This window comes from Rhamphochromis longiceps, linkage group LG3 (genome assembly GCF_057381845.1).
Source record: "Rhamphochromis longiceps isolate RC_006_pf linkage group LG3, R_longiceps_female_GT1.1, whole genome shotgun sequence".
In the NCBI taxonomy this organism is placed as follows: Eukaryota; Metazoa; Chordata; class Actinopteri; order Cichliformes; family Cichlidae; genus Rhamphochromis; species Rhamphochromis longiceps.
In genome coordinates, this window is record NC_140559.1 from 50,349,041 (window position 1) to 50,411,106 (window position 62,066).

Genomic DNA, 62,066 nt, shown 5'->3' on the forward strand with positions numbered 1-62,066 from the left:
TCTTGGGTAGCAACGCACCAGATGACCTCATCATCAACAGACATGGACTGTGCGTTAACAATGGGAATGGCTGAGGGAACTTCTTTAGAAATTTCAACTGTGAGAACACAAAGAACAGGAGTTTAACTTTTGAATAACATCTAATCACATTTATAGCTTTTGCTTTTCATGTATTTAGGGGTACATTTCTTCCTGCTCAAAATATTAAACTAAATTTAAATATGATTTTAACAAAGACTTGACACTTAGCTAAAGACACAATGCCTAAGATGACTAAGTAACAGACACTGAACCAACTTAATTTACAGTTTATTTGGAGCGACTTTTAGATAGGAATATTTACCGCATTTGTCAGAATTCAACGTTTCTGTGAAATCCTGCCTGCTTGTATGGCTACTCTCTCCATCAGAATATGTCTGTAAATTAAAACAGATAATACATTTCATTATACTGACAACAAAATGTCATAATAAATATTAGTAATATGTTTATGTATTATGTATTAAAACATAATACAAGTGACAATGTTTAAGGGAGTTTAAAATCCATCTTTGCCTTTTTCACTCTCATTTTATGAAAATACATACATTTGCTGAAATGATCAGGATTACTTACTGATTCATTGTCCTCACATAAGATGACCTTGTCAGGTCTGACATAAATTGACTTCTGATGAAACAGTTTTTTCACAAGGTCTCCATTCAAAGTCTGTTTGGAAGTGAGTGATGGCTCAACTAGTTTGGTGTGGCATGCCAGCAAAATCTGTAGCCTAGGGGAGGAAGAAAACATAGTGTATATGAAATTTTTGTTAAGGCTAACAGACTACAATACAATACAATACATTAAAAGGCTTAATTTTTGTTAACTCTAAAAGATATCAATCCAGTCATCTGATCGGTGCTCCCAGATCCTTTTTGGAAATACCCAAAGTTGACCTTTAATAGTATAATAATCTAAGTAACAAAAAATATATATTTTTTTATAAAAAAGGATCTAATGCTTACCTGCATCCTTCAACAACTGGCTGGAAGGCAGTCCTTATTGCCTGCATTACTTTGTCTGAGTCCCAGTCACAGCTAAACTCCAGTGCAGATTTTATATGTCCATTTTCAAAAAGCCAAGCTTTTTTGTTACGCCTTGGCACATGTGTAGTTAGATGGTCTGGCAAGAGAATCACTTCTTTGGTGAAAGACTGAGCCACAGAATGTGACCTGCTTAGTTGTGCTGGAAACCTAATGGAGGATAAAGGCAAATTAAACATTTCTGCATGTTATATTACACTTCTCTGATCAATGAAGTACATTTAATTAAAAAAATACACCATGCTGTACACATGTCTAATCTGCATTAATAAACACCCTCTAGCCCCATGGTAGCTAGGATAGGCTCTTGGAATCCTGAATTGGATAAGTGGAAGAGAATGGATGGATGAATGGATGGATAGATGATGGAAGATAGTGGGATGGATGGGTGGAGAAACTTAACAATCACATAAACAAATGTCTTCAATTCACGGAGTACTTTTTGTTGCTTTAAAAAAGGTTTCATTAAATTATATACTGCCAACAACTATGTATTGTAACAACTGATGTGCTTTGCTTTTACACAATGTTTGCAGATTAAGCTTACGGGACGTGAAATATTATAGAAATGTTTCCACAATTAAACAAATTAACTGTTGTGCACAGTTTAGTCTCCACGTCCACACGCTGTCAGTCTATCGCACAGTTTTTTTGTTTTGTTTTTTTGTGATATTTTTGTTTACTTAGCTTCGTCGAGCAATTGAAACCTACGGGCTATTACTAACCTTCCACTAGTAATTTCAGTGCATTTAGTTCTGTTCTTACCTCTTCTGCCTTGGGCCCTTTCGAGTAAAAGGTCTAAGATTGTAGATGGGACCTGTTGTGGGGCACTCCTGTGATGTGGAAGGCACGTTCTCTATAACGTTAGCTGGATAGCCAGGGGTTATCTGACCGGAGAGGTTCACTGCATTTGGTCTTCCACGATGAAAAAGTGAATAAATTTCTTCATCAGTAGTACGATGCGGTACACTAGTACAAATATTAGGTTGGCCAGAACATGCATTTGCCAAGGTGTTAATTAGCTCCTCATTACTTAGAATTTGAGCCACAAAATTCCGTGCGGACTGGCTCATAGTGCCATTCCTCGCAGGTACAAACAAGGAAAACACTAGATGGCGCAAGCGCCTCCGTGACGTCAAGCTTCATTCTATATATTCAGAAGATCATTCTATATATTCAAGTTTCATTCTATATATTCAGAAGATCATTCTATATATTCAAGTTTCATTCTATATATTCAGAAGATCATTCTATATATTCAGAAGATCATTCTATATATTCAAGTTTCATTCTATATATTCAGAAGATCATTCTATATATTCAAGTTTCATTTCATATATTCAGAAGATCATTCTATATATTCAAGTTTCATTCTATATATTCAAGTTTCATTCTATATATTCAAGTTTCATTCTATATATTCAGAAGATCATTCTATATATTCAAGTTTCATTCTATATATTCAGAAGATCATTCTATATATTCAGAAGATCATTCTATATATTCAAGTTTCATTCTATATATTCAGAAGATCATTCTATATATTCAAGTTTCATTCTATATATTCAGAAGATCATTCTATATATTCAAGTTTCATTCTATATATTCAGAAGATCATTCTATATATTCAAGTTTCATTCTATATATTCAGAAGATCATTCTATATATTCAAGTTTCATTCTATATATTCAAGTTTCATTCTATATATTCAGAAGATCATTCTATATATTCAGAAGATCATTCTATATATTCAAGTTTCATTTCATATATTCAGAAGATCATTCTATATATTCAAGTTTCATTCTATATATATTCAAGTTTCATTCTATATATTCAAGTTTCATTCTATATATTCAAGTTTCATTCTATATATTCAGAAGATCGTTCTATATATTCAAGTTTCATTCTATATATTCAAGTTTCATTCTATATATTCAGAAGATCGTTCTATATATTCAAGTTTCATTTCATATATTCAGAAGATCGTTCTATATATTCAAGTTTCATTTCATATATTCAGAAGATCATTCTATATATTCAAGTTTCATTCTATATATTCAAGTTTCATTCTATATATTCAGAAGATCGTTCTATATATTCAAGTTTCATTTCATATATTCAGAAGATCATTCTATATATTCAGAAGATCATTCTATATATTCAAGTTTCATTCTATATATTCAGAAGATCATTCTATATATTCAAGTTTCATTCTATATATTCAGAAGATCATTCTATATATTCAAGTTTCATTCTATATATTCAAGTTTCATTCTATATATTCAGAAGATCATTCTATATATTCAAGTTTCATTTCATATATTCAGAAGATCATTCTATATATTCAAGTTTCATTCTATATATATTCAAGTTTCATTCTATATATTCAAGTTTCATTCTATATATTCAAGTTTCATTCTATATATTCAGAAGATCGTTCTATATATTCAAGTTTCATTCTATATATTCAAGTTTCATTCTATATATTCAGAAGATCGTTCTATATATTCAAGTTTCATTTCATATATTCAGAAGATCATTCTATATATTCAAGTTTCATTCTATATATTCAAGTTTCATTCTATATATTCAGAAGATCGTTCTATATATTCAAGTTTCATTCTATATATTCAAGTTTCATTCTATATATTCAAGTTTCATTTCATATATTCAGAAGATCATTCTATATATTCAAGTTTCATTCTATATATATTCAAGTTTCATTCTATATATTCAAGTTTCATTCTATATATTCAGAAGATCATTCTATATATTCAAGTTTCATTCTATATATTCAAGTTTCATTCTATATATTCAGAAGATCGTTCTATATATTCAAGTTTCATTTCATATATTCAGAAGATCATTCTATATATTCAAGTTTCATTCTATATATTCAAGTTTCATTCTATATATTCAGAAGATCGTTCTATATATTCAAGTTTCATTTCATATATTCAGAAGATCATTCTATATATTCAAGTTTCATTCTATATATTCAAGTTTCATTCTATATATTCAGAAGATCATTCTATATATTCAAGTTTCATTCTATATATTCAAGTTTCATTCTATATATTCAGAAGATCGTTCTATATATTCAAGTTTCATTTCATATATTCAGAAGATCATTCTATATATTCAAGTTTCATTCTATATATTCAAGTTTCATTCTATATATTCAGAAGATCATTCTATATATTCAGAAGATCATTCTATATATTCAAGTTTCATTTCATATATTCAGAAGATCATTCTATATATTCAAGTTTCATTCTATATATTCAAGTTTCATTCTATATATTCAGAAGATCGTTCTATATATTCAAGTTTCATTCTATATATTCAAGTTTCATTCTATATATTCAGAAGATCGTTCTATATATTCAAGTTTCATTTCATATATTCAGAAGATCATTCTATATATTCAAGTTTCATTCTATATATTCAAGTTTCATTCTATATATTCAGAAGATCGTTCTATATATTCAAGTTTCATTCTATATATTCAAGTTTCATTCTATATATTCAAGTTTCATTTCATATATTCAGAAGATCATTCTATATATTCAAGTTTCATTCTATATATATTCAAGTTTCATTCTATATATTCAAGTTTCATTCTATATATTCAGAAGATCATTCTATATATTCAAGTTTCATTCTATATATTCAAGTTTCATTCTATATATTCAGAAGATCGTTCTATATATTCAAGTTTCATTTCATATATTCAGAAGATCATTCTATATATTCAAGTTTCATTCTATATATTCAAGTTTCATTCTATATATTCAGAAGATCGTTCTATATATTCAAGTTTCATTTCATATATTCAGAAGATCATTCTATATATTCAAGTTTCATTCTATATATTCAAGTTTCATTCTATATATTCAGAAGATCATTCTATATATTCAAGTTTCATTCTATATATTCAAGTTTCATTCTATATATTCAGAAGATCGTTCTATATATTCAAGTTTCATTTCATATATTCAGAAGATCATTCTATATATTCAAGTTTCATTCTATATATTCAAGTTTCATTCTATATATTCAGAAGATCGTTCTATATATTCAAGTTTCATTTCATATATTCAGAAGATCATTCTATATATTCAAGTTTCATTCTATATATTCAAGTTTCATTCTATATATTCAGAAGATCGTTCTATATATTCAAGTTTCATTCTATATATTCAAGTTTCATTTCATATATTCAGAAGATCATTCTATATATTGAAGTTTCATTCTATATATTCAGACTTTGGTTGGAATATATATAATATTTTCCTAAAGGGCATTCCATTATATATATATATATATATATATATATATATATATATATATATATATATATATATATATATATATATATATAGCCCCAAGTGCGATAGGAGAAGGATCATTGAGTGCGAGAGGAACTGACCTGAAAAATAGGATCATGGCCAAGCTTGAAACCTGGATCCCCCGTAGCCGGTTACCAAGATTACGTGAAGTACCCTCAGAAGGTCTGCTAGATGATGTTAATGCAGCACTACGGGCAATACCTACAACCACGATTACCGACACTAACAAGCTGATCTACAATACGGCATCAGTGAGATGCTTGGCTACAAGTTGAACAGCCACAAGGGGCAGTACCCTCCATGGAGAAGGAGGCTAGAGGGCAAGATCAAAGTAGCACGGAGGGAGGTTAGCCAACTAACAGAGTTGCAGAAAGGTGCGACAAATAAGGTGCCTAAGAAATACAGCAAGCTGTCCATACCTGAGGCCTTGGAAACTGCCAAGCAAAGACTCACAGCCTTGGCCAGAGGTACACCAGAGAGATAGAAGGCAGGAGAATAAACCAGCTGTTCTCCACAGAACCAGCAAAGGTGTACTCTCAGTGGCAAGGGAACAATAAGAGAACAGCACCACCAAGGCTGGAGACGGAGCAATACTGGAAGAGCATATGGGAGAAGGATGCAACCCATAACGGCAATGCTCAGTGGCTAGTGGATCTGAGGGCAGACCACAGCGACCTCCCTGAACAGGGTCCAGTAACCATCACAGTGGCAGATATCCAAGAAAGGGTCTCCAGTATGAAGAGTTGGACAGCACCAGGGCCCGACATGGTTCACGCCTACTGGCTGAAGAAGCTGACTGCACTCCACGAGCGTCTGGCAGCACAAATGAACCAGCTGCTAGTTAACGAGAGACACCCGGAATGGCTAACTGAAGGCCGGACGGTCCTGGACCCCAAGAAGGGACCGGTCCCCTCCAACTACCGACCAATAACCTGCCTCAGTACTACATGGAAGCTCCTGTCAGGCATCATATCGGCTAAGATGAACAGGCACATGGGTCAATACATGAGCGGGACACAGAAAGGAATTGGCAAGAATACCAGAGGTGCAAAACACCAGCTACTGGTAGACAGAACAATCAGCCGAGACTGCAAGACCAGACTGACCAACCTGTGCACTGCCTGGATTGATTACAAGAAGGCCTATGACTCAATGCCCCACAGCTGGATACTGGAATGCCTAGAATTGTACAAGATCAATGGGACCCTAAGAGCCTTCATCAGGAACTCAATGGGGATGTGGCGTACAACACTAGAGTCCAAGCCCATAGCACAAGTTACCATCAAGTGCGGGATCTACCAAGGAGATGCTCTGTCCCCACTGCTGTTCTGCATAGGCCTGAACCCCCTCAGTGAGATCATTAACAAGACTGGCTACGGATACCGACTATGGAACGGAGCAGTTGTCAGCCACCTCCTGTACATGGATGACATCAAGCTGTATGCCAAGAGTGAACGAGACATCGATTCACTGATCCACACTACCAGGCTATACAGCAATGACATTGGAATGTCGTTCGGACTGGAGAAGTGTAGTCGGATGGTAACAAAGAGAGGGAAGGTAGTCAGAACTGAGGGGATTGAACTACCAGAAGGCAACATTGCAGACATAGAGGACAGTTACAAGTACCTGGGGATCCCGCAGGCAAATGGGAACCATGAAGAGGCCGCTAGAAAGGCTGCAACCACCAAGTACCTGCAGAGGGTCAGGCAAGTCCTGAGGAGTCAGCTGAATGGTAAGAACAAGATCCGGGCCATCAACACATACGCCCTGCCCGTGATCAGGTACCCTGCTGGGGTAATAGGCTGGCCAAAGGAGGAGATAGAAGCCACTGACATAAAGACAAGAAAGCTCCTGACCATGCATGGAGGGTTTCACCCCAAGTCCAGCACCCTGAGGCTGTACGCTAAGCGGAAGGAAGGGGGCCGGGGACTGGTGAGTGTCAGCACCACAGTCCAGGATGAGACAAGGAACATCCAAGAATACATTGGGAAGATGGCCCCAACTGACCGAGTGCTCAGTGAATACCTCAGGCAAAGGTAAGACAAAGCTGGACTGAAAGACAGCACAGAGGCACTAATCATGGCAGCACAAGAACAAGCTCTGAGTACAAGATCCATAGAGGCTGGGGTCTATCACACCAGGCAAGACCCCAGGTGCAGGCTGTGTAAAGATGCCCCAGAGACAATCCAGCACATAACAGCAGGGTGCAAGATGCTAGCAGGCAAGGCATACATGGAACGCCATAACCAAGTGGCCGGCATAGTGTACAGGAACATCTGTGCCGAGTATAACCTAGAAGTCCCGAGGTCAAAATGGGAGATGCCCCCAAGGGTGGTGGAGAATGACCGAGCTAAGATCCTGTGGGACTTCCAGATACAGACGGACAAAATGGTGGTGGCTAACCAACCGGACATAGTGGTGGTAGACAAACAGAAGAAGACGGCCGTAGTGATCGATGTAGCGGTTCCGAATGACAGCAATATCAGGAAGAAGGAACACGAGAAGCTGGAGAAATACCAAGGGCTCAGAGAAGAGCTCGAGAGGATGTGGAGGGTGAAGGTAACGGTGGTCCCCGTGGTAATCGGAGCACTAGGTGCGGTGACTCCCAAGCTAGGCGAGTGGCTCCAGCAGATCCCGGGAATAACATCGGAGATCTCTGTCCAGAAGAGCGCAGTCCTGGGAACAGCTAAGATACTGCGCAGGACCCTCAAGCTCCCAGGCCTCTGGTAGAGGACCCGAGCTTGAAGGATAAACCGCCCGCAGGGGCGTGCTGGGTGTTAGAATTTTTATATATATATATATATATATATATATATATATATATATATATATATATATATATATATATAAATAAGTATTTGGGAAATAAGTATTTGGTCACCTCAAACATGGAAAATCTCTGGCTCTCACAGACCTGTAACGTCTTCTGTAAGAAGCTTTTCTGTCCCCCACTCGTTACCTGTATGAATGGCACCTGTTTGAACTCATCATCTGTATAAAAGACACCTGTCCACAGCCTCAAACAGTCAGACTCCAAACTCCGCCATGGCCAAGACCAAAGAGCTTTCGAAGGACACCAGGAAAAGTATTGTAGACCTGCACCAGACTGGGAAGAGTGAATCTACAATAGGCAAGCAGCTTGGTGTGAAAAAATCAACTGTGGGAGCAATCATCAGAAAATGGAAGACATACAAGACCACTGATAATCTCCCTCGATCTGGGGCTCCACGCAAGATCTCATCCCGTGGGGTCAAAATGATCATGAGAACGGTGAGCAAAGATCCCAGAACCACACGGGGGGACCTGGTGAATGACCTGCAGAGAGCTGGGACCAAAGTAACAAAGGTCACCATCAGTAACACACTACAACGGCAGGGAATCAAATCCCGCAGTGCCAGACGTGTTCCGCTGCTGAAGCCAGTGCATGTCCAGGCCCGTCTGAAGTTTGCCAGAGAGCACATGGATGATACAGCAGAGGATTGGGAGAATGTCATGTGGTCAGATGAAACCAAAGTAGAACTTTTTGCTATAAACTCAACTCGTCGTGTTTGGAGGAAGAAGAATACTGAGTTGCATCCCAAGAACACCATACCTACTGTGAAGCATGGGGGTGGAAACATCATGCTATGGGGCTGTTTTTCTGCCAAGGGGACAGGACGACTGATCCGTGTTAAGGACAGAATGAATGGGGCCATGTATCGTGAGATTTTGAGCCAAAACCTCCTTCCATCAGTGAGAACTTTGAAGATGAAACGAGGCTGGGTCTTCCAACATGACAATGATCCAAAACACACCGCCCGGGCAACAAAGGAGTGGCTCCGTAAGAAGCATTTGAAAGTCCTGGAGTGGCCTAGCCAGTCTCCAGACCTCAACCCCATAGAAAATCTGTGGCGGGAGTTGAAAGTCCGTGTTGCTCGGCGACAGCCCCAAAACATCACTGCTCTCGAGAAGATCTGCATGGAGGAATGGGCCAAAATACCAGCTACTGTGTGTGCAAACCTGGTAAAGACCTATAGTAAACGTTTGACCTCTGTTATTGCCAACAAAGGTTATGTTACAAAGTATTGAGTTGTATTTTTGTTATTGACCAAATACTTATTTTCCACCCTGATTTACGAATAAATTCTTTACAAATCCTACCATGTGGATTCATGGATTTTTTTTTTCACATTCTGTCTCTCACAGTTGAAGTGTACCTCTGGTGCAAATTACTGACCTCTGTCATCATTTTAGGTGGGGGAACTTGCACAATCGGTGGCTGACTAAATACTTTTTTGCCCCACTGTATATATATATATATATACACATGACACTGTCCTGACTAAACAGATATGTATTTACCTATTCTGTGAAGACAGGTAAAATGAACAGTGTATAAGGGTTCAATTCAATCAGTGTTATTTATATATCACCAAATCACAACAGCAGTCGCCTCAGGGCACTTTACACTGTAAGGTAAAGACCCTGCAATAATAATACCGAGAAAATCCCAGTAAAGCAAGAAACCTCGGGCAGAACCAGTCTAATGGAGGGACAGCCATCTGCCGGTTGGGGGGTGGTTAGATAGTGATGTTGGAATACTATCAATTATGGTTCCATACTTACGATTCAGACAGAGCACCTCATATAATCTGTTAGCTTACTGTTAATAGCCTGCTGATAAGAACTTTTAGTGCAGCCTTTGAAAAAATGCTAAGAATAAACATCCAGCATATACACCTATCTGATTATGTTAAATGGACTGGTTCTTATATAGCACTTTTCTGTTGTAACGTATAATACAACGTGGCTCATTCACCCATTTACACACAACTTCTTCAACTTTTTGTATGCCTGTGACAGACGTGGTAACAAAAGCTGCAGGTCTTTCTGTGAATGTGGCTTTCAGACTATCACTGTTGGTACACTTGTCAGCTTTTAGATATATTATGTGTTTGATGAGGTGTTACCTCACATTACGTGTGTCCAGCTTTGTATTTTGCACTACAAAACCTGCATTTTTGGCTGGCTGCCACTGCTCTTATCTCACAGTAACATCACATGTTACTGTGAGCCCTCCTTTTCCCTCTTCTAGGATGTTAATAGTACTCGCCAAACAGGCATTTTTTACCAGGCCTGCGGCATGTAAGGGACACTCCGTACTCCCCGTACTCTCACAACGTACATTTGATGTCAGACGTGAAACAAGCTCAAACAGAGAATGCTACATTGATTTTGCATGAAAAGGATGTGTAGCAAAATAATCGCTGTATCTGAGATGAAGTGTGTGCAAAATTTCATTCAGATTGGTCCACCAGTTATCAAGGAGACAGGGTACATACAGACATGTATACATACAGTATGAGGGATATAGTTACATGAAAAAAAAGCAAACTCATAACAGCTAAAAATCAGCTTGAAAAGAAACCCAATAGTTCACATCATGATGATTTGTGGTTTTTGGTTTGCACCAGTAAGATTGCCATACATCTACAAACCTCATGACATTCCTTTATTTCCTTTCCTAAGGTCAGTATGAGTTTGGATGCATGAAATCCGACTCAACGTCTACCTGTGGAGACTCTGCAGTAGGCTAAATGTGCGACATGAGCTACAGTGTGCGGCACACCTAGTAAAAAGTTGTCCCAGAGAAAAGCCTGTTTGTTTGCTTCAAGTGATGCACCAATAAAGGGTAAGCTCTTTGCTATCTTCTGGCAAGCTGTCATAGACCAGGGGCACAGAATGTTGAATTCAATCAAGCACACCATAATTCCTTGCAGTGTATGAGTGGGGCTGACTCACAGGCTTCTAATGGCTGCTCATAATCAAGCACCATGATTAAGCACTTGGGGAAGTGGGCACACACTGAAAATCCTTTGGAGATGTCCTTTCCCTTAGAGCTAAGTACACTCATTACCTCGCAACAGCGGGTACGTGGGTGCTTCATTAGCTTTTATGCCGATTTGCCTGTATTTGCCCATGGTTTTTCTGATTTCCATAGAGTGAAAAGGCACCCGAAGAGCCCTTGACTGTAACAGTTTGAAGTCTGTATGTGGACCAGGAAAGTCTCAAACTGTAGCAATTTCAAGTTTCATGGTCTCACTCCAAGCAAGAAACAGAAGAATGGTTATTTCTCTACCACAACTGTTCATATTAGGGCTCATTTTTACATAATACCCTATAAAATGATTAAAAATGACTTGAAAACTCCATTAAAACATGAATGACCACCGAGCTGATGTGACATTATGCCTTGATGCACTCAAAAACCTCCTCCTTTAACTCTGCCGCCCATTAATATTAAATCAACATGATCCATAGGCATGCATGTTCTGTTCTTGGGATTAAGGAAAACATCTATTCTATTTTTTAAAAGTACTTTCAAGAGGTCGTGCTCAGCACAAACCACGCTGAACCCCTCAGGATGCTTTGATCGTGGACTAATTACAATGTCGACTCTGCCAGTAGAGACTTGACTTGTTGCAAGAGGCCAGACGGTGGATGACATTTTCCACATGGCGAGCGACATTAGATATCCAGACAGATGCTTCAGCCAAACAGACTCATTAGTAAGAGCCATCAAGGTCCTGAACCAATAACCGCAACACTGACCACAGCCATCTGTATTCGAAAAACACCATGAATCCGTTTAAAGAGCATTATTAAGATGAAATAAGTAGAATTTAGAATTTCTCTGTTCTCATCAATAAAGGCGCCATTTTTGAGGATTTTTCCAAACATTGTTCCGCAACGATGCTGTGCAAATTGAGAAAAAGCAAATTTGGGTACACGCATCCCCGCAGACATCCACGGCACTACCTTAAGGCATAGCAGAAGATGGATTGCCACTAAGTGTTTTCTGAATCATATTACAGTCCATAGATTATAACCATTACAGGTAAACCTTCTGGCAAAAAGATTAGTCTAATTAGTTCTCTCTTCAAGTATGCCCATCTTTGGTTGGACACATTCATGATATATTGCCTCTTTAAAAATTTAGAGAAGCAAGTAGAATGCCACTTTAATCGAGTGTTTTACACCTTCCAATCTGTTTACCCTTGTCATTGTAATGAGACTTGAAATGCTTAAATGGCTCTCGAAATGATTTATTGATGATGATTTGCTTAATATTTGTTTGAGAAAGCGTGGCCACAAAGAATACCCAAGAAACAGTTGAACTGCCGCGACTCTTCCATATGAAAGGCATCTTCCATCAACTTTGAGCCGTTTTTCCTCCTCAAAATATAGATTTGATGATACTCATCTCTCACTGCTAAAATAAGCACAGACAGATGCCTGACAAATGTCCTGATATCTATCAAAGTACTATCTCCTTGTCTTGTTTTTCCCTATCCATGCAGCTGCTGACAATACATCACTGCCTTTGATCCCGACTGTCACAAATGTCTGCTGAATGTCACACGAGTTTTTTTCAGACAGGTTGTCAGGGTGGTGTTTAGACAACGCTGTGGGTGTGTGTGTGTGTGGACGCAGTGTGCAGGCGCATCGCTGTGTAAAAATACGCACAGATGTGCAAAGAGCACTATATAATTTGTATGTACACGTGGCTGTATGGGTGCATGTGTGCACACACACACACACACATGCTTGAGCACAAGCCTTATCCAGAGAGGGATAAATCCAATCCATTACTTGGCGGGACTCAGGGCAGCTCAATCGATGGCACTCTCAGTGGCTGCTGATGAACTTCCCTTTCTGACAAGGTGTATCATTCAAACCTGTCGCAGAGCAAGAGGCTGTCTGGCATTTCAAAGCATCAGGGAAACTGAAGGCCAGAAATTTTACTTGAGGGAAACTAAGTATGTGTCCACACTACTGAAAGCATGTCCACGGAGCATTCGCGCTTTATAAACGATTCCCGCCTCCCACTCGTAACTTGAACGGCTGCGAGTAGAGCTGCGTGTATTCATCATGTTAGCACAGCGCTCGGCGCTATTGAAGGCATGTATTATCAATTTATGCATGGGTTGAACATAAAGTGTAATTATATTCAATCACGCCAAATAGGAAAACACTGAATAATATGCTTTCGGCATGTCGAATCTGGACTCATCTGCAAGCATGTTTCCTTATCGTCAGGCTGCCACTTCCCTTCAACCTGGGAGGAAAACAAAAACAAAACAAGGGGGATGGAGAGATGGTGGAGCAGTCAGTGTGAAGGAGGAGGAGAAGATCAAATGGCAGGGCGGTTATGAGATGTGTGTCTGATGCCTTTTCAGACTGCACTGTTTTGGCCGCCGCACCAGTCAATCACGATTACAATGGCGAGGAGAGATGGGAGCAGTGGTGCAGAAAGAGCAGGAGTGATAATTACAATGCAAGGGACAAGATAATGGGAACACGCTGCACTCTCCCAATCATTTCATGTATCAGCTGCTGACTGACCGACCCCCACCCCGTATCCCCCCAACACGCACACACACACACACACACACACTGACAACCAGCAATCACAGGTCATATTTGTGAAATCCAAAATGAATTAATTTGATGACAGGCAGTGGGGGATGTGATCCGTCCCTGTGCATGCACGTGTTTGCGTGCGTGGTTTTTACTCAAATGTCAACGGATATTTACTTCTCTCTTCCCTTCCTTCTTCCCAGTGAAATAAGCATTATCCTTGTAAGATGGAGAAGAGAGGGGGGCCGCGAGTGCAACACTATAAGCAGCTTTTTTTCTGTATGGATGTCGCAAGGCATGTCAATCCCCGATTTAAAATTGGATTACATTTTGACGTTGTTAGTAATTCACATCACTGTATGTGATGCTAAGCTAGCAATGCACACTTCTCGTTGTAAATACTCCTAGCTAATGGTTAACTCCTCGATCGGTTCTTTGAATTGTAATAAACGATCAAGTTATCAGAACTCTCACTACTTTTCTTTTATGTATTTATATCCATCAGTCACGTTCAGTGGTACTTTGAATGCGGCTTGTTTGTAAAGTTGACTGGCAGCTACAACAGGTTGGGGAATGTTAATTTTTTCTTACTGACCAGCAGTTACCCAGTGGTCCTTAGGTTGTCTCAAGGCTTCTGTAACTGGGACTTTTGCAGTAGTTTTCACAGCAACTCTGAGCAAGTTATTGCAACCTATCAGGGAAAAATTTTCCCTGCCAAGCAATGGTTGCCAGATGGTCAGCAAACGGTTTCTAGGCCTACGTAAGATTGCAAGGTGTTTCATAGACTATTTACACGGGTGCACATAAGTGGTCCGCAAGTGCGCATTCGCTGTCAAAATAAAAGACGCGCACCAGATACGATTTTCACGGCATACTCTGCACCACATCTCTGTGCGTCCATCATTTGTTTGAAGCCAGCTCACCTCCTGCCACCACTTTTTGGAGAATACGTGCTTCTTTTGTGGTTCGGACTCCTTCTGACATTTCTTTGGAGGTGGAGGAACACCAAAGTAATTTCTTAAAGGAGCTTGCTTCTTCGACATCTTTAAGAGTTCTAAACAAATGTCTGTCCTCCTCCAGAAAATCTTATGTACGCAAACGCGCGTTGCAACTTCTTATCTCGTGCGCGTCTTTTATTTTGACAGCGAATACGCACCTGCGGACCACTTATGTGCACCCCTGACTATATAGGTGTATTGTACAAGGATGGATACTTTTAAAGTAGCTGCTAAGTAACTTACTGATAAATTCATGAAATTCCACTCACTTTAGAAGGTTTTTAGCCACACATCAAGCCATAATATTTGTATGATAGTTGCATTAAAATGCTGCAAAAGGCACCAACGACACAAACATAGTTGAGAGGTTAAGTTCAGTGCATTAATTAAGTTTAGGTGAAACCTAGCAGAGGGCTAGTGGCTTGGTGCTCCCACCCATCAATGGAAGAGGCCATGCCCCTAATAATGCATAATGCCTCTACACAATTATAGCACTTTGGTTATTACAAAATAACCCATCCCCTGTGCAGGGAAATTAGCAGCCATTAGAGTCTAAAGTCATTTTTTTATGCCAGGCAGGAAGCACGATTCATTTCTTCTCCAAATCTGAATATCTTAAGGTTGTCTGTGAGGGACTGCCTCAAGTGGCATTTTCAGGAACTGCAGTTTTCGAGACCTTGTGTGTGTGTTTTTTCAGACCACGCAATTGCTCCTTGATTTTAACCCAGACTTTAATATCCAAACAAGTAGTTTTAATCCAAAAGGCTACAAAAGCCTAATATGGTTAAATTTACTTTATATATCTTTAATCATTTGATATCATTCAAAAGGTGCATGTCACATAAAAATGCTCCAACAACCAGTCAAATCTTTTTAGGCAACATATTCGTAGTATCAGGTTTTTGGGGGGTTTTTTCAACACATTTTAACAATTCTATCTTGTGCAGGATTATTACATCTTGCATTACTGCCCATCATGGCACAGTCTGGCTGTTCCTTCACTATGTTGAGAGCAGCACATGTGCTGCTCCTCTTAAGTATACTCAGCTGAGAACATTAATCATAGGATGATCTAAATTAAATTTACCATAAAGCGTAAAGAGGCTTAATGAAAATGAAGTTGTTTATGATGTGCATGATTACAAGGGTATCTTCTCTTTACTGGAAGTACTTGAGATGAGCAATTTTAGTTGGACAACCAAAGGCTTTCAAGCTAAGTACATAGCCACAATCAATCATGGCGCTGTTTAGCAGGGAGTTGTTTGCATTATGTATTTATGTAGTTGATAACTTAGACGTAAAATGATCTCTATTTTACATGCTAACTCTAGGATAAATAAATAAATGCACATGTATTGCATCATCTTGGCCTGATGAGATACGATACACTTTTAAACATAAGGACACGTGCCAGTGTAAATAGTGCTTTGCATTTTGTGTAAAGGACATCGAGCTTGATCATCTGCAGCATTCACAGGAAGAAGCAGAACAGAATTTAGTTACTCTGAATACTGAAAGTCTTTGAGAGCATTAATTGTGTCTGCCGGCACAATGTCAATCAACTGATCCTTACAACCAAAGCTGTTCACACAAATACACGAGGAGTGGATGATGGAGATTACAAATTATATGCACCCATGGTCTGTTTAAACAATGTCAATGATAAGGTTGCTTTTCTTCCTTGCTACCAAACAAATGACAAAAGATGCTAAATGCTTTGCAAAACCAAACATGAATAAACGACTGATTGCCCTTTTGACCGAGAGTTCAAGGGTCACGCCTAGCACAACACATTTGCTGCACTGACCTAATTTGCACACGGCGTCTAGACACGCACACGCCTGCGTTTCTGTATGCCGCTTTTTCAGACAAAAAGAAGGAAGGTTGAAGAGGTAGAGACCACACAGCTAAAGCTGCGTGAGGGAGAAGGCAGAGCTAATCCACGGTTATCAACACTTTTAAGCCTGCAGACTTCAGAGCCATTTGCAACCCCCCCCCCTCCCCACCTCACCTCCCGCCTTATTTCTACTCCACATTCCCTTTTCACGAAAAGATACTTGTGTTTCCACCTGAATCCGTGATAGACCGCCTGGAAGTGGCAGCGCAGTAATGGTTTCCAGGGAGACGGCAAAAGGCAACGCTCCTAGATGTATTGGGATACAATGCGTCACGCCGCATTTTTGCTCCCAGGCACAAGCCGCTGAGTCCTCTACCCAGCGAGCGCCTTCTTGAACCTGTGTTTACCTCGTCATCTTGGGAAATAAGTGAGGATGATGTTTCTATCTTCTCACGTGTGCCTGTGAGTTATACCGCTGGATGTGGCCATGTTGCAGGCTTTTATGCAGGATTATCACAACATGTCAGTAAATAGGGTAATGATTTAACACTTTAACGTCACCAATGTGGAATGATATATATATTTTTTTAATATTAGGAGGTTCAAAAATAGTGCTTGTACAACCAAGCACAAAGTGTGCCTCTGGGAAATGTTCCTGGCATCAGATTAAATTATAGTTTATGTTGGGGGGAGAAAAAGGGAGAATGTGTTAATAAGTAGTGCTTTAACTTTTTTATCCCGCTATTTTTCAGGTAAGGAAGACTTAAGTCTAACTTAAAATGTAAAATTTGCTGTCACATGTGGTTCATTTGTCAAAGCGATGTTGGTAATGTTAAGTTTCTGAGCAGTTTTGTAAAAAAGATTTTTAAAAAATTAGGCGCACTTCATGATTCAACAGTAGCCTTTAGCAATAAGTTGCGGTAATTGTTTTTTTTTATGACTTTATCAGTCTGACACATGCTTGTAGAATGATTTTGTCCCCAACTTCTTTACGATTTTGCTTTAGTTCATTGAGGTTTACAAGCATTGTTTTATGCACAGCTCTCTTAAAGTCAGTATATCAATCTGGACTTTGACTGGGCTATTGCAGCATTTTGATTCATTTGGTTTTCAGCCATTCTGTCTCTCTGTGCTTGGGATCATTATCCTGTTGCTTGACCCAATTTCAGACAGCTTTCTAGAATACTTTGGTATACAGATGAGTTCATAGTCGGCTCAGCTGAAAAACAAACCCAAATCATCACACCTCCACCACCGTGCTTGACAGTTGTATGAAGTGTTTGTGCAGATATGCTGTGTTTGTTTTTTACCACACATGGTGCTGTTCAGAGCGGCAGACGTGGTGACAAGGGTTCAAATCCACCATCTGACCATGACTTTCTGTGTGGAGCTTGCATGCTCTCCCACGTGTCTCTCCGTAGGTTCACCAGCTCCTTTCCACAGTCTAAAGACATGCAGTTAGTGTGGTTAGATTAAGTGTTGGTGATTCTTGGCCACAGGTGTGAATGTGATTGTGAAATATTATCTGTCTCTGTGTTGGATGGATGTATCGATGGATGATAGATGGATGAATGGTTGGTCGTTCGTGTGTATTACAGTTAAATGTTTCCACTTTGTTGTCATCTGTCCAAGTCTTGTGCTTTCTTCTTCTGGTTACCCTTCCAAACAAACTGCACTTGATCAGGCTTTTTCTAAATCTAACTTTAACATGCTAACTGAGCCCTGTAGAGTCTGAGATGGAGGTTTTGGTGTTTTGTTTTTTGGCAATTTCTCACTGCATTGCACAATCTGACCTTGAGGTGAATTTTCTGGGACATTCACTCCTGGGAAGATTGTGGTATTGTTTCTTCACACACTTGAACGCTCCAGAGCAGCAAACTGCCAAAACTTGTGTTTTTATAGAGGCGCTCACACCTGCTGATGATCAATTAATCAAATGCATTTGATTAACAGCAGCTGGCTGCTATTTACTCTCATTTCTCCTATGGAAGCATTAAGGCTTTACTTAGTTTTGAAAACTTTCATTTTTGTTAACAAAAACCAAACGTTACTGTTGTTTGAAGAGAGTTAATAATTTCAATTTCAATTTCAATTTTATTTCTATAGCACATTTAAAAGTCACAAGTACAACAAAGTGCTTCACAAACGAACCATACTTGCAATTTACAACAGGAGAAAACAGTTAACAAAGAATAAAATTATAAAATAATAATATAAGAACAGGCATGAATCAGGGAAAATTAAGCTAAGTAGTTTGAAAAGCGAGCTTAAATAGATGGGTTTTTAACCGAGATTTAAAAGATTGGATAGTTTCCGACACACGGACATCAACCGGTAGGCTGTTCCAGAGTTTTGGTGCAGCGAAAGCAAAGGCCCGATCCCCCTTCGTCTTTAATCGAGACATTGGTTGCATTAGAAGCCCCTGATTAGAGGATCTGAGTGCCCTTGTAGGGATATATAGATTAAGAAGGTCAATCAAATAACTGGGTGCCAAGTTATTTAAGATTTTAAAAGTATATAAAAGAATTTTAAAAACAATACGGTATTTGACAGGAAGCCAGTGGAGGTCAGCTAGAATGGGAGTAATATGATCCTGTCTTCTAGCGCCGCTTAAAAGGCGTGCTGCGGCATTCTGGACTAATTGTAGGCGTTGAATAAGAGAGAGTTGGAGGCCTAAGTAAAGAGAATTACAGTAGTCCAGTCTAGAGGTTATAAAAGCATGTATGAGCCTTTCAAGGTCTTTATGTCGTAGGTAAGGCATTGCCTTCGAAATTTGGCGTAGTTGGTAGAAGCTGGTTTTTACCACTGCAGCCACTTGCTTATCTAATTTGAGGGAGCTGTCCAGCATTACTCCGAGATTTCTGACAGTGGGCGATAAGTGGCTGGCATAGGAACCTAAAGTCTCCGAAAGCTGTTTCAACGGCATGTGGCTACCAAAGACGATAATTTCTGTTTTGTTTTCATTGAGGGTGAGCGAATTATGCAGTAGCCAGTCTCTGACGTCACACAGACAATTAAGCAATTAATAAAAGCTGATGGCTTTTCTACTATGTTTGCTTTAGGGTTAGTCCCAAGAGACATGAGACCAGTCCGCCTCCTAACTGCGCGTGTTTGAAGCCAATCTCAATCTTTTCACAAAGCTAACCGAGTAGTTTTGATCACTAAACTCCACCAAACAGCAATCCAAAGCTAAACTAAACAGCAAATGAAGTATCCTTGTTTCCACATTGTGTGACACCCAATGACACAACGTCTGGTATTTTTAGAAATCTTGGTTAACCAACTACACATCTACAGAAAAGAAAAGGCTGTCAAAGCAGATAGTCAGAAAAACTGATCAAAGGCAAATTCAGTCGTGAACACAAACACGCACACGGGGAACATTTTCTTTTACCGAAACGGCTGCTGGTGTCACTTTTTGTGTGAGTACGCAAAGTTTAACATGAACAACTTTGCAGGCTTCGGCGTTTAAAGCAGAGAAAGGATGTGAATAGTTTGCTAAATGAGTTTTTCAAAAACGATCTGCTGGGGTCAAAGCAATAACATGCAATCAGCGTGGCCTCCGCGCAAAGCAGGAAGATTATGGAAGGCAGGGGGAGAAAAAAAATTGTTTTCTCAGCTAAAGAAAGGATTAAAATTTTCAAATTGCAATTAAAACCATTCAGAAGTCACTGAGAGGGGGGAAAAAGTTTACACTGAGTGCTTATTATTGAAAGACACATGTCAAGTTCAGCCCTCGCCTCCCTCTCGGGTTTTACACTTTTTTTTCTATCATTCTAATCCTTGTAATAGCTTTCGGCGCATTATGGAGTCTGAGCTTCCTTCTTGCATGATATTGATTTGTTGCAGGTGAGAAAAGCCGATAGCATTTGTCGCAGGTTTTGGAGAAACAAACAGCACGCCCGGAGAGAGGACAGCAAAACAAGCACAGTCATAACAGGGGCAGCATGATGATGTCATAGAATCACATCTCTGGCTTGAATTTTACACGCACGGAGGAGGAGGTAAAAGAAAAAAAAGGGGTAATGTGTGAATTTTTAAGAAGAGGGCGATAGCAGAACAACAAAAAGATGTGATGTCTCCGAATGTCAAAAGCATCACACCTCTGTTTACAGGCTTTCTTAAAAACCTCATAATGCGACACCAGAGTGCCGCTTTAATGTGTTTCCTGCTGCTGGCGGTGCACACCTCCTCCACCCCGGCGCAGCCAGATGAACCAAAGCACAACTCTTCCCCGTAAAGTCGTGTTTCTCTCCACAGTGCAATCATTACAGTGATTTTTTCTCTCTCTCTCTCTCTTTTTTTCTGATGCAGGAGTAAGTGAAAGTGTTGGAAACTGGCAAGTGGGGCTTGAAATAAAAACAATGCGTTAATGCCCCCTAGTGATCAATTGCAGCAATGCCGCGTCAACGGCACGTCCTCTGGGAAATTTTGAATCTTGGTGCTTTGCAATGTTGGCGAAGCTTAACTTTTTATGTCAGAGCTGCATTCAGGAGGAGGTTTGGAAGTGCAGCGGCATAAATGGGAGATTTTTCCTCGTTGTTTCAGTGTTCTTCCATTGCGTTTCCGAAATATTAGCCGAGAATAACCTTAAATATAGACTATAGAATAAAAGAGAGTTCACAATACTGCCTAAGCAAAACTAAAAAAGTCACTATTTTCCACCTATGCACTTTGCAACTTCTTCTCTCTGTCCTCTATTAAGCTACCCTCTCAAGTCTGAAAATTTCACAAATCCCCGGAACAGACTACACCCAGCCGCTATACTTCTTCAGCCGTGCTCGCGTTTAGGATTCCGCCGACCTCACGGGGTCCTATTTTTTAAATCTTCCAAAGCAATCAGATTTCACACTTTCTTCTGCCCCAAGAGGGCCTCTACCCGTAATCCTGTTCCTACTGCTTGTCAGGATGACAACAAGAACAGAGGCCCCGTGGGCCGTGTGTGTGCGCGTGCGCACGGCTATGCATTTGCACACAGCTGGGAACACCAGTGGTCTGCTAAAGAAGAAATACAGTCGAGACAGGAGAAATCTGTGGGCTGTGGGTTGTGTTTGTGTGTTTGGGAGGGGTGGGGAGGAAAAAACAGCTGCGGGGGAAATTTTTTGTGAAGCGTTTGAGGGGAAAAAAAGAGCGGGAACTGAAGTAGTGATGTGGCACTTCAAGTTCAGCTGTTTCTAAATAAGTTTCCAAAAAAGCCTGACACAAACTAAAACGTCGGATGTAACAATGAACATCTCGAGTCCCCCTATTGCACAGAGAGCAGAACAAAAACTTCAAAATCATGAGGTCTTTTATGCAGGGCTAGTTGTAATAGTCCTTAAATTGCACTCCTGAGACATCCTGCAGAGACTAAGTGAGTGGCGCTTCTACAGGAAATGAAGAAGCTCACCTTCTTACTCTCTTTCCTCCATGTTTCCCCAACGGTTTAGCACATGTAACAGACAAGTTACCTTACAGTCTGAGTTAGATCTGGATCCTTCAGGGCTTTTGGTAGGTTAGTAGCTAACATAGACAAATTCTGAGGAACTCTGGGAAGCCTCTAGTCTAAGTCTGCAATCAATTTTTTTAACCATGCTGGCATGTCTGGCCTTCCACACTTTACTTACACATGCTTGAACGTTGATCCATTGCAGTGTTTCCCGTAAGGTGTGCCGTGGAAGATTATCTGGTTCCACCTGATTTGTACTCTAAGCGACCAGCGTGACTAACGGAAAGAACAGTTACATTCTCTTCCACTAGAGGGCAGTACAACTACCTGCTCTAATTAATTAATTGGGTTGTCAACTGCCAGTAAAACAGAAGAAGAAGAAATTACACGATAGTCACGCTGTGAGACGACGCAGTGCATAATAGCGATAGATAAATATTTGAAAAGAAAAAGTAGTCAATGTGACCTGGGTCCTGGAGAAAATTCCAACCCAGGTGAAGGTCTTAGCATGAGTAGTGGTCAGAAGAAAGCAAAATATTATCAACATGCTTTTTGTGTCAGTTTTGTTTGGTGGCGTGCCGTGTGAATGTTCAAATGTGAAATATACGCTGTGGCTCCAAAAGGTTGGGAAACACCGATCTATTGGAACTACCTGATTTTTTCGTGACCCGACAGAGGAACCGCACTGATCACCTGGTTCGTTAACTGTGTCTGTGTGAAACTACAGCCACACATGACCCTGATGTAGAAAAAAGTGAATGAGACATGTTGTGCAAAGAGCTGCGGCTGCTCAAGTAGAGTAGAAAAAATGTTAAATGAGACCTAATTCATTTACACTGTCAGTGCCCTATCTATACTACATATCTCTACTACTCTACTATCTATACTTTATTCCTTGTGGACGTATATGTGGGTTTGTGTTCTTCAGGGGATTTTCTCATGAGGCTTTAGAGTTAAGTAGTCTCATGATGACCTTGCATGTGAAAGCCCTTGAATTTTGCTTTGTTCTTCCTGGGTTTGAGTCACAACCGTTCTTTAATTACACTTGTCTTCATTTGGTTTTTATAAATTTATACAGTGGCTTTAATTGTGCATCAGTAACGTTAAGCTCCTGGCAGCCTTTACAGTCAGCAGGTGTTTCTAAAACTACAGCTGGCATTGCTTGCAAAGCTTTCCCGCGCTGCATTCACGGAGTCCTCGCCGTCACAGATTTAAAAAGTGTGAACAATGAGCGGCACACCGATCTACAGCAGTGGCTTAATGTAAGACTGTTTCTAATGGCTAGCGCCCTGTAGTCATCTGGATTTATAACAGCGTTCACATCCACCGCACGCTGTTAAACTTCTTAGAAAGATTTCAATAGAATTTATGAAACACCTTAAAATTACTTCAGCACTTGTGAAATCCAAGATACACCCAGAGTGAAAACAATCATATAAAGGCCCCTCAGAAGCTGGCTGAGTGCTGTCGTTGGCGGTCACAGGCTTTATTGAGACTGTAAGGTTTGATGATGGACAGCTTTCAGGAAAAAGCCGGCATCAGGACGGCAAGAAGCCTAAATCTTACACTACAGAGTGAGCGCTAAACTTTTCTAGCCACGCGCTTTCATATTATAAAGATTCGTGATTTTTATAAGTGTTCACACAAAACACCAGCTGTGTGGAAGCTTATTCAAATGCATCGCATCCACGTGGTTTTAAGTGCAGCTTCTGTGTCGCCCGCGTTTTATGTCAGGAATTTAGTGGTAGCTGGTTTTATGTAGGCTAAGCTAAATGCAACGTTCTCCCAACATTTGAAGGAAACTTCAGAGCCTGTATGGAAATTAATTATTTCTCTGGCGGGACATGAAACATTTGAATTTTCTTATGACTAGATGAAAGATACTGAAATGACTGCATTTTGGAGAACTAAGTCCACATCCACGCTACAGAAAAACCCGCCTTTTTTTTAAAGGTGTTAGCATAATAAATGTGTTTGTGCAAAACAAAGGTTATGCTGATTTAAGGAGGAAATAAGACTTTATTTTAAAAGCTGGAGCATCGAGGGCGGCTGATAAAATGAGTTTGGGGAGGAGAGAAGGTGTGGGCCGAGAGCAGGAGGGGGGAAATATGTAGCAAGAGGGGAAAGATTGAGGTAAGTTGACAGTGTGAGAAATCAGGATTAGGATGAAGAATGTGAGCGAGCTTGAGGGACAGTGTGCGAGCGGGGAGGGTGGGCAGAAATACCGAAAGAGAGAGCGCAAAGGGAGGAAAAAGGAGAAAACAGAAGTCTGACTCTGACAGTAGAGCAGTGAGCTCAGCTGATGGCCCCTAATGAAGTACGGCAGCTGCAGAGGAGGAGTTCGCGCTGACAGCCCGAGACCCACTCTGACGGATGGCGGCGAAGACACACACACACACACACACACACACACACACACACACACACACACACACACACACACACACACACACAGAGCAGAAAGACAGCTAAAATTTAAGCATACCAAAAACTGTGATAGACATGCCATGCAAGGAAGAGCAGAGAACTGAATGGGGAACATTTTCAGGATTCTCTGAATACACTGCAGGATATGAATTTTCCCTGTTTTATCCTCCAGTGAACACAGTGAATTCTTCTCTGGTCTGCGGCTGTCATTTGAAAGAGGCCATAATACTGCTCGTCTACTGATTCTCGGTTAATTTGAGTTTTTAGACACAGAATACATGATGGGTTTTTTTCTCTTCTTCTTTAGTGACTCGTTTACGTTGCTTTCCTCAGTTGACACAGCGATCTGCTTTGTTTTAGGACATGGCAAGCTTCATCCAAGGAGTTATGCATATATGTTACATAATGACATAGAGAAGTCACATAGAGAAAAAGTCTGACTGCTTACAAGGAGAGTAAGATAGTTTAGGAGCAGGTCTTTTGTGTTGCATATAGCTCCCTCTGGTTGGGCTTTATAGGTTTGCATTTTTGACATATAGAAGCTAAACAAAAACAAAAGGCTATACTTCACAAAAGAGCTAAAAATGGGTACCACACACTGATACACAACTCCAACCACACCTACCCATCTGACTAGCTCTTGAGTTCCTATCTAGTAAATTTGGATCTAGAAGCAAATGAACTAGTGGGGAACAGTGAATCAATGAGCTGGCTGATCTCCTGGGGAGATCACCTCGCTTTTTGTCATTTATGTTTAGTCACTGAACATGTTGTTGCCTTCGACTTGTTTTAAGACAAGATTGAAGTGTTTTTAGTGTCCAGAGAGACCAATGGTGACTTGGAGTTTGGAGCTATGAACTGAAACATGACAAACATAGTACTCTGTGAATTTGGTACACATGTTGAGGTTACAAAGGAAAGATTTTGACGAAACAGCCAGTTTGAATGCAGTAATAGTTTTTAAATCAGCCCGCATCTTGCTAATTGTCTGACACACATCACAGCACAGGTCACTAATTAGACACGTTGCCTTATGTTGTAAATATGGACTAAATATGGTTGTTTTCAAACCATCAAAATGTAACATTTGTCCACATCGAGAAATGAAGAGCATCACAGCAGCAAGTATGAACAAACATATTGACCATATGTTTGTTCATACTCGCTGCTGTGATGCTCTTCATTTGACGAGTGTAACGAAACAATTTTCTGTTTTGTTGTTAGCTGTGTAATGTTTGAAAACATAGGCTTTAACATCTCTGCACTGGTACAATACATCGCATATATACAGTGGGGCAAAAAAGTATTTAGTCAGCCACCGATTGTGCAAGTTCCCCCACTTAAAATGATGACAGAGGTCAGTAATTTGCACCAGAGGTACACTTCAACTGTGAGAGACAGAATGTGAAAAAAAAAAATCCATGAATCCACATGGTAGGATTTGTAAAGAATTTATTCGTAAATCAGGGTGGAAAATAAGTATTTGGTCACCTCAAACAAGGAAAATCTCTGGCTCTCACAGACCTGTAACGTCTTCTGTAAGAAGCTTTTCTGTCCCCCACTCGTTACCTGTATGAATGGCACCTGTTTGAACTCATCATCTGTATAAAAGACACCTGTCCACAGCCTCAAACAGTCAGACTCCAAACTCCGCCATGGCCAAGACCAAAGAGCTTTCGAAGGACACCAGGAAAAGTATTGTAGACCTGCACCAGACTGGGAAGAGTGAATCTACAATAGGCAAGCAGCTTGGTGTGAAAAAATCAACTGTGGGAGCAATCATCAGAAAATGGAAGACATACAAGACCACTGATAATCTCCCTCGATCTGGGGCTCCACGCAAGATCTCATCCCGTGGGGTCAAAATGATCATGAGAACGGTGAGCAAAGATCCCAGAACCACACGGGGGGACCTGGTGAATGACCTGCAGAGAGCTGGGACCAAAGTAACAAAGGTCACCATCAGTAACACACTACAACGGCAGGGAATCAAATCCCGCAGTGCCAGACGTGTTCCGCTGCTGAAGCCAGTGCATGTCCAGGCCCGTCTGAAGTTTGCCAGAGAGCACATGGATGATACAGCAGAGGATTGGGAGAATGTCATGTGGTCAGATGAAACCAAAGTAGAACTTTTTGGTATAAACTCAACTCGTCGTGTTTGGAGGAAGAAGAATACTGAGTTGCATCCCAAGAACACCATACCTACTGTGAAGCATGGGGGTGGAAACATCATGCTATGGGGCTGTTTTTCTGCCAAGGGGACAGGACGACTGATCCGTGTTAAGGACAGAATGAATGGGGCCATGTATCGTGAGATTTTGAGCCAAAACCTCCTTCCATCAGTGAGAACTTTGAAGATGAAACGAGGCTGGGTCTTCCAACATGACAATGATCCAAAACACACCGCCCGGGCAACAAAGGAGTGGCTCCGTAAGAAGCATTTGAAAGTCCTGGAGTGGCCTAGCCAGTCTCCAGACCTCAACCCCATAGAAAATCTGTGGCGGGAGTTGAAAGTCCATGTTGCTCGGTGACAGCCCCAAAACATCACTGCTCTCGAGAAGATCTGCATGGAGGAATGGGCCAAAATACCAGCTACTGTGTGTGCAAACCTGGTAAAGACCTATAGTAAACGTTTGACCTCTGTTATTGCCAACAAAGGTTATGTTACAAAGTATTGAGTTGTATTTTTGTTATTGACCAAATACTTATTTTCCACCCTGATTTACGAATAAATTCTTTACAAATCCTACCATGTGGATTCATGGATTTTTTTTTTCACATTCTGTCTCTCACAGTTGAAGTGTACCTCTGGTGCAAATTACTGACCTCTGTCATCATTTTAGGTGGGGGAACTTGCACAATCGGTGGCTGACTAAATACTTTTTTGCCCCACTGTAAATACATGGATAATCAATAATATGACACAGTAACAGCACATGTAAGTGTGGTTGTGTTAAACAGCAGCACGGACTCACTTCAATATTTCTAAGATTCTCGGCCATTTGTTTTGTGTCATTTTTTAGGACAGTGTGGGCTGGACTGAGGTGGTCCGTGGGCCGGTCCTGTTTTTTTGCCCATGTCTATTTTAAGACATCTGCAGCACTCCAGAGGAGACAAATCCTGAAATATTTTTGATTAATCTTTATTGTTTCTGTGTTGCATGTTGAGGTCAGTGTACTGGAAGATTAAAATATTGTGCAAAAAGCAATTATGACTTTAATAATGGATTTTTTTCCTCTCCTTTCCAACTAGAAATCCTGTAAACAAGGAAAAGACTGAGAACAGAATAAATACAAAAAAATCGGTAATACCGTTCAGCAAATCGCAGGCAGGCATGGTGATGAAATCAAGTGGAAGTTAGGGTGCAGATAGTGGTGCATGCCTAAATCTAGCTGCACGATGATTACAAAGTCCTCTACTCCCCTCTTCAGGATAAAAAAACTAAATTAAAATAAATCTCTTTATGTATATGTTCATATAATTAATGCAAACAAATAGACGCTGCAGGTAGCGTTAGAATACTTGTATAACACTCCCTTTGGATGGGTTTATATAATACTTTCCCATCTCCCGTCGAGGTATCAATTTTCCCCATTTATTATTTATTGAGGCTGTTCAATGACATACAAGCTGTAACTTGGATTCTACAGTCATGACCATTTTATTACTTACATTCTGCATAGATTCACCAAGGAAACGTTCCTCTGACGTGTTCATCCATACTGACTTGTCATCGCAATTCCTGCAGGTTTGTTGGCTGCATATCCATGATATGAATCTTTTGTCTAATTAGATGTTCTGCCTGAAACCTCAGTATGGAACCACAATCAATAGGACTAACGTCACTATTTAACCACCTCCAACCAGTCAGAGCACATGTTACCCCTCCCTGAACCTGGTTCTGCTGGAGGTTTCTTTCTGTTAAAAAGGTGGGGGGTTTCTCCCCACTGTCGCCAAGTTCTTGTTCAAGTGGGATTGTTGGATTGTTTACAATATAAAATGATAAAATGCCTTGAGGAAAACTAAACTGAAATATTTGTACACCCATTACCTAATAAAAATGGGCAGTTGCTCTCTCTGATGCCTTTCGCTCTGTGAGAATTAAACCATACTGGTCACTGATGTATCTTGAGAGAGTTCTGTGCTTTGGTGAAAACTAGAGGGTTCCACAGAGGAGGGAAACTACAAAATTATTACAAAATGTTTTTAATAATATCAGTCCATGTGTGCTAAAGGGGGCACCTTGATAAAGCAAGGTAAAAGAAAACTTTTTTGTTTTATTAATTTGGAAATAGCGTTATTTAAAACACTTTAAAAATTGATTTCAATGGAAAAATCAAAATCATAAAACTGTATATTTGTAGTTGGGTAGCTGTTATATGATATGAAAAAGTGCATTCAAGACACACGACTGCAGGTGGCAGCAAAACCCCACATTTCCCACCAGCTGCCTTGCACAGCGACGTCCATGCTCCAGCCAAAAGGCAACATTTATCATCATGGAGAGTTTATTTGGATAATTTGATTTCTCCTCAAATCCCTGTTCTAAGCTTTGCTCCCCCGAAAGCAAGAGCTGACACGAAGATATGGTTAAGTAGAGCTGTTTATTTGACAACTGTTCAATAAAAATAAAATTAAAACGCTACAAAAATTCTTTAAAATCAAATTGTACAAACCATGGCTTCGATTTAATCTCGCCTCAACACAGAAAAATACAAAAGGCACTGCGTATTAGTCTGCTGAATATATATATATATATATATAAAACATCTGAACCAAAAACAGTAAACCAGTGAAAGTCACAACACATTATTAGTAACTCCCTTCATAACAAAAAAAAAAAAAAAAAAAAAAAAAAGCAAAAGCCATATCTGATCACCAGATGACACAATTAAATCATCTCGTGTCCTCCAAGTGCAGACGTGCTGCTCACAGAAGCTATCGAAGAATCAAGTGACCAAAATCCAAAGAAATTATTCTTCTAAAGAGAAAAATAACAGAACCAAGGAGTGTGAAAAGAAAAAAATAAACAAGGAAAACAGTGCAAAGACATACATATATATATATTTTTTTTTTTTTAAGGAAAAGAAAATTCCGTAAAGATGATGGGATATGTGCAGGTGTCAATGAGGAGTAAGGATCTGACGCAGGCTTCTACCAACAGGCAATCAATTTAACACATTGACCCATCACCTTTTAAACCCACTCCAACACCCCTCCCTCACTCTTGAACAGTTATTTTGGTATACCAAACCTCTCACGAGTGTCTGACAGAGGCAGAGAAGGAAGAAAGTCCAACGCTGGTTATTTGCACAAGTTCACGCGCAAACAAGGACCCGAGTCTGTTGGCTTTACGGATTGTGCAAAGATGTCTCATCAGCTAAAACCTAATGTGGATGTCGTGGAGATTCACATTCATACGGATCCTTGGGATCCATTTTTTAAGTCGTGCCAAAAGCATATCTAGAGATTTCTGACCACAACTGGAACCTTTCCTTCTAAAACCCCCTGACAGGCAGGTATAACTGACAGAATTGGGGCAGACACCTCAGTCATAACACTGAAAAGAGAATAGTTAAACAAATAAGGGCATTCCACAGGATGTGCAGGAAGAGTGCGACTAGGAGGCATAAACAAAGAAAGAAATCACTTCATCTGCTGTTTAGTAAGTTGGTTTTACGTGACACATTCTTTACCTTCCCAACCCCTCTGCGTCCACAAATCCAGCAAAATATTTTTAGGCATAATTCTGTTTGTACCTTTCTGCTGTGCAAATTCACTGTTCAAAGCTTTTTAGTAGCTAGAAAGCTAATTAAAGACACCTGACATTTTTTTTTTTAGTACAATCTCTTTGGCATCCAGTTTCATGTCCAACTAGCTGTTATGACAAGTACAAGAGAAAATACCTCTCCACATACGAGTCAATCTGTAGCAGTCGCAGTGCTTAACAATTCCTGTTGGCATCCAGCCATCAGAATCATTCAGTCCATAAAAATCATAGGAAACCATGCTCATCAAGACCCTTCGGAGTAACTGGATTCCACTTCGCAAAAGTCTTAGGAGTGGAAATGCCTGGAAAAACAAAAGCCAGAGAATCAGTCAGAGATTTAAACCAAACAGGTGCATGTGAGGTCTTAATAAAAGTGCGCTGTGCTTTTGCATACCTGATTCTGTTCTGCTTTTGGAAGGTTCTAGTGTTTGAACATCTGTCAAAGGGTGCCCCCTCCCTTCGACATCGCTCTCCCCTGATGACGTATGGTCCTGTGCTCTCACGTACACGGCAGGCCTCTTGTGGTATTTGGCCCGGTAAGTATCTGTCATACAGTTATCCACTGAAAAGTAAGTGGTGGGAAGAACTCGATCTGTCAGAGTTTGAGAGTCTGTACCATCATCGTGTCTGGACTTTGGACTGGGTAACCTCTCGTCGCTCTCGCTGGCCGACAGATCGTTCCTCTCCTGGTCTGACGACCCCGACTTGGAGCTGGCATCTGATGAAAGCCTGTGCTCGGCAGGCGTCTCGATCCACCGCCGGAGGCTTGTGTGCGAGTGGGGAGACGAGCCATTTTTAGGTTCGCTTCGGGAGCTAAACCGCTCTGGCACCTCTGGTGGTAAGGAGTGGATGCCAGATGGGTCTGTGCGACTGTTGCCAAAAGTCTTGAGAGGTAAAGGTAGAGGAAAGCTGTGAGACAGAGAGTCTGCAGGGCCAGAGCCATTCTCTTCTTGCTCCGAAAACTGTCCAACAAGGTCATCTGAGCTGTTCCACTCAGAGCTGCTGGTCTTTGCTAAGTAGGGAGGCACAGGGCTGCTGTCCACATTCTTCTCTCGCTCGTCGTCCAGGCCATTGTTCTTTTCCAAGATCCCGGGTGTGTCCCGGAAGGCTCTTCTTCTGCTTGAGCGCAAAAACAGAAACATTTATATTTCACTTAAACTTGTGAAAAGTCAAGTGAAGCATTTCGCTAACAACGTGCACTTCTGAATAACCTTTTTTTTACCTTTGTAACAGCTGATCAGACAACATGTTGGACTCTTGGAGTTCAGGAGATTTTCTCCCTGGTTCATCTACACAAAAAAAATACATTTTCATCAGTACTTTATAACACAAGACCCTAATTTTGTAAAGTTATCACAAACAGATGGTCCAAAATAAGAGCCAGGTAGCATCTGTCACGGGTTTCCATTTGAATATTGCTACAATATCTACTTTATTTTTTTCCTGTCTCTCTCCTGCAGAGACATGTTATCTAACAGGGGTCATGGTAAGGCCTTTTGCCTGGTGCTGCGAGAGGAAGTATCAAAGCAGCTAGTCTGGCAGAGCGCCCTCAAGGCCCCAGTGTACCACTCTGACTGTCTGATCCAGCCAAAGAACATGGGCCCTCAAAGGGAATCTGGGTTCATATCCAGGCCTGTTAAGTTCGAGCCAACAGTCCTAATAAAACAATAAGGACCTTGATTGAACTCTAACTGGTTCATAAGTTCAGTCTAAAAACTAATGAATACAACAACAGACGAAAGTAACAGTCTTTTAACCTATAGGCCAAACATATCCCAGTGAGATGAGCCTGAGTTATGCTGCTAGTACTTGGGGCTGATGGTTGATTTTAGCCATGAGATCAGCACAAACACATGTTTAGAAGCAGGTCCCTGCACGGGGTCGGGTGTGGAGCTTTGCCAAGTTAGCTGGGCGTGTGTGATTTACTTGGCCTGCGCCAGACAACAGCTGACTAACAGGACAAGGAAGGGAGTGAGCGGCTGAGGACCATCTGTGATGTGTCAGCATACCCCCTCACCCCCACCCCCCACCGCTCTCTCAAAGCATTAGTGGCTAAATCCTTTGTGCTGGCATGCAATTACGCCGGGGTCAGACTCCAGACTTTACATACACTATTGCGTTTTTAAGCCGCTAAGACCATGCGACAATTCCCAATTTGATGCTGCTGCTGATTTGTGATGTTGGCAAGCAACCGTAACAATATCAGTCTTGATAACAAAAAGGGATGCAGTTGACGATGATTTTCTCTGTAGAAAATCCCCTCTCCGTCTTTAACGTCACGTGCAACAATGCAGAGAGAAAACTTGAACTTTAGCACTTAGCTGGTAAATCCTCCAGGTTCTGTGATTGATCTAATAACATTTCCAATTTTTCAACATAAACTTGAAAGTATGAATTAAAGTGCTTAAAAATGTGAACACCACAAAGAGAATGAGAAAGCATGAGAAAAAAATCACTTTGAAAGAAAAGAAAAGGAGCTTTGAAAGTTTAAAACATTTAAACGAGGGTCATCAAGAACTGATCTGGTATCATTTTAATTTGCTGAAGTTTCGTTGACCTTTTTTGACTATTACAAAAAATAGAAAATAAATAGCACACAATGTAGCTTTAAGGCAGTCAAGTCATGATTCCAGCCTTGTGTTGTCTGATGTACTTAAAACATCTGGAACATCAATCAGAAGGGCATGCAGGTTTGCAACTCCAAGTTTCCAAGCAGGGAAACTGAACAAGAAATATCACATAAGTGAATCACAAAAAGTTGGGAAATGGCACGGCTTTTTTATGTTTCAGTGTAGCATGGTAATGGCACGGCAGTAGGTCAAAAGCCGTGGCGTACATGTGTACTCATTAGCATCATTCACTGGCTTGTTAAGTGGCATTAATGAGCCAAGCAACTGGCTCTTAACGTGCTACATCATGGACACAAATAAACAGCTATAAAAGATGTATGCAAACAGAATGTAGAAGGCATCCATGTAATGGTATAAAGGATGAAATTCAGTGACATTTAACCTTTTCTGATTGTCATGTCAGTTTGGGTTTTTTTTTTTTAAACTAGATCAGAAAGCATCATAGTTGACTTTTGGCAACTATGATGATGATGACAAACAGCTGTAACAGCTTCAAAAGTGTATTTCTGTAGATAACTAGTGAGGTCTGCAGAAGCCAGTAAAGGAAAAGTGAGACAAACGCATCAGGTTCAAGTGTCCGTCCAATATGCTGGCAGGCGGGCAGGACGTACGATTTCACAGCGTGTCAAAAGTTCTGTCATTAAGGTGGCAAAAAAGGCCCCGACTCGAATCTCTTTCCTAGTGCAACAAGCCATCAGAAGAACGAATATTTGCGGTAAAAATGTCAACAATGCTCCTCACAACTGCCCTCCCACACGAATGTGCTTTCCGAAAGGATTTTAGTCTTTAATGGACTAGTGGAACCTGCTCAGGCTTCTCTGAAACTGCAGCTCACGCCAGACTACCACCACTGAACTCGTGCCAAATTGACTCTGGACACATTTACTGCGGCTTGTCAATACAATTTGCAGGCAGCCAGGCGTAAATATCCCATACTGATTTCAAAAATAGCTACCAGAGAAGAGTCTTCAAAGGCCCTTTCAGGGTTTTTTTGTTCTGTTTGGGTTTTTTTTAAACAAGGTTGAGCTTTGACAGTTCACAAAGCAACATTTCAAGACATTTGTGAACTACGAGACAGCTGTGGGTACTTTTGAAATATAACCAGGCCCTGTGAAACATTACAAACAAAAGAGAGGGAGAAGGATGAGTGGATGCAGCTTGATACAGATATAATCATAATTCCTTAACAGCCTGAATGAATAAATGAGAGGATCGATGAGTGCTTGTCCTAAAATTACTAGCAATAACTAAACTAAAGCAATACTACAGTTTGTTTGTTTTTTTACATTTTGCCAGATTAAAAACTGTGTATGCCACAGTAGTCTTTGCCTCCTTGCCAGGGCTTCAGTCACATGAATCTCTCTGCATGTGCTCACAGACAAAAACAAGACCGGCGATGCTTCTGTTTCTCAACTTGCCACCCTTATGTTGTAGCTATATTTAACTCGGCAATGAACCTCAGATCATACCTGCATTTTCTTTTGGGAACTTGAAATAACTGCAGAGCTGTAAAACTGCATTTTATTTGAGCGGTGTTTGAATACCACCTTCTGACAGGTCCAGTCGTGGCATTTTCTGTCTGGCTGGGCACAGCTGGGTGGCCCCAACAAGCTCACTCATCTCCCCCTCCAATTCAGGATTAACTCAGGGTATTTCCATTGAGGGAATTAGCAAGGCATTTTTCATTTATAGTTTCTTTCGCTCCTTTTGCAGTGCTGATAGTGTGCATCAGCAAGCACATGCTAGATAAAGAATGTCAAGGGTGTCCAGGAGACAAGCCCCCTAGTGCTATTCGTGTCACCTTATCTCCCTCCCATCCTACCTAGAGGATAAAAAAAAATAAAAAAAATACTGCAACTTCGCAACATGACTCATAGTTAAGACTCATCGTTTCTTTTTCCTTTTAAAACAGAAGTTCTGAGCTCTAAACCCGATTTTCACCCCAGATTTTGCATCCCTGTGAATCTAAAAGTTATTGTACTTCCTGTAGAAAGAAACCATTATTCACCGCAGTTAACAGTTGAAAAGGTCCTTGAGGTTTTTTTTCCCCTCCCCCCTACCATTTTCCATTTGTTCTTCTATTCACTGAAGGACAGCCAATTAAATAAAATTAAACTGAGCCTGGCTAGTATTTTTCCACACCAAAATAACAGTGTTGAAGGTACAAAGCTTGTTCCCCACATGGGCTCATTCTTCCTTTGAGCTCATGTAATTTCACTAGGTGCTGCATAACATAAACTTTACTCAGGAAAAAAAGGTCAGGGCCAGTCAGTCTGGAACCAGAGCGCACACTTCCATACAGTATCCCTTCAATCAGGCTGTGACCTTAACACGACTGATAGAACAATAAATCAAGGAAACTGCAGCATACTATCTTAATGTTTCAGGTCCTTACAACACATGGAAGTCTATTGGGGAGAGGAAGTATCTTCAGTATCAGGGCGGAGCCTTTGTCAGAAACTGATGCTTTCATCTATTCCCCTCTAATGTGTGACGAAAAATGTACACACATCTGGAGATTTACTTGAATAACGACAAAATACTAATTTTTCACTTAAAGCAATAGTTACTTACTAATGGAAATTGTTGAGTACAGCACGTCACTCTTCAATTCATCACTTCTTCTCTGAGGAAAGTTATCCCTAAAACACAAAAAATATAGTTATTATTTGTTTTTTTTTAAAAGAGCCACGAGCTCAGAGCAGATAAAGGTGGATAACAACGACTTTAGTTAGAATCTGAGTGCATAGTTGCATCTCCAAAGAGACAGTGCAGTAGCATGATTTGCATCCCAGTATGAACCCAGACATCTTATTGTAAGTGTTATGCTTTTATCTCCTCTTAGATCGATAAGATGTAATAGAGAATAAAAATAATACAATAAAAAAAAAAAATCACAATTTCACAGTTTTAGTGGCTTCAAGCTTTAACCCAAACCAGTCACAAAAACATCTTAAATCATGTTGAAGAATTAATAATTAAGGAGACTCTTTACTAGCGTACTGTCAACAGATATGCTTAAATAATGCACCGGCTTTTGAAGAAGTCAGCTATCTGAGGCTGCCCCTGCTGAGTACAGGAGTTGTCAGCTATATGGGATCATTATCTACAAACAAGCCCTGAACTACAAATACAACAAATGACAGCCCAGGAAAATAGGATTTGTGCAACTGCCTTGTGTGCATTTATTGTTAAATGAGACCTGCTATTCTTAGATCAGTTTGTTTGTAATGTTTTATTATTTAGAAATGGCAGCACTTCCGAGACTCGAGTCCTTAAATGAGTAGGCCACGAGATGACAAAGCGCCTCTATGATGCTGTCGTCATGCAGGAAATATTGTGTCAGCTTTTTTTTCCTCTGCATCATGCTTTGCAGTGCAGAGTTTTGGTGCGTCTGGGTGATGTAAACCCAAGTGGAAGGATCTGTTTTACCTCATCAGATGCAGCTCAGGTATGGGCCGGAGGTCCTTGGAAGAAATGTTCTCTACAACGGGCGAGTCGAGATTAGCTGAGCCATTGCTCAGTCTATCACTGCTCTCATATCCAGATTCAGTTCTCTGAATCTTCCAGTTGTCACTGCGCACTTTAAGAGTTGCTGAGCCCTTTGCTCTGTCTTTGTCAGTGTGGCCCCCGCGGCTGTCCGAGTCCAGAGAGCTTCGGCTGCCACCTATTTCGTGCTTCTGCTCGTCCTCGTAGATGGTCATCAGGCTCTTTGGCTTACGTTCTTCCCGGCCTCCCCACAGATAATCTCGATCACGTGAGGGCGACTGACTATTGGGTCTCGTCTGGGGGCTGTGCTGCCTTCGTTCGTGACTTACATTCCCGCTACTTAATACGCTGTCTACATTTAGCGCTTCCCGAATTGGCTTCCAAGCTCGACCGGGCCTGCTGCGGCCGTTCTCTATATTTCCAGAAAGCCCTCTGGAGTCTTGGCTGCTGTCTGTATCGTATCCATTTGAGATCTGATCTAGTCTCCGCCTGTTATGACGACTAGTTACAATGGGCACATGAGGTAGCACTTGGTGCCTTAAACGAGAATTTTCATTGGAAGACCGGCCCCCAAGCTGCGGTGTTCGCTCAGTCCGAGTGGGACCTTTTCCTTGGCTGCTGTACAGTCGAGTCTCCAGGTACTGCTTGAAGCCATTCTCTGGAGGTGAAGCTGAGCGGGAGTAGGTCCTGTCGTGAGCTGGGTCTGAGAGAGAGAGAGCGAGAAAAAAAATTCATGCAAGAGCTTAAACTAATATATCTGTAGAGGATATTTATTAGAATTTTTTCGACTGGCATGTTGCAGGAACGATATTACAAAAGGAAAGTGTCATAAATCTCATTGCAAAAGGTAAAAATTGACTTAAACTGGCACTTCCACACAATAAGACAGGGCTGTGTTAAGAAAACAGCAGGCTAGGTGGAGAGTGAAGGAAGGGCATGATGACAATGGAGTTTCTGACATTTATGTCTGCAGCAGGCAGGAAAGTGTAAATTACAACCACAAGGAGTCGAGTTTCTTCCATGCTGTGTGCACAGAGGGCAGCCAGCTCATGCACAGACATCCATGCAGATATCGATGTCACCGGTGTGTTCCTACATAGAGTCTGGCCCATAAAGTTTTGGACAATGATACATTTTTTTTTATAAATTTGCATCTTTATATATCTACAGAACACTTTCAGACAATCAGACTGAACTCCACCGTCACTGACTTTCAATTTGAATTCAAGTGGTTCGACAAAGTATTGCATTAACTGTTTAGGAATTACAATAATTTTTGTAAACAGTCTCCTAGTATCTCTATCAAGAAGCATTTGCGTGCTTCCTATCATTCTGGCTGTAAACTTGACAGCTCGAAAAGTTTAGAATAAATTTTGAGAAAACATTTTAGGGGTGTCGAGTGGAGTCATGTTAATAATCCATTAAAATTTGTCTTGCATCCACTGAGGTCTTCAAGGACAACATAATTTATTGGTCGAAAATGGACAACAAAAACCTTACAACTCAGAAACTATGAATCCTACAAGTGTGCGTTGTATTGTTAACATATGCAAAGATCTTTATACAAATTTAAAAGATGTGACTTTGGACCTCTGGCCTGTCCTTCAAGGGCAATAGATGGATGTGAAAGTCACAGTGACAATAGTGCTGTATGTCTCTTATTGTTTGCATTAACATATAGACATATGGGAATTCTAAATGCCACATTATTTTGGACCTTAGGCCACTTCTTCAAGGTCAGGTAGGGTCAAACTTTCATTAAATGTCATTAAAATGGAAATCATACTGATATATGTGGATTCTAAATATCACATTTAGTTTGAATCCAAATATCATGTCACTTTTAACCTTTAACATCAGTTTTATATTTCACATTTGTCTTTCTTTCAAGTTGATCCCAAATGTGTTTTTACTGTACTTTTAAAAAGAACACAAAAAAGAAAATAAGTATATACAAAATACAATACTATTACCTCAAAATTAAATGCTGCCCAGAGAGTGAGCAGCCTTGGCGGAGGTTTGCGCTCTCTGAATACTTCTTGTTATTGGGCTGGATTACAAATTTTTCATGTTTTCCTTTCGCAACGTTGATACTTAAGTCTTCTCCTACATTTTTAAGCAAAATCTGGTACTTTTTACATAAAACAAAAACTAGTGTCATGCAAATTTAGATTGCAAGGATCATCTGTTAAATGCATTCCCCTAACCTAAAGCTGGCAGCTAAAGGCTCCCTGCCTTGTACGGGAGTCATCATCTAAATGACGGGTAAACCTGATCCTTTTTTCAGCGTACAAAAATGAAATTTTATTCTTCACATAAAACTGTCATTCTTGGGAATAAGCATGCAAGAGATGGAGTCCCCTGCTTTGGATTTTGCTGACTGTGTGGCACAGTTAAATCACTTTAAACAGAGCTGTCTACAGTTTTGCTCACATATACACCACGATACCGGCCTGTTTTAAAAATTTTCTGCTGCCACCTCAATAATGTCAAATGTACACATGACTGTAAATCATTTTGGGAGAAGGGCAAGATGTTTAAATCTATACGGTTAAAGATCATGGAAAAATTCCTCAGGCTACTGAGGAAGTTGATTGAGCTTTTCCTGTTTCGTATCGTCGAGAGTCTGAGAATGAGCTATGATACGGTTAATTTATACTTCTTAGATTAACCGTAGTGTCACCTCTAGAATCGCCATTCATCACAACAATGACACTAGGCTGCCTTAACCTGGTGCATTTATTCATAAAGGGATGCAAGCTCTGTGCTAACACAGGCTACCACTGTTGTCATGGTGGATTTGGTGTATTATATTGTGCTTGATAATCCCCCCCACACACTGACACTTAATGAAAGCAATGATATGCTGAAGGAGTATTAAAGTAACCTATATTAATCAGCATACTCATTAAGGCACACTGACTTAATTTGTGAGAAAAGTTTGTGCAGAAATACATTTTGGAATCAAATTTAAACCTTAGAATAAAAAAAATTAAAAAATTAAAATCAGCATTTGTTGCTCTTTGGTTTGATCTGCTTAGTTTCTGGTGTGTTTAATAATATTGGTGAAGACTACAGGACTACAGGGATCAAGGCAGGCACCAACAGACGTCAGCACCTAATCCCCTTTCTAACACATTGCTCCCAAACAGAGGGTGATATAAGGGAGGGGGAAGGCTGGGCTTTTGTAAAGCAACACCTGGCAATTCTGTGTATGTGCAGTTTTGCAGTCTGTATAGAGCAACCCACCTCTGTAGCGTGACTCCACCCTGTGTTGACCAGTCCTATCAGGCTCTCTTCGGGGTGAATGCGCCCTACGCATCTCTCCTGCTTTCTGGGCAACTTCTCGAGAAATCTCCCTAAGGCGGCTCTTGTGATTGCTTTTCACTAAGAAACAAGAAAAGACAAGAAAGGTATTTGAGACATTTTTTCCCCCCTCACTGTGTGACGAGGTTATATAGCCAGCACTTGAATAACGCTGACCCTTAAAAGAAATAAAAATAAAGTAGCGACGGGGCATTTGCTGAATCAGGTGGAGATTCCCACCATTAAAGTATTTTTATCCCCGTGTGCATAGATACATCTATCACCGCTACATCCTTTTCCTTGTCGCTCTTCGTCCCCGGCACCCCCGAGGCACTGAGAAGCTGCTGAGTGTGTAGACACAGGCGAACTTTACGGCACATTGCTGTGCTGATGGGAGAGGAAAGGCAGCGGGGAGGAAACACGGCCATGCAGAGGCTGGCGCTGCATCTCTGGCCCCACACTTTCTTTAAAGCAACGATTGGTCCTGGAATAATGCTGTTAACCATGTGAGATTTTAAAAGGAAGCGAGCGAGGACGAGGTGGCATCTCAGAAAAACAGAACAAAAAGGAAACAAAACATTCATATCATTCCAGATTTTTTATTCGTTTAATAAAAAGAAAAGAAAAGAAAAAAAAAGCGGCGGATGTTTTTGAGATTCCACACATTCCGCAAAGCAGGAAGTGTAGCAGTTTAACCACACGATGAATCAGTTTGATAAATTTGACTCTGCTACTCCTTAAAACTGCAGCAGCTGCTGACATTTCATTGTCTTGCAGCATCCTCTCCCATAGTGATCTGTTCAAGGACACGAACAACTTCATACCAGCAGAATGTACAAGGATATCAAAGAAGACGCCGTTAAATCGCATAAATAACTCCTCTTCTCAATTCACTCTCCCCTCTGCTTGCAATTAAGCATGTGCATAATGACCTCTCTCTCTCCTCACTAAGGGTCTCTAATCCCTTCTGTATTACTAGCATGGCCAGATTTAGTTTCGGAGCAAAGACATTTAATTATCTCTTCCGCTAGCTGCTGTTCCAGATCTGTGCTTGTCACCACTCTCCGAGGACAAAATATTTATGAATTAAGGAGTCTTTTCAAGGCTGAAAAACTGCCACACAACATGACTCACCTCTCTGTTTGCATCTCTTCTTATTCACATCAAAACATTTGTGTGTAAACCATAAACTAGGTTTACACAGGTTACATAGCAAAGTGTAGCAGTTTGTAGCAGGTTGGTTTGCGCTGCTAATAATTTGATTTAATTTGTAATAGAGGCAAAAATGAAATAAAATAAAAAAAGCTGCTTAATCCCTCCATATTCGTTCCCCCCCTTTACCTGTTCCCCGTCCTCCACTGGTCTGAGTGCTGCCCCTGCTGAGGATTGAAGGGGTTTTCTTGAAAAGATCCTGGCCCAGCAGAGCATTCAGGTTCTCTCTGGTGAGGTCCAGTTTTCTGGGAGAGACTGAAACTTGGGACTCAGTGACTAGAAAGAAAGGAAAAATGTTTTAAAGGTAAGGCCATGCATGTAGGCGTGTCCTTCCCATGAAGAAAAAAAAAAATCCTGTTGAGTGAAGATCAATAAAAAAAAAAAAAAACTAATTTTACCTGAAACTACAACACAGAATTCAATTACAAGATCCACACTGTGTACTACTTCTTGATTTTTGGAGGATGATCCAGTTTAGTCGGGCGCCCTGTCAGCTCTGACGGACAGTGAGCGCTTGCCACAGCCTGGACCTGGGGCACAGCCAGCGTGGAGGGCTGGAGGAGGGTCTTTAAAAGGGATAAAAACCTCCCCAACCACACAAATCCAGGGATATGTAATCCCAACAGGAGAGATGTTCAGCTGTTCACATCAGCAGCGGCAAAGGCAAACAGTGCATTTGATTTGGGAGGTTTTTTTCCTTATTTTCCCCCCCGACTTCTGATTTAAATTTTACATTTTAATTTTGTTACTTTAATGTACTCGGAGGGAGTATGGAAATTTTTCAACTAAACAGCCGGCTGTGTGAGAATTTTAAGTAGTAAAAAAAATTTAAAAAATACATTTCCATGAAAGATTTAGTGCTCAACTCAAGCTAAAGGTTTACAGAGGCAAATAAGCCACACTTCAAACCCCACAGCAAACATTCACCTCAAACTTGAGACTACATTTGCATTTCAAAACAAACCACTCGGAAAACTTTGGCTACACTTTGCCATTCGACCAGGCGGTAGTAGTAACATTCAGATTTTCTTTTTCTTGGCCTCCAACACTGCACTAAAAAGACAGGCATCTGTACCAATCAGCTTCACTTTAATGGCTGCTTGTTTTTTTTTAATGGTGGGACATTATAATCAAATGGGGCATTTGGGATGTGACACCACATAATGAATGCTGAGAAAAAGACAGTTGGAATATCAAAGAGAAACACACAGGGGAGTTTGGATGGTGTCATTTCCACAAAAAGACACTCAATCAACAACATCATCACACCTGATATAAAACTGCTATGACGAGGCTTTTAAATGCCAGCATGATGACCTCTGAGGTTATTTTTAAAACATCGTACCTTGCGCTTCTCCATTAACGGGGTTCTTGCTGTGGGACTGGCTGCTGTTTTGTTTTGAGGCATCTTCTGTGGCGATAGCGCTCCCATTTTGATTGGCATAAAAAAGAAGAAGAGGCTGGAAGTGACCTTTGATACATTTACTGACGACATCTTTCCACCGGGAGCCGATCTGCACCAGGAAACAAAGAAGAAAAGAAGAAAAAAGCAGGGTCAATTAACACATTTTAGCATACCGTATAATACTATACCTTCATGTGTGATAGCACAAAGTGAACCAACATGCATTCAAGGGTATAAATATATATAAAATTCACATGCAACTTCAGACTATGTGTGACAAAATGGGGTGTAGCTTTAATTTGTGAGTGAATATAACACACTAAGGCCAAAGCACACAATCACATTAGCAAAGCTGTGTAAGGTGCGCGTCTCTCCACAAAGGTACCACAAAGGCAGGCTGCAGGCTAACAGATGCTTCTGTGCTCCTTAATTAAGCAAATGACGGGGGTAGAGGGAGGGGGGAGAAAGAGAAAGCAGGTGTGGAAGAGATGGCAAAACAAGGTAAAGAGCAACCAATTCAAAGGAACACAGACAGAGGGGGAAAGGATTTTGACTTGGGGAATGTGCACATATACAATATAGAGGAGGAAGACAAGCCGTGATTGACAAAGCATGTTAGATCAAGGCAAAACAGAGACACATCTGTGTGATTTTTGGATCCTCTTTTCAATGGTGAGGCACAACATTTTTTATCTGAAAGGGCCAAAGACATGTTAAGGGTTAAGACTCTTGGCCAAATCTGCCTTTCTGTTACAGCTTTTTCTCTTAAAGTCTATTTTTTTGCCCTCCAGTTTTCAGAAAATCTTTAAATGAATGTTAAAGCAGATATATCTGTGAGCTTCAAAACAATCTCCAACCTCTTCAGCTAAAACCAGTAAAGCTTTATCTGTTGCTAATGTTACATATCATTTACCACTAGTGCATTAACATCGGCCATGTTCTGATTAATGCAAGTGTCTTTAAGCTACCCATGACCCACCATCCGATCAGAACAGCTAGTGAGTTACTGCACTTAGGATTTTGTGCAATTTTATTTCATGCAATGGAAACACAGTAATTGGGCTACACTGCAGCAGTCATTAAGGGGCTGGGACTTGGGGAGTCACAGAAACACTGGCAAGTTTCATTCCAGGTATGGACTTGGCAGGCGCAGAGTACTCTAGCTCCTCCATCTCAGTTGGGAGGGGTTGCACACGCAGCACAAGCTGCTGATGGATTGACACAGAGCCAGCCGGCCGCTGCACCACAGTCCCCGTGAAAATTGTGAGGATGTGAGACAGAAGGCATGCTTGCATGTACACACCATGAAAATAAATCCAACATTAACGGGAAAAAACAACTAAAGGATGATAGGATTCAAAAGTGAGTGTGCACAAACAAACTACCAGAACACAGACACACAAAACCCACTTTCTACATCATGCACACTACACATTGTAACGCAGCATTGTCACATCTCCTTAAACTTTACCCAGCTTCATAAAAAAAAATAAAAACGTCTTTATTAGCTATCTGTGCTTTACTACTGCAGTGCTCTGAGACTACAGAGTAGAGTGTTTGCAGTAGAAATCAGGCAGGAAGTTGGGAGTTTGGCTGACTCCTCGCTGCCATAAAGGCTCATCAAACCAGAGGCTCATGAAGCGCAATCAATGTGGTCCTTATTGGACGATAAAAAGTCTTTGTAACAGAGATAAGAGACTGAACATTCGGTCTCGTCTGTAGCAGCTTCTGCTTATCTGTTCAGTGATAACATGAATCCCAAACTCTGATTTTTTTTCTTCTTTAGAAAAAGCTTGCACTAATTCTATTCTAACATCTAAAAATACCACAAGGAAGGAAAAAAAAAGACTTTTCATATGTGTGCTGTACAACTTCCTTGCTATTATAATAAATATGTTTCTTATTTTCACATGTGACTCATTTAACATGACTTGAGCACTAGTGCACGCTCTCTCACCTCTTTGACTGTTGCGTCATCAAAGAAGACCCATTTGGCAGATTTGGTGTGGAAGGTGAAGGCACAGTAGTGACGGCTGGAGTAGCAGATCATTCCCACGAGCATCAGCTCTCCCTTTTTGGCATGCTCATCTGTCACCCTGTAGAAGAGCTGTGTATACACACACACACACACACACACACACAAATGCATCAATTACACAGTTAAATCACCACCAAAGTAAGTTGGAAGGCAGCTAAATGATGCAGAGAGCTAGCAGCGTCAGTTACTCCATTTGTTTACAGATTAAGGTCTGAGGGAATGAACTAGCATTGATTCGGTAATCAGTACAAGTAAAGGCTGGTTTGAATCACTGCAGGGGCAGCATATCTTTCCATCCTGGCTACAGGGGTAACCTAGTACTATGCTGTGTTATTTTCAAATGATACAAAGTGTGACTTGTTTGTCCCTCCCATGATTCTTGTACAGCCAGTTCTCCGGCTCTCACTCACTCACACAAACAATGGATTTCAAAGCAAATGATGGTGGCAGTAAGCTCCCTTTTAACGCCCAATAAAGTCACATGAAATGTGACTCCCCAATGAATAAAAGCCTTTGTGGCACATTAGCGGGTGGGTGAGACTGAAAATTCTTCCCATGTCCTAATTTTGTCTGAGTCGTAAAACGAGTGGCTGAAACGCTTCAATCCAAAATAAAAAGATAAATAAATAAATCAAAGTTATGTAAGGTGTAATTCGTATGAGCACGTCCTCACATCAACTCCACTGATCGACTCTGGCTTGTGGAACTCATCCACGTGTGTTGGATGTAAACACTAACAAGCACATATTAAGTAATGTGTCACTATAGTTTATGTTTACTGTGAACATGGCTGAAAATGATCTATGTACATAAACAGAAAGCAGACTTTTATGAGAAAAAAAAGACAACATCACTCCAGCTGTGCATACTTGTGATTAAGAATATATGAATATAAATTAAAAAACATAAAAACAAAAACAAAGTTGTGCTGAACCCCCCCCATCTCAGTGGTATCCATTTAGTTGACATGTTCGCTTAGGAAGGGATCCACGCACACACACAGACACACAAAGATGAGAGGAGGGGCTTTTTGACAAGCTGACCAAGGCCAGCAGGGGCTTTTTGATCAGTGGCATGGGCCAACTGGGCATTGGGAGTTGACGGCTTACGCAACTACCCCGATTTACAGAGAAATAAATCCCTACTTTATTTCCCACATATGTTGAATTGCACAAAAAAAAAAAACAACAACAACAACAACAACATCAAAACAGCAGGGCAAGAGGCACTGCTTGTGTAACAGTTGTATAAATAATAATTCACAAATATACTGACACATTCAATAAAATCTCTGAATACTCAGATTAATCCAGTAAAACGTCATAATGTGTAGGATATAGAAACTAATGCATGAGATTGCTCACCGAGGAAAGATTGAGAACAGGCCCTAGTGAGCGGATAACATCCTCAGTGAGGTCCGACTGGTCGGAGTCCCACACAAAGCCTATGGTGACAATTTCTGGGGAGTTCATGAGGACTCGTCTGATCCTGATCTTCTGGCCACAGTTGCTCTGGCAAAAAGAGAGAGAGACGCATAGATAAAGACAACAAAAACAAGTTCAGCTGGTTAGAAAGTAGCCTACGACCACAAAAAGCCCCCAAGAAAATGTACTAATTGGAAAGAGTGCCCTTAAATCACACATTTTACTGAAAAAAATGATTAATTTTGCTGGTTAAATAAGGCAAGATAAGATTTTTTTTGTACTAGAAGGTTTGTAATTTAAAACCAGTTTGAGCCAAAGAATCATGGCATCTGGCCAAATGTGTCAAACGATGCTAAGACTGAATAATGTTGACATTTTAACTTTCTTATAATCTTTCTCACACTTCAGTAATGGCCAATTTATGAAATATGATATGTACTGGGTGTACTAAGTAGCAGCGAGGCCAGTCAACAAAGTTGATGTTTTCCAGATTGCTCTTTCACGCAACATCAATGTCATTTTTGGGTGTAAATGCTTCAGTAAAACTCTGGAAGGGTCACTTACTGGACAGTTACGAAGGTCCCCGATCGTACTCGCTGCTTTTAACACGTCCCCAAAAGACTCATCTCTCCGCTGAGGCGTCTGTTGACTGAGAAAGAAGGCAGTGTAAACAGCACATTGTCAGCAGAACTATAGGAAAGAACAAGCAGAGACAAATAAAGATAAGGCACGCTCAGAGACAAACACACTTTTGAAATGCCGCAGTCAGCAAAAGAAATCAGAGTTCTGACCTTGTGATAATTGAAAGAGAGTGTGGAGCAAGACAAATGACAAAAGGGTGCTAAAGGAGGTTACATACTGTCTTTGGCTTACCAGAGTGCGGTGGTGGAGACATAATGCACCAGCTCTGTAAACGGCAGTGGGTCAGAAGATGCCCCACAGCTACGGCACACACACTGCAGAAGAGAGAGGAGAGAGTGACCAACGTGGGCGACAAACAAAAGGATAGAAGTTACCAACAAATTAACGAAATAATAAGTGCACATGTGATTTCGCAAACGTAAGCACTGCATATGACTGGTTAGCATATCAGAGAGTCACTTTCCAGAAATGGGACAAAACCAGTTCTTTGATTTTTGGCTTATTTCCCTGTGATCACATATAAACTCCGAGCTCTCCAGTATCCTTTTAAGTCAGACAACTGACATTATCAGGCGTACGATTTCAGGCCTCTGTTTGAGGGAGGCAATGCTCATTTGGGCCTTTATAATATTTGCAGGATAGGGTGCCCTGAAGTCGAGGTGGAACCAAATCCACCGACTCTGCTCCTGAGGGATTTAGTCCAAAGGCGTATTATTTGTTAGATTCACAGATAGAACTGGTTCGGGACAGAGACAGTGATGGGCATCAGAGCCACGGGGAAGAGTCTTGTGTTTGTGTGTCTGTGTTGCGCCGAGGTGGAATTTATGTGTACTCTCCTGACCAGAAACACCCTCTATATTTCACTGGGGGCGAGCCAGTATCAAAACATGACTGATTGGATTTCTATTGTCTCAGACGGTGATTAATACCTGTGTGCGCATGTCGCTTAATCCTAACACTGTCTAGTGTGTCTGGCTTTTCCACTCAACACAGTAGAGACTGTGCAAACAAAGATTAAACAAACTAAAACACACACACACACACAAAGTGAAGACACAAAATTAATATAACCAACTCGTGCTTAGATAAGCCAGAATAAACAAGCAAGCTTCCAGGGAATATAATATTTATTATTACTTCCTAGCCTCTTACTGACCTGTTCATAAAGTGACATGGCGAACTTCTGATGTGTGATGCAAGAGTTTGAAGTGCAGGCATCTGTCTCCTCAGGCACAATGTGCAGGTGGATCCTCTCCAGTATGTTTTCCTGTGACAGGACAGGAAAACTGTCAGGTATGGGGCTGGTGGTGGTGAGGGGGAACATTCCACACAGCCTATAGTTTCTCTCCAATTCAGCGATTTCCAAGACAAAGATTGCAGTGTAATAAAATATACGGCCCATATTATACAGAAACTTCCATTTTAGCAGTCGTGTTGTAAACCTTGCAGCAGAAGGAGCACGTTAAAAGAAGAAGCTCCACTCCGTTTTAGCTCCTTCCTGGTTCTAACGCTTGTGAGTTTATGAAATATTAAGGCTGTGAGGTAGGCCTGCAAAGGTTACAGGCTATACTTCACAGGCTGTTAATCTGACACTAGCCAACTCCTCACATAAATTCTCTGCCAGCACACTGCTGCCAATGCTTTAGAGAGAAAACGCTCAAGGGCAAAGATCTGCGCGGTATTAAGAAATGGTACGTCCACATGAGACAAAGAAAACTTTGGAATTTCAGTTTAACAATCCCTCTTCTGAAAAAGCAGGGACATGATTTAAAACGTAGATAAAAATCTGCAGATCATTTAAATGATGTAAAGCAGTCAAATGCAAAACATCAAACGTTGTAACTATGAAAACATGAAAATATTTTGAATAAGATACCAACAGTTCAGATAGAGCATCATATCTTTTAACAACACCCTGTACATGTTTGGGAACTAAGGAGAGCAACTGCTGTAGCAGATGAAAGCCAAGGGAAAAAAAAGAAAAACCAAGAAGGGGGTTTTGCATTTTGGCTTGACACTGGCTTTAAGCTTCTAAAGAGTTCAGGGCCTCCTTTGTCTTTCCGTTTCATAACGTACCAAATATTTTTAATGGGAACATGTTTGGCCTCAAGACAAGCCACTCTATTAACCAGACTCTTTTACCACTAGAAAAAGCACAAGTGGTGGTTTTTGTGCTGCTGAAATAAGTTAACGAGTCTCTGAGAAAGACGTCTGGATGGCAGCATGTTACATTTCGTTAGTATGTGCACTGATGACCCCCGTGTGATCACAGATGCTGACTAACTCTGAACCACGTGCTGATAATAAGCCCAACAATCATCCTTTTTAGTCCTCATAATGCATCCATAAAAATATTTTTAAATTAGAGAAATTTATTGGAATTCTCAAAAACTTTTAATTACTTACACAAAAGTGGACATACTCCTTTACATATCTACTTCTGTAAGTGTTTCTGGGATCTCCCCCCCTCAGCCAGCCAACTTTGTAGTTAGTTGAAATACAAAATAGCAGGTAGAACATCTCGTAACGGAATAGTTTGCCAACTATTTTTCAGACAACTGCCCATGTGCCATTTTTTCTTAACTATTCATATAGTTTATATGGTTTTCTACATAACACCTCATCATGTGGTAGGTTGATCTGTAACTTATAGGAGAAGCAAAGTGACAAAAATCACACTTGTACAGCCCAATGTGCACGAGTACACTCATCCCCCCGTTGTATTCGCCAGAAGTTAGATTCCCTCTTTTGTTTATTCCATTTCTGTGTAATTGCACTTCCTAAATAGATAAACAACCGTTGCGTGGGGAGGGGAACAAAAAAATAAATAAATCAGGATACATCTGTGCCATTTTGGTGTACAGTTTACAGGCACAAGATATCAACATTGTAAGAGAAAAAATTCACTAACCAAACGTGATTGACAAAGTAAAACTTTTTAAACAAATTAAAAGCAGGGTAACAGGACCTTTCCTTTTTGGCTGGAGTCATAGTAAAACTGGGACAAAAATAATTAGACTAGTTGAAAATATTTTTTTAAAGTGGTAAAAGAGCAGAAAAACTGAAAGCAATATGCTAGAACGATAAAGACCATATGAAAGTGATTCTTCAAAAGCTCATGTGCCATACTATGGCAGCAGATAAAAAAAGCGGTTCAAACACAACTCTGGTACTTATATAAGCTGTCATGATGATATTCAGCGCCTATGTGGCTGGGGTTGATGGGAGGGACAGAAGCTGTTTCAGTGACCTCGCCGAACAGTTTCATGGCAGTGCTTCGCTTGAGCTGTGCGGCAGGATAACACACAAACATACACGAATCCCTCCCGCCATAGTGTTGCCACAGGAACTTACAAAGCACTCTGCGGCATCATCCATGAAGCCCAGCTGGAAGCGCTGCTCGTCCTTAAAGGTCTCCGCCAAGGCGTGACGCAGGTTGTCAGAGGGCAGGGCTCGCTCCCGACTGTGCTGGAACTGGGTGAAAATACCCTGAAGAAGAGAGCAAGAACTTGTTTACACCCTGACAACGGCATATTGTGTTTACAGAAAGCATTTGTGTCACATTTACCGCTCAATGCACAGTCTGAATATGAGAGCAGATGCTCTACACATTCATGCTGACAAACAGGAGCTGCACGGTTACTTTAAAGTGTCAGCTCTTATTAAATAGGCTTATGATCGCATCTTACCTTTAATGCACAAAAAATGCACGACTCTCCCAGACAGAAGTGTCCAGGCAGCTGCCTCAAGCTGCGTCTGAAGATGTCCAGATGCCATAGTACCTACACAAGGGATAGAGCAGAAGCTCGTGAGGCTGCCCTTACACCATAAGATGTTGGGCATATCTCTTACTTACAAGATAAAGCAGTCAAGCAAACACATTCATATGCACTTCAAATATATAGATTTTCTGTACCAATCTGCCTATTTACAAAATAATTATTAAGAAAAGATTCACATTTTTCCCCCATTATGAAACTTAACATCTTTTTAGTTGCTCATAACATGCAGGCATGCTACAATAATAAACTCTCCAAGGTCATAACAACGAGGAGTGGGTGAGAGAAAAACTCCCTCACAGAAACAAAGCTGAAAGTAATGATCATCTTCGACCAGCTCATCGGTTGTCTCACACACCCTCTGAGTAAGACCGTCCGATGCTGACCTCACTGCGCGTTGGCTGATATAATGAACTAACTCACCAGCCAGTACCCCACAAGAAAAAAAACAAAACTAACCATCCAGAATGAATAAATAGCTGGGAAGCTCTGACAAATACAGACAGTGACTAAGCTTTGCAATTTCCAAATAAATAATGGTTATTTTTTCAAGAGGGTGGAACATGTTCCCAGAGGGGGGCTGCAATAAATAAAGTTATACAAGCAGCAAATAAATTGAAGAAGTTTGGAGGACCGGTTAGAAGCAGTGACTGCCATTTTTGTGCAGTTTTTACATAAAAATGTTCATGAGGTGTCAACAAACCTGCACAGCACTGTTGAGGAAACAGCTGTTCTGGCCAGGCTCGTTGAGCAGTCCTTTGGTGGGGGCCAGAGACAGCATGCTCCCCGGCTGGTAGGATTTCCCCAGATTGCCCCCTGGCTTCCTGAAGAACTTGACCCATGCCATTGGTTAGTAGGGTTGCCTTAGTACAGGTGAAATAGTCAGATGACACGGTGGGTGGATGCTTAGATCAGATCCCCGGAGCCCTGAAGAAGCAGCTGTCCAACAGTCTGAAGCTAAGTTATTCCACAAGCTGCAGCGGCTGCTCTGCTATACATGGGAGTCCAGTCTATGTCTGCAGCTCAAGGAAAAGGTCCTTATATCGTGCCAATTACTTAAAAATCTTCTGTATTAAAAATTGAAAAATAAACACACATGTGCGCACAAACGCACACATACACACAAAAAAAAATTACAATCCAACTCTTCTTTTTGGCCGGCCTTTGTTAACCAGTGATCTAATATGATGCATTCTCAACACGAAGGGACGCATTTCAAACATCTTGTGCTGTTTGTGGTCAAAACTTCATAACAGCTTCAGAACAAATTGTTGACACCTATAAGAAAATCCTGCCACATGGTCCTGGCGACTCTTCCCTTGTTCCCGCTCAGAAGTTCACACGTCGAAAGGTTAGACAGCAAACACGACCGGGCTGTGTAAGAAAAAACAAAAAGAGAACTAGATTTAAAAACACGTTAACAGCTAATGTGGTTTGCTGCTTTTTATCCATTATGCCTTGCTGCTTTAACATACATTTAACACTACTGCACTGGATGAGTGATTCAAAACAATACCACAGGAAGTCACATGTGAAATTTCAGTCGTGTACCTCCAAATTGAGGTCAAACCTGACTGTTTATACATGTCAGGAAAGCTTATATATTAACTTTTACAGCCACCCTTTGCACTGGAGGCGTGTCAAACTAAAGATGGCACTAACTTTGGTTTCACATTAACATTCAGACAAATTTATTATTTCCTAAACAATACAGACAGAGAGCCAACACACACGTAGGAGTTACAGCTCACTAGGCTGCAGCCTGTACTTCATTTAAAAGGCAGAAAAATTAAGAATTATGAATTTTCAAATTTTCTACAGTATAGACAAAAGAAAGACACTTAAAAGAAAAAGAAAAAAGGGAGGGGCGATGGTGACAATTGTGCAAAGAGCTATCATCAGACAGGAAGCGAGCTTAGAGGAAACACTGGATTTTTTTCCCCCCCTCTAATACTGACGCAGAACATCACTTCCCCAGTATGTATCACTTTCACTGGAGGGGATTAACTCTTGTCAGTATCAGTTAATTGGTTAATGTTTCATCCAATTAATAATCCAACATCATATTAAATAGAAAAAAATAAGGGACCAGAATCCAAAGCAACAGATCAGTTTAATTTGCCATCTTGTTACTGGACTTTAATTAAGGTCCTCAATTTACACGGTAATTTGAAACCAGAAAACTACTTCCCTTTCTCTACTCAACATAATCGAACAATAGTTAAAAGACCCATCTGAATAAATTCTGCGTACTTCTCTACTTCTGACTTCTCACTATGGGATGCAGTGGTACCTCTGTTGAAATAGAAGCATACAAAGATTGTGGCATTATTTGCAAACACCAATCACAACTTTCACTTTATAAATGCTAAAAATACATATGGGGAGAGAGGCCTGAAAAAGCAGTTCTAAAGACGTGGCTGTACATCAATCAGCACCGAGACACACGGTCTAAAACTGGAGGACTCTCCCGTAGAGCAGGCAGCCAGCAAAGCTCAAACTCAGCTCAACTTGCAATCCTGTTATTTTGGCAAAACAGCAGAAATTTCTACAAAGCTTACATTTTTGCTCATGTGTCAACAAAAAGAAAACCAGTGAATGGGTTTATGGGCTTTTCCACATGTCTGGGATAAATAGCATCATGATTGGAGGACCCAAAAACCTCTTTTTCAGTCTGAAGTATAGTGGAGGCACGGTGGACTTACGTTTCTATCTTAGGAAGGATATAAAGATTTTATTTATTTGATTTTGTATTTTTAAAGAGAGAGATAATGTCGATAACCTGACGCTTATGCATGTAAGAAGCTGGAGAAATATAAGAATATATAGTGTACTGCAAACACAAACAAGTACATTTATAATTAAATGGTGGAAAAAGAAAGAAAACATGTTTTGGAATAACCATGTGAAAGGCCTTGATCAGGAGGACAAATGGTCTAAAATTCCTTCACATGGTTGTGTAAGTTTAGCAGCAGCAATATTAATAACCGAGTCTGGTGCTACCAAAAGGTTCTATTAACTAGAACTACTTTACTTTTTTCAGCTTGCACCGCCAGTTATTAGTGTGTCCAATAAAGACACACACAAAAATTCAACTGTTTGTGTGGTAATTAGTTCAGTCATACCGTGCTTGTCTAGAATTATGACTTTAAACCAGACCAACTTTAATTAGCAACTCAGTTATCCTGATAAATTTTCATAATCTCTTTATTGCAACTGTGTGAACCTGAAGTGAAATAAATAGTTTGAAATGAATTTTAAACAACGTGGGCGGCTGTAACTCCAGAGGAGAGCTCAGTCTGAAACTGCTAGTCAGCTATTTGTGGCCTGACATTTCTAAAAACCCATATAATGCTGCTCCAAGTTTCTATTCTGTCCCATTTTTTTCTTACTTTGTCTGGCCCCGTCACGCTTTTTATAAAATCAGCTACAAAGAAAGACTGCCCTGACCTATTTTTTTTTCCACCATGAGTTGAGCTGTAGTGAGCATTTTAACAAACAATTGAAGATGCAATAAACTGAGCTACACCAACAAAATCTGGAGGGAAAGTGCATCTTGGCCGGAACACATTCATCCAGCAAACCTCTTAAAAGTGTCTGTGTTTATGCTGAACAAGTCAGTGGGGGGTGTTAATATCAGTGAATGGCCAAAGAGGTCAGCATACAGTCAAAACCTTTCAGTTGTGATGTCTTTATTGGGATTTTCACATGGTAGCATTTTAAATGGTAACAGGACATGTCCTTGTAACTTTACATATCTCACATTGTTCTCATTGTTCCAGTACCAAAAAGTACAAAGAAGCAACAATGTGCAACAGTGACTCATCCAATTTTAGTCCCCAAGACCCAAAAAATAGTCGCAAAGAATAAACCTCAAACATTTTGTTATTCAGAGTAAGAAGAAGAAGAAAAAACTGCCCTACTTAGAACAAACAATGAAACTTCCCTCTTGTGACAGTCGCCAGAACCACTGAAAAGTTTCGGCTGAAACTTGCAGGACAACATTGCCATCGTGGTATTTTAGGAATCCTCGATGTATGATGACATTGCAACAACGCAGTTCGATGCAGAATCTAAGTTTGTAAGCTGCAGTTTTGTATTTTACAGTCATCTTCACATGCTCTGACTAAATGCACAAATGTCTCTGCCGTTGTACTTTGCAACTGGGCTCCTTGGCAACAGCATTCCAAAGCAATCACTTAAGCTCAGAGTTTCTTAAGAGCTGCTGTTTTCGGATTTGCTTCAGGGCTGGACTGGCAAATGGAAAACCCACCTTTGCCGATGACATCACAAGTCGGGACAAGTCTGTACAAGGACATCAAGTTTGTGATCATGTGATGAAATGGAAAAACAATTAAATTAATCACCTACACCTTAGACGACAGAGGCCGAGCACTCTACTAATCCATTATACATTTATTGATTCTGTTAATTAGGAACTGGTACATTTATTCCTGTTTTCAGGGAATAATACGCAAGCATCAAACATATCCGGCTATCGTCTCACCCATACCCATTTAGCAGAATGCAAAAACAATCCCAACCCTTGTCTACATTATTCAATGTCAAACTGATGTAACAGAGAAAGAAGCTGAAGCATGTGCTGTATTGAGACACTGCTGACAACAGCATGAGTAAATATGGCTCTGTCTTTCTGGTCCTATGAATGTTATTGCATTATATTGGTCCATTTGGAAAAAACTGTCAAGCTCAGTTATGTTAAACCATCATTTCTAGGAGCAAAACTGACAGCAAGTACACTTCAGTAATGTTGTGACGATTGTAAGATCAACATTTTGCTGTCTGGCTTAAGTTAAGCAGGCAGAATTTATAACCACCGCCTTTATTTAACAATAATTAATTAACATTACTGTTATTCTTTTTCTTTTGTTTGTTATGAGGGGATTAATGGATATAAAATAAAATAAAAGCAGGAAATCAGAAAACATCAGGTGACAGAGACCGCATAGTGTCGGCACTACAGGATACGTGCACATTTTTAGATAAGGGTTGGCTATCCTACAATCCTGAAAGGTTAAAGTAGCACATACTGTGCCTAACGTGTAAACACGGACCAAGAAGAGTGACGAGAAAGCAAAGAGAGAAGCACACTGCCTGCACAGATGACTCTGCTGACATTCTTGCTGTATTTCATCTTCTTCTGTTATGTGATATTAATGATAAAATACCTATTTTAAAATTGAAAACAGATCCCCCACAATCAATTTCAACTAACAGCAGCCATATGAAATATGTGCTTTCTTGTTTACAGACCTAGGTGGAGGAAACGAATCTGGCCAGCGGCAAAATTGTCCATAAGCCAAGTTTACATCACTGAGTAGTAAGCCAAGACGGCTGTTGACACCCTTTGCTTTCAACTCTAAGTGGAGAATTACACCATATTTCTCTTATTTTCCCTTTTCTGCTTCGATCCCAACAACATAGTCCACAAAACCGCCTGACTTCACTTTAAAACACAGTCGTGTTGACCTCCAGTTTCTGCCTTGTGAGCAAGTAGCTCCCTCGAGTTCTCTTTGAATTACCTCTCATAATTAAAACAAAACATTGGTGATTAAAGATAACAAAAGGCTATGTTTAAAAATTAACCAGCAATTGCGCTCTCACACACATACACACAGGTGAAGCAGAGTTCAATCACATGCAGCAAAGTATCTTTGATAAGTGGAAATTAGGTCACACCTGTGGCCAAACGTAGTGCCAAAGTTCCACTGAGGTAAAGTACATAAAAGGGAAACATTAGTTTACACAGCAGCGCTTAAAACTGCAGAAAATAAATAATCAATCAGATCCTACTTTACACATGAAATATCCTTAAGTATATGTTTACATCTTATATTTAGGGATATCACCAGAACTGATATTTACAATACCTATTATACCAACATTTTTAAAACTCAAAAGGTACTTGCTTTTTACAATATTGTAGTTACCTAAAGCATGATAACTGAATAGGGTTGTCAATAAAAATGGATTACATACTCATTTGAAACAGTATTCATACCAGCAGTACTTTGCCTCCTCCAGCTGACACACAGCCCCTCCCCTCACTAGCAGCTGAACACATGAACAGTAGTATCTTAAAACATCTCATCTGCTGACACTACAGTCTTTACAAAGAATTTGGTGAGGTCAGTAAAGCTCCTGTTTAAACAACATCGAAGTAATAAACACTTAGGAACAGATTATATAAATAATTGTTTTTAAAAACTGCTTTTTAATCTCGAGTTTAGTTATCCATGTGGTTATGCAACATCCTTGACTTACAGCCATTTAAAAGGAGAAATATTGCATTGGAAAACATTGTTACTAGATAAAATAGTTATCCATAAAAAACAACAGCAGCAATGATTTTCAATGTACTATGGAAAAGTTGTCAGAGATGCAGCATTGAGCCAAAAAGAAGAGCCAAACAAAAGCAGTCATTTCTTTTTTTCACCAAGGGGCACAACTGCAGGAAGTCCAGTCTTCCTTTGTAAACAAAGACTGGCTCAGACTTGTCAAACAAGGACCAGGAATGACTCCCTTCTCCCCTTGTCATATGGAAAATGCTAAGGCTAGCACCTTCAAGCAGTCAGCCAAAGAGCATGTTGTGCAGTGGCAGCTTTGACGAGCCTGGAGGATCTGTAAAATGTGTCCAAATTTGGGGTGACGGAGTGGAGAGTCAGATGCTATAATTTATGAGTTAGTGATCAGTTGATGGATAGCCCCATTAACAATGATTCAACTGATCTCCTTAATATGGCAACGCCAGCAGCTGCTGATGAATCAATCTGTGGTAAATTGAGTCACACTATGTCACTTTTTTCAAGAAACAAAAATAGAAATGCATCATTGCAGCAACACAAAGAGAGAAGATTTCTGATGTATATATTGTTGGAACGGTCGACTTTCAGGTTCCCAGTAGCGAAAGTCTGTAATTCTCTCCACATCGGCTTTTTCAAAAGCCCAAATTACAGCGTTATTAATTAATAAGGCTGTAAGGATTAATTCTTAATTCACGTTCACAATTTACAATATGAACTGCCACAGAGTACGATACAGCTTAACGTCTCTGAAACTCCTTCCTCTCAAATGCAGATCAATACATCTCCCTGTCAAGCTGGTGCATTATACACCTAGATGACAGCCGAGCGTGTTCCCTCCTGTTACTCCTCAGCTGTGACTCACTGTTGATGAATGGCTTTTTCCTTACTGGAGATCACGTAGAAAAAGCAATTGCTGCACACGTGTTCTCGCTGCGTGTCATGCATTTTAATGGCATATGTTAAAGAGGAAACTCGTAAATATTCAACTTTCCCTTCAGAAAAATAACTTCAGGGCCACGCACACCGGCTCCTACTCTGCATCCTATGACAGCCATAACATGCGTCATCTCTTTCCCACCTTCACAGACACTTTTCTAAATGTGCTTTAACCACACGTGAAAATCATTTCCGGCTGACAGCAAAATGAGATCTTTTTTTTTTAATTAAAGAATAGTGGAGCTAGATTAACATAGAAACACTAATGTTAGAAAGAAAAGGGGTGGATCCAAATAAAGTGAATAAAAATAGCTGAGCGAGGTAAAAGAGTGCAGTGGGTTTGTTGTTATAAAGTGCGGTTCATAAAGGCTGCCAGGTGTAAAATCTATTTTAGCGTTAAGTTAACCATATCTGAATTTAGAGCCGTTCCTTGGAACAGATTGACTTTTGACAAGTGGACAATTACTCCCATTTTCTGGGTCTGTTTTTAGACTTGAAAATGAACTTCTCCACTTTTGGTAAAGTCATACAAAGTTCCAAGTCTGACTCATATTGATAGAGTAAGGATGAATCACAATTCTTCCTCATAAACTACTCTTAAAGCAACATTTAAAATTTCCCTGAACTGAACGCATTCAACATTTCTTCCCTCGGTCGGTTTAATTAATTAGGCGTTAGAACTAGGAAACAGATTCATAAACAAGCAGCCAATGCATGTACAAGAACAAGCAATAAATTTGACCCTGTGTGTTTATTCTACAAAAAACAAACAAAAAAATAAATAAATACCTCCCCCCCCCAAAAAAAAAAACCCCAGAAAAAAAAAAAACAGTGAAACTTCACTTGAAATTCCCTGCAGACTGCAGACATGGTTTAAGAATGGGTAACAATGCAGCGGTCATTTCCTGTGTGGGCTTCCTGCTCAAAGTCTTGCTGCGTTCCAACACACGGTCCCCGTGTTCAACCCTGTGAAACTGAACAGGTCACCCACACCGCGCTGAGTCACCCATTACTCCTTACTGCTTCCAACAGAGGAAAAGGAAGAACAAAAGCACAGAGCCAGGATCCAAAGCTGAATAGAATCTGACTGAAATATAACATCCGCCTTTCTGCTCTCACAATTGCTTCCTTAATGGCCCCTCATTTGACAACAGCTAGCCAAGAAACATCAAGCATGATCATGACCCTGCCCCCAATTTATCTTTTTTTTTCTGCAACTTTTTTTTTTTTTAAATGCATAAAGAAAAAACTTTTAAAGCTAAACCTGAAGTGGCAGACCTCTGGGTTAGTAGCTTATCATCACACACCATCTTTCTAAAAAGCTGATGAAGACACAGCACATTAGTAAACAGTACTTCTCAAAAGCTCACGTTTTTCCAAGTACTCTTGCTCAATGTACTTGCACACAAAGACGTGGCAGAAGGCCCAGCGTCAAAAACTGGTTCGTCGGCATGCCTTTATGTTTATTTCACCATCTTTGTCCTTAAGGAAATGTTCCACTTGCATCAATGTGAAGGCTGAGTGAGCAAGATGTCTAAAGGGTTGATGATCTCATCGCCTCATCATCACTGTGCTTAAGGGACTGGGCTCGTCGGGATGAGGGTCTTATCATGAGTTTAGAGGGGAAAAACCAGTCTACTGGTGCCACATAAGAGAAGTTCTGTTACAACAGATCTGATCCCCCCCGCCCCCCCCCCAAAAAAAAAAAACAAAACAAAAACAACAACAACAAAAACCAGACTAGCAGCAATTTTTTCCTGTAGATATAAACAAAAGTGTACATGATTGCGCAACATGAAACCTTTCCACACGCAATAAAAAGTGATGAGGCATCCTCTGATAGCACACTGTGTGACAGAAAAGCTGACATAACGCGCGTGTGTGTCACGAAATAAAGCATTCCAACACTAAAAACGTCACGCCAGCTTCCGTGACCTTATGCTACATTTTATAATATTTAATGACCGATTCATAGCCTCACTCACAGCTCACTGTTCACAGTGAGCCTATTTCAAGGCCCATAAATAATAATAATAAACTGAATAAAATAAACAGTCAAAAAATAAAAACGACAAATAAACTCTACTAAACTTCTAAACAATTTCCACACCTATATTTTTATAGCAAGTTATGCTAACTAAAGCTAGCCTAACTAACGCTAGGCCTACCTGGTTTCCGACTTACCTGAGTTCCAGGTAGAGCTTCCGCCCCCACGTACTGCCACAAACATAAACAAGGAAAGACAAGTACATTTGTCAAACTTCAGCTGACGCTTACCTGTGGCTGAATAATGACAACAAAAAGTGCCGCAATATCCTTTTTAGAGTTCGCTGAACAAGAGTTGGAAGTAATTTTTTTCTTTTGGTTGAGTTTCGCCGAAAAGCCGAATGAGTCTCTGCTTACTATGTTCTTCAAACGGGGAGACGCTGGGAACTAAAACACCGCCCAGACAAGTAAAGTGTTGCCTCGCGTCGCTTAAACTTCTCTCTCCCTCTCCGGCTTTTTCTCTGTTTTCTTCTCCTACGGCGAGTTTCCACTTCGGATACACACCAGCCCCGTCTGTCCACTCGCGGTACACTCCGGCTGGAGGAGGCGTGCGTTTGTGCTGCAGTTCTCTGAAGCGCGGCGGTAGTGAGCAATGGTTCGCTCGGTCGACTTGGCCACCTGAAATACTGGATTAGAGATGTTTTCAGAGCGGAGATGTCAAACCCCGCCTCTTCAACACTGTATTTACTGCAGTCTGCCATGCTACTGTACACCGCTGCCACTGCTAGGGCGCGCGCGCACGCACGCTCCAATATTTGCAGAGCGCCAACTCTGCTGGCAAGCTCGTTAATGTTGCTTTATGGTGCTGGTGAGGAGGGGGGGCAGCTTACTGCTACAATGCGGAGTGCGCTAGAAACAGCATCACATGCGCACTTGGACGGTTCTTTATAATATTCCAAAAGTCAGTTAAAGTATATTTGAGTGCATAAAAATTTTTTCACAACGTGTGCTTTACAGATTCCCATAAATCTCACAGGATATCCGCGTTCTTGCTTCTTTTTTTTTTTTTTTGCTCTTTTCCCCCCGCAGATCAAGTGTTGCAGCGTTTAAGGTTTGTTTACACCTGCGTGGTTACACTAATACTGTGGTGGCAATTCCTAACAGCGATGATTATGAACAACTGGGAGTGGAGGGAAGTCATGTAAGGCTGGTGTTACCCAAACACCATCTGCCTGATCCTGTTATATAAAGAAAGCAAATGAAAGGAGTGTACAATTAAGCCCCCCTCATCCCAACCTCTCTCTCTTTTTTTTTAAGTTAGACACTAGTGTTTCATCCCTGACGTGTTTCATGGCTCAAGCTCACCATATTTTTTTTATTTAGAATAATTACATTAATTTAAACAAGAAGCTTGGATTTCGTTGACATTTACTCAGTTAATACCCTCTAAACCAAGGCCAGGCATCTTGTTATCCTTTTTCTACATGACAACTACATCACACTGTATATGGTTGAGATAAATTTATCCAACCTGACTGATTATGCATGTGAGCATGCTGGTTTTTGGTAATGGATTTGTCTGATGCATCAATACAAATATCAATAGTGTCGATACCAACGCTAGTATTGGTATTGGATCATGACGCACTGCTCTCCCATACATAAACTGCCTTTAAAGGTCACTGGTGGCAGTATTGGCCCTGTATTTACTCTGTATCCAATCGATACTAAAATTTGCAGTATAGCACAGCACTATTTCCAATGTCTCTCTAACACGGAAATGTGCCTGCACCGCACCACCTGCGTTTAAACTCATAAATCCTGTGTAAGTGATTAATTAGAAAGACTAATAATCAAACGTAAGATAAGTCCATATATTTTTAGAGAGCTATAAAGACAGAAGAAAACTCTGCTTTTAAAAACACTCGTTAAGTCACTCGTTAAGGCTGAGGAAACTCTGCGCAATGATGGAGTGTGCGCTGAGGGGACACAATGTATCAGAGTGGTCCAGCCTTTCCCCAGGAAGTACTTGAAAAGGCCCATTGAGGAGACAGTGCTATTTCCCTGTGCACACATTTCCTAGAGGGACATATAATGCTTCCTCTTGAAATCTAAAAAAGCTCCGGAGTGCAGTAATAATATTCGTGAGTGATGTGAGCCTTTAAGATCTTGGTGTAAAAGTATTTAACTTACCTCTAGGCCTATACTTGCTTTATTTTATGGAAATACACATTTTAATAAAACATATTCTACTTCTATTGAATGGGATGCAGTTAAGCCATGCACACTGGGGTGATTTTATAGAAGTGATATTAAGATTTATTTTTTTTCACACAGGATTAACGATTACTTTGTTACCAGTGGTTCACGCTCACATTAGAAAAGATTCATATTATGGACACCTTCTTGGCTACCTTTGAAGTGCTGCCACTGAGTAATTTAAAGTCCCTATAAATTATGAATCAGACAGCTCGAAGAGATCAGGCCTTTAACAAGTTCCACAAATGCAAGCTTAATATTTTTTTAACTTTCCTGACCTTGGTGGACAGCTTGCAATCAAGCTGGTGCATTTGATAATTTGTGCCCCGTCAGCATT

The 62,066-nt window shown here is 40.5% G+C and overlaps 1 protein-coding gene and 1 pseudogene across 2 annotated transcripts; both read right to left on the minus strand.

Moving 5' to 3' along the window:
* Positions 1 to 2,197, minus strand: part of LOC146675137 (uncharacterized) — an 8,072-nt pseudogene extending 5,875 nt beyond the window's left edge.
* Positions 2,198 to 29,541: 27,344 nt separating this feature from the next.
* usp53a (ubiquitin specific peptidase 53a) lies at positions 29,542 to 60,311 on the minus strand. 2 transcript variants are annotated; one of them, XM_085400225.1, is made up of 17 exons: positions 59,762 to 60,311; positions 50,926 to 51,596; positions 50,133 to 50,225; positions 49,798 to 49,932; positions 47,600 to 47,710; positions 46,675 to 46,757; positions 46,366 to 46,450; positions 45,742 to 45,888; positions 44,297 to 44,446; positions 42,280 to 42,448; positions 41,064 to 41,210; positions 39,666 to 39,803; positions 36,360 to 37,119; positions 35,502 to 35,569; positions 31,520 to 31,586; positions 30,692 to 31,413; positions 29,542 to 30,599 (listed from the first exon to the last, which is right to left on the minus strand). In XM_085400225.1, exons 2-17 carry the CDS (start codon positions 51,067 to 51,069, stop codon positions 30,523 to 30,525), a joined length of 3,096 nt encoding a protein of 1,031 aa, XP_085256351.1. In that variant the 5' UTR covers positions 51,070 to 51,596; positions 59,762 to 60,311; the 3' UTR covers positions 29,542 to 30,522. The 2 variants fall into 2 exon arrangements, with proteins under 2 accessions (XP_085256351.1, XP_085256350.1); XM_085400224.1 differs by having other exon boundaries at positions 30,692 to 31,416.
* Between the last annotated feature and the right edge of the window lie 1,755 nt (positions 60,312 to 62,066).

Bases quoted from the DNA above. Each gene is read 5' to 3' on its own strand.
- usp53a (XM_085400224.1), bottom strand. From the start codon at position 51,069: ATGGCATGGGTCAAGTTCTTCAGGAAGCCAGGGGGCAATCTGGGGAAA. The intron at 44,447-45,741 runs GTGAGCAATCTC...GTGTATACACAG, and splicing joins CTGTTCTCAATCTTTCCTCG to CTCTTCTACAGGGTGACAGA. The intron at 41,211-42,279 runs GTACGATGTTTT...CTTTCTTTCTAG, and splicing joins CGTTAATGGAGAAGCGCAAG to TCACTGAGTCCCAAGTTTCA.